Source organism: Marmota flaviventris, unplaced genomic scaffold (assembly GCF_047511675.1).
Source record: "Marmota flaviventris isolate mMarFla1 unplaced genomic scaffold, mMarFla1.hap1 Scaffold_88, whole genome shotgun sequence".
NCBI classification, from domain to species: domain Eukaryota; kingdom Metazoa; phylum Chordata; class Mammalia; order Rodentia; family Sciuridae; genus Marmota; species Marmota flaviventris.
Genome location: NW_027288427.1, coordinates 206,653 through 278,741, shown reverse-complemented (window position 1 = coordinate 278,741; position 72,089 = coordinate 206,653). Strand labels below are relative to the sequence as shown.

General features: G+C 37.2%; 1 pseudogene; it reads left to right on the top strand.

Moving 5' to 3' along the window:
• The first annotated feature begins 25,552 nt into the window (after positions 1 to 25,552).
• LOC114080940 (growth factor receptor-bound protein 14-like) lies at positions 25,553 to 52,877 on the top strand (annotated as a pseudogene).
• Positions 52,878 to 72,089: the final 19,212 nt, after the last annotated feature.

Here is a 72,089-nt window from a genome sequence, read left to right as displayed (position 1 = left end):
CTACAACTATCTTATATTTGATAAAGAGGCTAAAAGCATGAAATGGAGGAAGGATAGCATCTTCAACAAATGGGGCTAGGAAAACTGGAAATCCATATGCAAAAAATGAAACTGAATCCCTTTCCCTCGCCATGCACAAAAGTTAACTCAAAATGGATCAAGGAGCTTGATATCAAATCAGAGACATGGTGTCTGATACAAGAAAAAGTTGGCTACGATCTACATATTGTGGGGTCGGGCTCCAAATTCCTCTATAGGACACCCATAGCACAAGAGTTAATAAGTAGAATCAACAAATGGGACTTACTCAAACTAAAAAGTTTCTTCTCAGCAAAAGAAACAATAAGAGAGGTAAATAGGGAGCCCACATCCTGGGAACAAATCTTTACTCCTCACACTTCAGATAGAGCCCTAATATCCAGAGTATACAAAGAACTCAAAAAATTAAACAATAAGAAAACAAATAACCCAGTCAACAAATGGGCCAAGGACCTGAACAGACATTTCTCAGAGGAGGACATACAATCAATCAATAAGTACATGAAAAAATGCTCACCATCTCTAGCAGTCAGAGAAATGCAAATCAAAACCACCCTAAGATACCATCTCACTCCAGTAAGATTGGCAGCCATTATGAAGTCAAACAACAAGTGCTGGCGAGGATGTGGGGAAAAGTGTACACTTGTACATTGCTGGTGGGACTGCAAATTGGTGCAGCTAATTTGGAAAGCAGTATGGAGATTTCTTGGAAATCTGGGAGTGGAACCACCATTTTACCCAGCTATTCCCCTTCTCGGTCTATTCCCTAAAGACCTAAAAAGAACATGCTACAGGGACACTGCTACATCGATGTTCATAGCAGCACAATTCACAATAGCAAGACTGTGGAACCAACCTAGATGCCCTTCAATAGATGAATGGATAAAAAAAAATGTGGCATTTATACACAATGGAGTATTACTCTTCATTAAAAAATGACAAAATCATAGAATTTGCAGGGAAATGGATGGCATTAGAGCAGATTATGCTAAGTGAAGCTAGCCAATCCCTAAAAAAACAAATGACAAATGTTTTCTTTGGTATAAGTAGAGTAACTAAGAACAGAGTTGGGAGGAAGAGCATTAGAAGAAGATTAACATTAAACAGGGATGAGAGGTGGGAGGGAAAGGGAGAGAGAAGGGAAATTGCATGGAAATGGAAGGAGACCCTCATGGTTATACAAAATTACATACAAGAGGAAGTGAGGGGAAAGGGGAAAAAAAAAAAAACAAGGGGTAGAAATGAATTGTAGATTGTAGTAGATGGGGTAGAAAGAGAAGATGGGAGGGGAGAGGAGGGGATGGGGGATAGTAGAGGATAGGAAAGGCAGCAGAATACAACAGACACTAGTATAGCAATATGTAAAACAGTGGATGTGTAACCGATGTGATGCTGCAATCTGTATACGGGGTAAAAATGGGAGTTCATAACCCACTTGAATCAAAGTGTGAAATATGATATATCAAGAACTATGTAATGTTTTGAACAACCAACAATGAAAATTAAAGGAAAAAAAAGAATGTTCCATTATATGGATAGACCGCATTTATGTATCCATTCATAGGTTGATGGACATTCAAGTTGTTGCCACATTTTTGCTACTATGGATAATGCTGCTGTGAACGTTGGTGCAACAGTTTTAATTTAGTGGGCTTTCATTTCTCTGGGGTAAATCCCTATGGTATCTATTTTAACTCTATTTTTAATCCTTTGAGGAATTGCCAAACTCTTTTCCAAAGAGGTTGCAACATTGTACAATCCCATCTGCAGTGCATGGGGTCAACTTTCTTTACATCCTCACTTGTACTTATTATCTGGTTTTGGTGACAGCCACCTTAATAGATGTGAAGTAGTATCTCATTGCAGCTTTGATTTGCAATTCCCAGATGACTCATGATGCTGATCTTCTCTTTATATTTAATAATCATTTGTATAAATTCTTTTGAGAATTATCTGTCAGATTTTTTGCCCAATATTTAATTGGGTTGCCTGTTTATTTTTGCACTGCAAGAATTCTTTATATATTAATACATTAATACATTAAAGATATAAATCCATCATATAAAATTTACAAATATCCCCCCATTCAATGGCTATCAGTTATTTTTCTCTTTCTTTCTTTCTCTTATTTTCAGTACTGGGTTTTGAACACAGAGCCTCACACTTTCTAGGTGAGCACTGTACCACTGAGCTACGTCCCAGCCCCGTACACTTTTGTGATGATGTCCTTCATAGTACACAAGTTTTCCATTTGGATAAAGTCCAATTTACTTTTTTGTTGTTGTCACTTGTGTTTTTGATGTCAGATCTAAGAAATCATTCTCTATTCCAAACACAGGAAAATTCATGCCTATGTTTTTCTAAGAGTTTTATGTGTTTAGCTCTTACATTTTAGGTGCAACCTATTTTGAGTTGTTTTATATATGGTGTGAGGTAGGGCTCCAACTTCATAAACTTATGAATTATTTCTCTCTGTGTTTATGTACTTATGTGTGTGTGTGTGTGTGTGTGTGTGTGTGTGTATATATATATATATATATATATATATATATATATATATATATATATACTTTGATCAATACTATAAAGACCTCTCTTAAAGCAAAACTTTGAAAATATTGCTTCCTCCCACACCCCACTGAGTTTTTGATTGTTAATGTTGCTCTCTTTCATGGATATTTTCCTCTAAATGTCATTCTTTCTGCCCCCACCACACATTTACTATCTTGCTCTATTTCTAGGTTTTTCTCTTGAAAAGTTAATCCTCTTTCTTTTGATTTTTCCTCCTTACCTGATGGCTGTCTTGGGGGTTCTAAGTATCCCATCCATACTGTCTGGGGCTGTGGCATGACTACTGCCCTGTGGTGCCTCCTCTGCTGTCCATCTCTAAATATCTCATAATCTTCCTCATGATTTCACCTTAACCTATGGGTTACTTGGAATGGTTTTTTTAGATAGACAAAATCATTTGACAATCTATATTTCTATTGATTTATGACATTATTACATTACACTAAGAGGATGCCATGTATGAAATGATTCTGAGTTGGCTTGGCATTTGTGTGCTTTAACACATGGTTGACATTTGAAAATGTCCCATGAGCCCCAGACAATAGCCACTGTCTCTTTATTGAGTTGTTCATATATTAGTTCAAGCTTACTTATGATGTTACTCAAGATTTCTTCTAAATATTATTTTCTGGGACCACGTATAATAATCTAAACATACAAATAAAAATGTTACTTCTAAAAAAAAAAAAAAAAAAAAAGAACTCTAGAGTTGTGTTTACATACTCCGAGTAAAGTATTTAGCCCCACTACATACACTTTTTCCCTGGGTTATTTTAAAAATGGAAAAAAAAAATATAATTCTTGAGAAACAAGAATTGTCAATATTTGAAAATAAAATACAAAATTAAATTTAATTGCTCATAAGTTTACTTTATAAAAACATTACTTTTAAAAAAAAAAGTACTCTTCTCTTTGCTTTAAAACACCAAACTAAAACATATGGTACTTCATAATAAACTTAATGGAGATGGTATTGTATGCAATAATAATATTTAGGGTTGCTAAAAAGTTTCTTTCAGAGAAATGTGTTATAATAGAAAGAAAATATAGAACAGCTTCTTGATAGGCAGGTGCTTCCTTCACTGATGTATTTTTGTGATTGACTTTCGAGGGTAAAATTCATTATCAAGAAATTCTGTCCTGAAATTATTTTACAATAAATTGGTTGCATTAGATAAATGAAAACTAGGTGTTTTTTTCCTCTAAGAAGTTCACCATGTTTGCTTTTCTCAGCTCATTTAGAAAGAATGAAAATATGGAAAGCCAATTTACATTGTAACTGCAGGCATCAAACCAATTTGACTTTGTAGATGCAAAAAGTGAAATGTATAAAATCATTTTCCTTTTAAATCACAAGAATAATGATCCTAAACAAGATGAAGAAGATTGTAGAGTAGATTTTTGTTTAAACTTGGTTGAAGTATAATAAAACACAAACTTACCTGTGAGAGTTTATCAGATTCATTAGGCAGAAAGTAATATTTTGGGGTGGGGTGGATTATAGTGTCCTGGAAATTGGTACACAGTAAACATAGCCAGTCTACAGATCATGAAGAACCAAATGAATGATGGTAATGCATTTTAAATTACCTTGAATTTGTAAAGAAGCAGTAAAGCACAATCTCATTCTAGTTTGGAAAGATTAGTTTTGCTGCAATATGGAGCATTTATTAAGTGAAACAAAATAAGAGGAGAGACTACTTTTAAAATGTTATTGCACTGATTCTGAAAAAAACATTTATTAGGTCCTGGAGTAAAACACTAGCAACTAAAATAGAAGAGATAGATTTGGAAATTATTTAGTAGTAGAATTTCTTGAACTTGAGATAGATGATTGTCCGAGGTTAAGTGTCAAGGACACATAGGGGCTTTATAGAAAATTATTTTGATAACTATGTCATTGGGACAGAGAATCTAAAAGAAGAAAAAACCTACTAGAAGATGACAAGTTTTGTTTAGAATACTGAGATTGTGATGCATGATGGATATCGAAGTAGGCATGGCTGCTCAGCAATTTGACGAATAATATAAACATTATTAAAAGAAGTGACATAGGTTTTAGTAATGAAATAAATGTAAAGAGTAGGCATAATATTATCACTCATGATTTTTCCTTGGTGAGTATTAGCTTTCTATTTTATTATAGTTGGAGCTCAAATGAAGTATGTTAATTGCAATGGCGAATGTTAAAATGGAGCTCAAATGAAGAATGTTAATTACAATTTTTAATGGGGCATCAATGGCGTCTAAAGGTAGTGAATCAAAAATAGATGAAATTATCTTTTAAATTATTACAATTTCAACAGAAGTTAGCTTCTGCTTTTAATCCTCTGACATCACTAGGATTTATATAATATTCTCAAAATGAATATTACAATTGTGAAGGGAAATACCAAAGGGAAAGTTACAGTAAATACATTTACCAAAAGTCACTCCCCTTGTCATCTCCAATAGTCACTCATACTTGGTATGTAAATACAATATAAACTTGAAATAACATATTCTCTAATATAGCCAATATTTTTCAACAGAAATCAAATGCTGGGAGCAAGGTGATAAACTGTTACATGTATTTATTTCTAGAAGCATCTTTGCTTAAACTGTTTTTAATATGATTCAGTAATATGTAGACTGAGTATGAAAGGTAATTGCAAACAGTATTTGATTCATTCTACTCCCTCAATTTGTCCTAAGGAGGATTTCAAAATAAGAAATGGAGATATGTATGAAAATGTTCAATGTGATTTAAAAGTTCACCTGATATCCTCAAGATTTAAATAACGTTATATCAGAAAACTGCATTGAAAATTCACATGCAAGGGAATGGAAAATGAGATTAAAAAGAATGTCTACTAAACCTCGAATATTAAGATTTTCTTTTTATTCAGAAATTATTTATTAATTGAATTGCATTTCCTTCTTGAGACCAATTGCACTACATGCTTTTTTTAAGAGAGAGAGAGAGAGAATTATTTTTAATATTTATTTTTTAGTTATTGGCGGACACAACATCTTTGTTTGCATGTGGTGCTGAGGATCGAACCCAGGCCGCAGGCATGCAAGGCGAGCGCACTACCACTTGAGCCACATCCCCAGCCCTGCACTACATGCTTTATTACTTAAATAATACATACATACCGAAATTATCACATTTTATCCATTTTATAAGTAATCAATTTATAGAAAGAAAATACAAAACTTACTGTAATTGTATAGCAATGTAGCCCCATCATATAAAGTAAATGTTCATAAATAAAAATTGGCACTTGTATATAAAGCTTTCATGATCAAGGATCACTAGATACCACCTAAATAAGACATGTCAAGAACCAGATATTAATTAGATCACCTAAAAAATTGGTGTCTATTAAAAGATTTTAAAACAATATTATTAAAAATTGTGTAGCCAGGGAAAATTGAAGGAGCAGGAGAAAGAAAAATGGAGCTCAAATGAACTATGTAAATTATCATTTTTAATGGAGCATCAATGATTTCTAATGGTAATGAATCAAAAGACAGATGAAATTATCTCTTAAATTTTAGTATTCAAAACAAATAAAGTTAAGAATGTGTAAATCTGTGAGACTAGGGAACAAGAGAAAATAAATTTTCATTTTTAATTTATATAGTTTATATGCTTATATGGAATTATTTAAAAACATTGCATCTATAATAAACACATTTCTTCTATAACATATTGTTCAGTTTTAAAATAGTTGCTATAATTATTATTTGAAATTGAAATGTGTTTTAAAATAATAGGATAAAAACCTAGCACAAAATAATGTATGCCATGTATTGCACATGCAGCCGTGAACTCCCTGATCTTCAGACTGTCTCTCTGGAGGCTCAGCCGAGCTCTGATGCTTCCCTGCTGCTCTCTGTGTGGTTTCTGAGCCTCACAGCCATGTGAATTCACAAATGCCACCTGGGGATAGTGACCAGAATGGCAGCCCATCTTCAGGCTGTGACCTTATTCCTGGGGAGGGGGCTGTGAGACCTGGTTGTGTTGGAAATGTGATGCCTCTGAATGGATATTTAACAAGTGGAGTCAGTGCTGTTACTTGATCTCAGTGGCAGAGGGTCTGATTGAAGCTAGTGTCTTATGGCTGAAAGAGAAAGTCCCTGGTCTGTTTTCCAGTGTTTTGCTGAGAAGGTTTGAATTTTTGTAGAGTCAGATTTATCTGTCTTATTCTTTGTGGTCTCTGGCTGTGTTATCATGCTTCAGTTGCTTTTGCTAAGCCAAGTTTATACAAGTCATCATCTACATTTTCTTCCAGTGTTGTTGTGTATTCAATGATTCATTTTGGCATAAGAGATGAGGTGGAGATGCAACCTCACCCTTGCCCATATGGCCAGGTGTTAGTCCAGCACTGCTGATTGAGTGATCAGTTTTCTGTGAAGTTCTAAAGTATGATTCTTACTGTTTAGTATCTGGTTTCCTGTTAATAGTGTAATTTACATGACTTTGCTTATTAGTGAGGTTCTACATAGTTCACATATTTATTAGCTCTTAGTTAATTTTGGGGTTTTCTGTTCTTTACTCATTTGAAAAACTGTATTCTTGGTGTTTTCATGTTAATATTCAATATATTTTGTTGATATTTAAATAAACTTTATGTTATTAATTTTGATTGCTGATTTTTGATTGCCTTTTAGTTTGGCTTATGATTTTTTCACAGTATTAGGGATTGAACTAAGCACCTCATGTGTGCTAAGCAAGTGTCCAGCCTTTTTGACTTTTTATTTTGGGGCAGGGTCTAGCTAAGTTTTTCAGGGTGTCCTCAGTCTTGGAATCCTCCTGTCTTGGCTGCCCGAGTAGCTGGGATTACAGGTGTACCTACCATACCTGGTTTTGCTCATGATTTTTTTTTTCTACCAGGGATTGAACCCAGAGGTGCTTAACCACTGAGCCACATCCCCAGCCCTTTTTATTTTTTACTTTGAAACAGAGTCTCGCAAAGTTACTTAGGGCCTTGCTAAGTTGCTGAGACTGGCTTTGAACTTGGAATCTTCCTGCCTCAGCCTCCCAAATTGCTGGAATTACAGGCATGTGTCACTGCACCCAGCTGCTTATGATTTTTTTGATATAAGTGAATATTGTGCTTTATGCAGTTAAATACATTTGTGTATTTATTGGCATTTCATTCATTGTTTTTATGCTTTTGAGATCCTTCCTCATCTCATGATCAGCAGATGCCTTAGGATATTGATGTATGCTAACATTAATTTTTGCCTTTAATGTTTTAGTCCTTTTTTTATATTTTGATTCATGGTATGTGTCTTGCTCAATCATTCACTTTTCCAGCAATGTTGGTGAAATATTTCATCTGTTGTCCAGATTATTCCTAGAACACATATGTGCCTTTAAAGGAAGGGTCTTATTCTGGACCACCTGCTCTGTTTCCCCCCCCCCCCCCCATTTGTTTGTGTTTTTATTCTTTTTAGTATTCTACTTTTTCTCTTCCTCATTTTTGTTAAGATGGTATGTGCATGTGATAGAACAGAGAGTCCGTAGGGGCTGGGAGTGAAAGCGGCTGTTACTGTTTCTGACCCCAGCCCACCTGTCTGCTGTTTAGGGCCATCGCTTGTGACCACTTCTCCTTTCCCTGTCTGTGGTCCCTGGCTGCCGGTATGCAGCCTGCTCTAGTGACCTGTCTGGTTTATCCCTTCAGGACAATACTTAGGGTTCCTTGCTGTGACAGATGGAGTTTTTTGCTACTACCTTACTTTTCCCTGGCTCCAGTCAGACACATCCACCCATAATTCTGCCTGTGTATGTTTTAGTTCCTTGTATAATATATTTTATTTCAACATCAACTCCTTTCCATCAATCCATCAATTGTAGCCAGCATTTTTTGACTGGTAAGGACCTTCCTAACCTGTTCCCTTCTCCTCTCCACATCCACTGTCCTTGTCTTTACTCCTTTTCCAGTGATGAGCTTAACGACATTTCCTTAACTTTGTCATGGTGTTTATTATCTCAGTTTTAGAATTTGATCTTACAGGTTGAAAACAAATAACGTTTATATGGTTAGAGCTCTCTGTTGTTATTTTTATGTAAATGGAATTGTTTGGTAGGTTGTACATCAAGTCTGGTTCCTTCACTGAGCCTAATATTTGTGAAATCCCATCCATGTCATTTCAGCAAGTAGTTCATTGCTTTTTATCGTTTAACAAAATCCATTGTGTGGAGATATCTCACCTTGTTTATTTATTTATTTATTGGTTGGTTGGTTTGCTACTGGGGATCTGGGATTGAACCCAGGTTTTACCACTGAGCTGCATCCCCAGCCCTTTCTGTTTTTTATTTTGACCAAGTTGCTAAGGGCCTAGCTAAGTTGCAAAAGCTGACCTTGAACTTGCCATCCTCCTGCCTTAGTCTCCCCATTTGCTGGGATTACAGGCATTCACTAGTGCACCTTGCTCTATCAATCTTTTAATGGAAATTTTGTTGTGTCCAGCTTGAGGCCTTTATGAATAAAGCTGAAATTAACATTCAAGTTCAAAAAACAAACGACTCTATCCTTGGTTGAAGAGTCAGCTGGTGAGTCAGTCTAGGATTGCCTCTCCTTCTCTGACCAATAATGCATTTTAAATTGCTATAGCATACATTTTACTTGGTGTTTTATTTTTTCTTTTTTTTAATTTTCTTTTTTTTTTTTCGTAAAGCTATAGCTGTTAATTCATTGTGCCTCTTTAAGGAAAAGAAAACAGAATTGGTTTGACTTTCATAGCCTCACTTTTGCAATTTGGATACAGCATAGGCTTTATTTCACTTAGGACATTGGTTCAGGTATTAGAAAATTTGCAGGTGGATATTGGGAGAATTTGATCAGCTGGCATGCTTCTGATTTCAAAAAGATGGAGGGGCAGGTGTAACTTCAAATAATAGAGCTGAAGCCAGGGTAAATCAGTGGCAGCAATGGCTTGTGACAGCTAACTGTCAGTAACATAGGCATAATGAGTCCCATGGTGCCATCGGCTTGGGAGGGAGTGATCCTAGTGAATGTACAGCTCTCTTAAAGAGGGATTTGGGAACTGGGGGGTGAGACGTGGGCCAGAAGTCAATGGGCCCTGCTTGGAGCGTGTTTCAGAAAACTGTGAGCAGGTGAACTCTGGCTTCTCCCTGGCACTGACGTGGGATCTCTTTGATGATGTTGGTTGCTGAGTGATTTGTTTATTTTATGTTTGCATTTAGTCATTTGAAGGAACAGCATGTATGTTACTGGGCTTGATTTGCAAATGTGTGTTCCATTCATATCCCTTGCCAGCCATGATTTCCCTCACAGTAAAAGTCGAGGTTCCTGGTGACTGAATGAGTGTAAACTAAGCAAATTTCTAGGTATTTTGAATACTTGATTGCACAGCACAGTTTTTATTTTTGCAAATGTGCAAAGCGAATACCTGCTCTCAAAGCAGCTGCCACTGACAGGATGCCACTGAGGCCAGGAACAGAATTGGTCCTGAAAGGGCCTTTCTGAGCATGGTGCCAGGTACACTGAAATAGTTAACTCTTGAACTAACAAAGGGATGCTGGTCTTTCTACTGAAGACATTAGATCCACATTGGATCAGCTGACATGCTTCTGAGTTCAGAATGATGGAGGGGCACGTATAACTGGCCCCTCCATGGTACTTGATAGGGACCAAGAATAAAAAGGGAAATTGAACATCAAAAAAAGGAGGAAGAGCAGCTTCTGAGGGAAAAAGACTGTTCTGGAAGTTGAACACGTGGAGCTGTATGAAGGGCTCACCTCTCTGTCCATTGTGCTGTGTTCTCATTTGGACTTTCTTGGGAATGACACGGGACCCTGGATGGGGCTGTAGCCCAGCAGTGCACTGTACTTGCCAGCACAGATTCCTATGTTGACAGCTGTGTTGAGGTTTCCAGTCTGGGGTCAGGAGGAGAGCACTGCCAGCCCTGTCCCTAGCAATCTGTGACCTGCTAACGAGACCAGGCCACAAGAGGCCAGGGCCTCCCACCAGCCTGAATCTTGCATGGAAGATGGCACAGGACCTCTTGCTTCTTCTCTGAGGGTCCCACCTGTCTGTCTAAAGGTGGGGCAGGTGCCTCAGCAGTAGGGGTCGCCAGCCTTAGCTGAGCACTGAGAGCACCAGGGAGCAGGAGGCCTGACATGGTGAGAGGGAGACCTGCAGTTCTCTGCTCCTAGCAGGGAAGAGATGGTCTGCTCTGGTGGGCAGGTGCAGGGGACTTTAGTGAGGATCTCTTTGCAGAAGTGTGGGAAGGGCAGTGGGAGGTCATGAGGGCCATCCTATGCTTCAGGTGAGTCACTGCAAGGACCAGAAGACCCCCCATGTCCCAGGAGACAAGGAGAGTGGCATCTGGCCCAGAGCAGAGTCAGGAAGGACAAGCTGTGGCCAACACTGAGGAGTGCAGCTGGCCAGCAGGATGGCTTCCCTTCCTCTAGTCCCTCCTTCTGATCTGTCTGGGTTCCCAGAGGACCAGCTATAACCATGCAGATGGACCACCTAGCACCCATCAGTCACCTGGGTGTGTGTGGGGGGGTTGCAATCCCAGGGCCCAATGAGGACACTTGCTGCAGTCCTGTTTCATTGTGTCTTTTGCTGAGGGGGCCCCCTTACTGCTGCAGGCATGTTCAGGGGTCACTGACCATCCCACAGCTCTTCCTCCAGAACCGGGTTCCCACCTTCTTTGTGTCTCAGGTTCCTGAGAGAGGTGGTGCAGCTCTTCCCGGCCCTCAGCCCAGCAGGTGCCATTTTCCTTGCAAGGACCCTCAGCATCATCATGCCCCAGAGTTGTGGGGCCCTGGCTTGTGGCATCTGGTGTTTTCACCCCAGGTACCCAGTACCTGCCCTCCTGTGTGGGTTTCCCAGCCTGGACATCAGTGTTCCTGGAGATAAATCAGTGCATTGGCCAGGATTGTGTGCATGCAAGGCCACGGAGATGGGGCTGCACGGGAAAAGCACTGGAGAAGATAACAGAGGAGCATTTGGAGGGACAAGCCACTGGCCTGCTGGAGACAAGCTAAAACCTTGCTAATATTTGGTTGCATTTTAGGCCTAAACTTCCTGTGAACTGTAGCTTATCCAGCCCATACCAGCCCCGGCTCACCGTGGCTCCTCCTGGGCCCGGCCTCTCATTCACCTTGTGCTCTAGCTGAGCTCCCCCAACCCTACTCCCCTCCAGACCCCTGATTCCATCCCCAGCTCCCTCCCCCAGGCACCTGGCTCAGGCCTGACCCTTACTCAAACCCCATCTCCCTCACCCACCTTTGAGATTCCCCCACCCCAGCTCAGAGTTCAACACCCCTGACCCTGGACCCTATTCCAGGTGGCCTTGCCTGTGCCCCTGTTCACACACTCTCCCCTGCCTCCTCCCACTGAGAAGAGCTCCTCTCTGCCACAAGACTGCTGTATCCATCAGGCTGGTTTTTGGGCTGTCTCTGGACCTACCTGTGGTGTCATATCATGTGCTGGGGTGGTGAGGAGTCAGAATCAGAATCAGATCCAGTCAATGTCTCTATAGTGAGCAAAGCTGGAGAGACCAAATGTCGAGGGGCCACCTGTGGCGGTAGTGAGGAACGGGCGAGGGTTTCTTCTGGCTGACCAGGGGCCGCCATTGTCTTCCTTGTGGTGAGGATATTCCCTATTCAGTGTGGTTTCTCATTTCCTGGTTAAGAAGAGGTTGAGAGGGGATGGCTTGTGACATATGGGGATCTTCAGAACACAGGTTATTCCCATGATCCTTTTTGCCTTCCTCTTCCTCTGTGCAGCTGTGCTCATCCCTGTATGATCTGGAAGACCTTCAGGGCCATAGAGGGTTTGAGGTGGCTAAGACAGAGACCTGGAGGAAGGGTTACTGGGAGAGCAGGAGGTAACAGGAGAGGGGTTCTCTGACATTATGTTGCCTGGAGCCCAAACTGCCAGGCCTGGGGGCCTGGGTGGGGTTGGGCTTGAGTTACCCACAGGGAGGATGTGGAACAGGCAGGACCTGACCACAGATGGTTGGGGACAGGGAGGTGGATGGCTGCAAGGTCAAGGAGCAGAACTGGGGTTTTCTTGGTGGTGGAGGATGGGAAGGGCTGTGCGGTGGTGGTGAAGGAGTTGTTCTGGATGTAAGGCTGCAGACAGGGAGGGAGGGCGTGGCATGGAGGTTCCCAGGCCAGCAGAAGGTCTGCCTGCATTAACCAGAGCTCCTGAGCTAAGCAGCCTGGCCTGGAGCATCTGCTGATGGAAGGTGTCTGGTCCTGAGCTTGCTTGGGAAGGAGACTGGATGGGCTGTGGGGAGTCTCCTCACCATCACCAAGTGGATCGTGTGTTCTCTGTGGCTGGGCATTGGACATAGGTACAGGGTGTGGTGGCTGGTGGGATCTGGTGAGACTCCTGGCCACAGACCCTGTATGGGGGATCAACTGAGAAGATCCCGTATTGCCTGTGCCTGGGGGCGCGGGGGAGTCTATTATTCTTGGCATGAGTAGAACAGATTGTTCTAGGCTAGAAAAAAATCAAACCAAAACAACAAAATGACTTAATTATTTGCCAGCACCATTGGAAATTAATTATTCTTTCTAATATGAACCTCTAATGCAAGATGGATATATCTCAGATGCGTGTGGGATTTTTAAAAAATTCTTTTTGAGTTTCTGGACCTTGCTACATTTACCCAGAGGCCTGGGTTTTCTGGCTCTTTTATTTTTCATGGGGCCCAGGTCATAAGCCAGGCCCCTACTTTCCCCATGCCCATCAGGTGTCTAATCCCCCACCTCAGTCACTTCTGAGCCTGTCCTGGGGCACCGGGAGATGCCACTTCACTCACTGTGTCATTTTATGCAGGTGACTTCTGGTGGGCCTCCTAATTCTGTCCCCACCTGTCCCAGTGCTGGCAGTGCCTTGTCATCTTCAAGCCCTGCTTTACGTTCGTGGCACTTGATGGAGGTGTAATTTATACTGGTGACATGCACACCTTCTGAATGGCCAGCAGGTGGTTTTCAACAGATATGGCCAGGTATCGCTTAGCAACAGGAAAGTGTTTGGAGAAACGAGTTGTCAGGTGACTTTATTGTGGGGACATCACGCAGTGTGATGACGCACCGCCCAGGTGGTGCAGGCCCATCACTGGGTGGCCTCTTGTACTGTCAAGCAACACAGTGCCCTGTGTAGAGGCGCATACTTATAATCCTAGCTCCTCCGGAGGCTGAGGCCAGCAGAGGATTGGGAGTTTGAGGCCAGCCTTGGCAACTTAGCCAGATCCTGTCTCAAGGTAAAACAAAAAGGGCTGGGGAGGTAGCTCATGGTCAAGTGCTTGCTCTGGTTCAATCCTGGGTATGCCCCGCCCCCCCAAAAAAAATTAATAAACTGGAGACACGAGTCTAATGGAAGCACAGTGTAAGTAGGAGTCCACTCTGAAATAATGATAAAAACTTCAGTTAACAGTAAACATATCACCCTTTAATATGGTCACTTATTGTCCTCAAATGTCATGTACTACATGACAGTATGCACTACACTTTGTATGACTTTGTGCAGTAAATTAATTTAAGTCAGCTCACTCTAGACATGAATTTATGATGGCCTTGAAGCCGTTGGTGACAGAAGTCTTTCAGCTTCATGTAAACATTGTACCAAGGATTGAACCCTGAGCCTTGGCCATGAGAAGCAGGTGCTTTACCATGAGCTGCGTTGTCCAGGCTGATCTGCACCTGTGATCCTCCTGCCTCAGCCTCCCAAGTGATATATTGGGATCTTACAGGACCACGGCTGTACGTGGGATGTCACTGACTGAAATGTCTTATGTGGCACATTGCTGTACTTGTGCCTGGTGATCGTCCTCCCTCCTAAAATACAAGCCCTGTTGTCCCCAGTTAGTTTCCTCCTGCTCCTTTTAGTTAGTCTGTACCCATGAAAGCCAACCGCCATTCACACAGTGAAGCTGGGTTGAAATTCAGAGGACTTGCATGTGACAGGCTGTGGTGCCTGGTTTCTGTCGCTCAACACACTGGGTTTGAGATGTACCTATCTTGTGTGTACCACTGAGTTGCTTCTTTAAACTTCTCATTTTAAATAGCTTCATTGAGATATGATTTACATAGCATACAGTTTGCCCATTTAAAGTCTACAACTCAATGTATTTTTTTGCATATTTCATTTTGAATTTTTAAAATTGCGCTAAAATATAGATAATATAAAATTGGTCATTTTAATCATTATAGTAAGTGTGTTATTTACTGGCATTGATTCTGTTTGCAATGTTGTGCAATATCACCACTATTTTCATTTTTTTCCATCACCCCAAACAGAACCCTGTAACCAATTAAGCAATAACTTTTCCTCCAGGCCCTGTAACCTCTAATCTACATTCTTCCCTATTCGACTTATTTCACATAAACAGAATTGTGTATTTGTCCTTTTGTGTCTGGCTTATATCACTTAACATGTTTTTAAGCTTCCTTTATGTCATAGTGTAAATTTCATTCCTTTTTAAGACTGGATAATATTCTATTATATGGATATACCAGTTTGCTTATCCATTCATGTATTGACGGGCACTTGGGTGCCTTCATGTTGTAGCTATTGTGAGCAATTCTGCTGGGAACATGGGTGTATAAATGTCCGTTTGTAACCTCCTTTTAACCTAGGAGTGAAATGGAAAAGGATCCTATGTTAACTCTGGTGTCCAGCTGTTTGAGGACCACAGTGGCTGCACATCTGAGATTATGACCAGCAATGCAGAAAGGTTCCGATTTCTCCAGATCCTGGACAGCACTTGTTGGTTTGTCTCTGTGTCAAGTTACAGCCATCTTAGGAAGTGTGAGTGGCATCTCATTTGGTTTGGTTGGCACTTCCCTGATGACTAATGTTGTCGAGCATCTTTTCAGGTGCCTTTGGCCACTTGTGTCTTCTCCTTGCCGGTGTTGCTTTTTCATGCTATCATTACTTTATTGACATATTTGCATATTGGGAAATACATACTTCATAAAAGTAAAACTTAATGCATTGACAAATTTATATATGCACATGTAAATATCACCCATATTGAGACAGGATGATTCTGTCACACAGAAGTTTTCTATGCCACTTTCCATTAATCCCCACCTTCTTCCCATCACTGTGTATTAATTTTTAATCTTGCTTATTCCTGGATTTCATTAGATGAATAAAAAAACAAGTGTGTGTGTGTGTAAGTGTGTGTGTGTGTGTGTGTGTGTGTGTGTGTATTTGGCTGTGGTGTTCAGTGTAGTGTTTGAGGTCTGTCAGTGTTCTTGTGTATCAACCAGGACGTTTTCTTTGTTGCTGAGCAGTTTTCCTGAGTTTGGGTACAGCCGAGTTTACTCATTCAGTCTCTTGATGATGAATATTTGAGCTTTTTGCTGTTTTTGGCTTTTCTGAATAAAGCTGCCCTAAACATTTTTGTACATGTCTTTATGTGGAGATAGTCTCTTCTCCTGAGTGGAGCTGCTGGGTCATAAGTGAGGCAAGTGCTGAACTTTAATAGAAACTGTCAGTTTTCCAGTGTGTTGTCCCATTTTATATCCCCAACCCCTGGGAACACGCATCCCATCCCACACTGTTGTCAGCATTTGGTATTGTCAGTCTTTAGTTTTAGCCACTCTGGTGGGTGTGTGGTGGTATCTCATTATGGGTTAAATTTGCATCTCCCTGATGACTAATGATATCAGCACCTTCGCATTTGGAAAAGGTTGTGATTTACATTTTCCACATTAAAAAGTTAAGCGAGAAGATCCTAATGAACACGTGCAGAACAGCCCTGGGAGCTCAGGACATCCATTCTGATTGACAGATGTCAGTTTCAGATACATCTTCAATCACAAATGAGTTGGCAACTCAGTTAAAAAATAAAAAGTGAGGGGAGGCATGTATTTGAAGAATATTTGGAAAATAGCAGAAAATGGCCAGGCTCTCTCCTCCCATTTTTCCCCCCACTGAGTACTAGCTTTCTAGAGGGAAAATTCTGGTCCTGACACATGCTGATAGCACCGTGATGTTCCTCCTCCAGCTCTGAGCACATTCCAGCCCCTTGGCCCTCCTGCCTCATGCTGACCTGGGATGCCTGTCCACTAATCTCTGGCTATTCACAGCCTTCTCTGCACTTGCAACACAGCCCCTCCTCCCTGCTCCCACAGGGCGACTCTTGGCTTGGCTGAGGATGCTCAGTCTGCACCCGTGCCGTGCCAACTCCTCCCCTGCCTGGACCAGTTTTCGTAGTCTGTGTCCCTCAGTCCCCTGGGCCAGCACCACCTCGTCATTGTTTACTTCCTCCTCTCCCTCCCAGGCAGCATCCCTGGGGGGCCTGTCCTGTCAGCATTCATCTTCATGTTCTCAGCCCGGCCAGGCCCCAGCAGGCTGCACTGCTGCTTGTTTGGTGGGGACAGATGCCCATGGGTTGTTGGGCACATGTTCTGAAGGATCTGGGCCTTCCTCCCTGAGAGCATGCTTTCTGTGGTTTATTTAGTCACACCCTTCCTGAGTGTGTGTGGCCACACCTGTGTATTCCTAAATCTATGACACAAAATACAGGCCCCGGGACCTTGCATCCTGACCTTCTCCCTGTGTCCACTGCACCCCAACCTGTGACATGGGGCTGACCTTTTTCCCCATGGGAGCAGGGAGCCCCAGAGTTGGATGTGGCCAGGTGGCTGTCAAGACCAGCTAGGAGGTGTTTGAGGCATGGCCCGAGGCATCTAGGCCAGGACTAGGTGAGGATTTGTTTGGATCATGTATGAGAGAGACCAGGCATGACAGAAAGTGGATGCTTCTCCCTGTCCAAAGAAGCAGTGGTCAGGCTAAGAATTAATGAGGTGCATTGAGCTGTATCTGGCATCCCTGAGGGAGTGACCAAGAAGTGTGTGCCTGGTGCCCAGGTGCAGCATTGGCAGGTCACCGTCCGTCCACCTGACAGCCCCCCAAGTGCACCAGCCTGGGACCTTGCCCATCAGGTCCTATAGCTCCCAGGCCATGTTAAAAGACCTGGATTCAGGAGGCCTAGGCTGGGGCGTGGATCCTGCCTGTCTCTGAGCTCCCTTGTGACCCTGATGCTGCTGATCCCAGAGCCTCACTTTGAGGGACTGGGGCTGAACCTAAACCTACCAGGAAAGAGCAACTTGGTTGTTGGTGACTGGCTGAGTGGTCCATTCTCGTCCACTCTATGTGAGGCAGACCAGCATTTGTACATCATGGAATTTATACTTGAGATAACATTGCCTTTAAGAAAGGATTTGGGCTTTCTTTATCATTATGGAGAATGTACTGATACCTGAGTGCTTGCAGTGTATGGGGGGTGGGCGAGCTGCTTGGCACATGCTCCAACCATCTGAGAAGGCTTAATTCTCTGAATTGAACATTTGTGGCCAATTTAGATTTCGGGGGGTACTTTTATGTTGTGATTTTACAGGAAATTCATGAAACTGATGGTAAACTCTAGGTACAGAAAGGTTCCATTCATTGTTCATTGATTGCTGGTTATAGACTTATACAGACCCTCTCAACTCTTTTTTGGGGTCTTGGGGGTTGGCCCCTGGGCTTTGTATGTGCTGGGCAAGTGGTCTACCTCAGAGCTACACACCCAGCCCTTTTTATTTTACTTTGAGACAGGATCTCCCTGAGTCGCCCAGGCTGGCCTTGAACTTGCCACCCTCCTGCCTCAGCCTCATGCAGCTGGGATCACAGGCATGGCCACTGCCTGCCCCAGCTCTGCCCCAGGGGTTCTTTGATGGGAATAACCTTTCTTTTTTTCACTGTTTCCTTACAACCTATGAACTCTCTTTTGTAATTAAACAGGTAGGAGATGGGAAGCTTTGTCAGAATTTGTATTTTCATAAAAATTCTGCATTTTCAGATTATTAAATAGAAGCAACTATTCATTGTAGGAAAGAATGGGACTTTTTACTGGAGAAAAACATAAAGAAAAAGAAGTCACTAATAAGCTCATCATTCAGAATCGTCACTACTGAAATTTGGGTGCATTTCCTGGTATATTTTCATGCATGTTAATGGATGATTTTACAGAATTGTTTATAACAGTTTTCACTTTATATTACTGTTTCATACTGTCCTCATGATTAAACTTCTTTATAGTTTTCATTTTTAATTTATTTAATATTTTTGGTGAGGGGGTACTGGGGAATGAACTCAGGGGCACTCGACCAAATCCTCAGGCTGATTTTATATTTTGTTTAGAGACAGGGTCTCATTGAGTTTCTTAGAGCCTCATTTTTGCTGAGCCTGGCTTTGAACTCATGATTCTCCTGTCTCAGCCTTCTGAGCTGCTGGGATCACAGGTGTGTGCCACCATACCTGGAATACTCCATACTTTTAGGAATACTTGATAACAGGAGATTATACACCATAGGAAATTTTCTTAACCCTCATTTCCACTAATTTCAAAAGGAAAGGACATTTTTTTGAAAAAATGACATTGGCCCCGGGCCTGCTAGTTAGGCGGAACTGTGACCACCGCCAGAACAGGCCCAGTGGCCCACGGAGGGGCAGAGCTGCCAACCACACCTGCAAGGTAGGTGGACCTGCGACCCACAGGCAGAACAGGCCCAGAGGCCTGCTGAGGGGCAGAGCCGCCCCCTCCCCCCGCTCCTGAAAGATAGGCGGAACTGTGACCACCAGCAGAACAGGCCCAGCGGCCTGCTGAGGGGGAGAGCCACCCCCTCACCCCCACACCTACAAGGTAGGTGGAATTGTGACCACCGACAAAACAGGCCCAGCGGCCTTCAGAGGGGCAGAGCCGCTGCCCGCACCTGCAAAGTAGGTGGAACTGCGACCGCCAACAGAACAGGCCCAGCAGCCCACAGAGGGGCAGAGCCGCCGCCCGCGCCTGCAAGGTAGGCGGACCTGCTACCAACCAGCAGAACTGGCCCAGCGGCCTGCCAGCGTGGTAGGCACATTGCCCCAATTGGAGGAGGGGCAGAGCCGCCACCTGCACCTGTGAGGGAGACTTTGCAACTATACAAGAGCAATATAAATATATAGGGGGAAAATTCAATAACACAACAGTTTCACCAAGCAGAAAGAAACACGAACAGTATGAAGAGACAAGGAAAGAAAGGACCAAAAGCAATGCAGGTCAACTCAACGTTAGAAGAGGTAATATCTGCAGCAGATGGAATGTCAGATAAAGAATTCAGGATATACATGCTTCAGATGATCTGGAGTATCAAGGAAGACATTAGACAGCAAAATCAGACAATGAAAGATCACTTCGACAATGAATTAAATAAACAAATCCAGGAAGCAAAGGATCAACTATACAGGGAGATAGAAGTTATAAAAAACAAACAAACAGAAATCCTAGAAATGCAGGAAGCAATAAACCAACTTAAAAACTCAATGGAGAATACAACCAGCAGAGTAGAACACTGAGAAGACAGAACATCAGACAATGAAGACAAAGTATTTCAACATGAAAAGAACATAGACAGCTCAGCAAGACTGTTAAGAAACCATGAGCAGAACATCCAAGAAATATGGGATAACATAAAGAGACCAAACTTAAGAGTCATTGGGATACAGGAAGGTATAGAGGTCCAAACCAAAGGAATGAGCAATCTGTTCAATGAAATAATACGAGAAAACTTCCCAGACTTGAAGAATGAGACAGAATCCCAAATCCTAGAAGCCTACAGGACGCCAAATGTGCAATATCATAAGAGATCCACACCTAGACACATTATAATGAAGATGCCCAACATACAGAATAAGGAGAGAATTTTAAAAGCTACAAGAGAAAGGAAAAAGATTACATTTAGGGGTAAACAAATCAGGATAACAGCTGATCTCTCAGCACAGACTCTGAAAGCTAGAAGATCCTGGAATAACATATTTCAAACACTGAAAGAAAATGGGTTGCAACCAAGAATTGTGTATCCAGCAAAATTAAGCAAAATTAAGCTTCAGGATGGAAGATGAAATTAAAACCTTCCACGATAAACAAAAGTTAAAAGAATTTGCAGCTAGAAAACCATCTCTCCAAAAAATCCTTGGCAAAACATTACAGGAAGAGGAAATGGAAAATAACAATGAAAACCAACAGTGGGAGGTAGGACAGTAAAGGGGGGGAAATAATCAAAGAGGAAAACAAACCATGTTTAGTAACATAAATAAACAAATATGGCTGGAAGAACAACCCATATCTCAATAATAACCCTAAATGTTAATGGCTTAAACTCACCAATTAAGAGACACAGGCTAGTAGAATGGATCACAAAACATGACCCAACAATATGCTGCCTACAGGAGACACATTTGATAGGAAAAGACACACCTGGACTGAAGGTGAAAGGTTGGGGAAAATCATATCACTCATATGGACTTCGGAAACAAGCAGAAGTGTCCATACTCATATAAAATAAAATAGATTTCAAGTCAAAGTTAATCAAAAGGGATAAAGAGGGACACTACATACTGCTCAAGGGAACCATACACCAACAAGACATAACAATCATAAATATATATGCCCCAAACAATGGTGCAGCTATGTTCATCAAACAAGCTCTTCTCAAGTTCAAGAGACTAATAGACTACCATACAATAATCATGGGAGACTTCAACACACCTCTCTCACCACTGGACAGATCTTCCAAACAAAAGTTGAATAAAGAAACTATAGAACTCAATAACACAATTAATAACCTAGACTTAATTGACATATATAGAATATACCACCCAACATCAAGGAGTTTCACGTTTTTCTCAGCAGCACATCGATCCTTCTCAAAAATAGATCATGTATTATGTCACAGGGCAACTCTTAGACAATATAAAGGAGTAGAGATAATACCATGCATCTTATCTGATCATAATGGAATGAAACTAAAAATCAATGATAAAAGAAGGAAGGAAAAATCATGCATCACTTGGAGAATGAACAATAGGTTACTGAATGATCAATGGGTTATAGAAGACATCAAGGAGGAAATTAAAAAATTCTTAGAGATAAATGAAAACACAGACACAACATATCGGAATCTATGGGACACATTGAAAGCAGTTCTAAGAGTAAAATTCATTGCTTGGAGTTCATTCCTTAAAAAAAGAAAAAAAAAACAACAAATAAATGATCTCATACTTCATCTCAAAATCCTAGAAAAAGAAGAACAAAACAACAGCAAAAGAAGTAGAAAGCAAGAAATAATTAAAATCAGAGTTGAAATTAATGAAATCGAAACAAAAGAAACAATTGAGAAAGTTGATAAAACTAAAAGTTTGTTCTTTGAAAAAATAAATAAGATCAACAGACCCTTAGCCATGCTAACGAAGAGAAGAAGAGAGAGAACTCAAATTACTAGCATATGGGATGAAAAAGGCAATATCACAACGGACACTTCAGAAATACAGAAGATAATCAGAAATTATTTTGAATCCTTATACTCCAATAAAATAGAAGATAGTGAAGGCATCGATAAATTTCTTAAGTCATATGATCTGCCCAGATTGAGTCAGGAGGATATAGACAACCTAAACAGACCAATATCAATGGAGGAAATATAAGAAACCATCAAAAGACTACGAACTAAGAAAAGCCCAGGACCCGATGGGTATACAGCAGAGTTTTACAAAACCTTTAAAGAGGAACTAATACCAATACTTTTCAAGCTATTTCAAGAAATAGAAAAAGAGGGAGAACTTCCAAATTCATTCTACGAGGCCAACATCACCCTGATTCCTAAACCAGACAAAGACACTTCAAAGAAAGAAAACTACATACCAATTTCTCTAATGAACCTAGATGCAAAAATCTTCAATAAAATTCTGGCAAATCATATACAAAAACATATCAAAAAAATTGTGCACCATGATCAAGTAGGATTCATCCCTGGGATGCAAGGCTTATTCAATATATGGAAATCAATAAATGTTATTTACCACATCAATAGACTTAAAAATAAGAACCATATGATCATCTCGATAGATGAAGAAAAAAGCATTCGACAAAGTACAGCATCCCTTTATGTTCAAAACTCTAGAAAAGCTAGGGATAACAGGAACATACCTCAATATTGTAAAAGCAATCTATGCTAAGCCTCAGGCCAGCATCATTCTGAATGGAGAAAAATTGAAGGCATTCCCTCTAAAATCTGGAACAAGACAGGGATGCCCTCTCTCACCACTTCTGTTCAACGTAGTTCTCGAAACACTGGCCAGAACAATTAGGCAAATGAAAGAAATCAAAGGCATAAAAATAGGAAAAGAAGAACTTAAATTATCACTATTGCAGATAACATGATTATATACCTAGCAGACCCAAAAGGGTCTACAAAGAAACTATTAGAGCTAATAAATGAATTCAGCCAAGTGGCAGGATATAAAATCAACACGCATAAATCAAAGGCATTCCTGTATATCAGGGACAAATCCTCTGAAATGGAAATGAGGACAACTACTCCATTCACAATATCCCCCCCAAAAATAAAATACTTGGGAATCAACCTAACAAAAGAGGTGAAAGACTTATACAATGAAAACTACAGAACCCTAAAGAGAGAAATAGAAGAAGATCTTAGAACATGGAAAAATATACCCTGCTCATGGATAGGCAGAACTAACATCATCAAAATGGTGATATTACCAAAAGTTCTCTATAGGTTTAATGCAATGCCAATCAAAATCCCAACGGCATTTCTTGTAGAAAAAGATAAAGCAATTATGAAATTCATATGGAAAAATAAAAGACCCAGAATAGCAAAAACAACTCTAAGCAGGAAGTGTGAATCAGGCGGTATAGCGATACCAGACCTCAAACTATACTACAGAGCAATAGTAACAAAAACAGCATGTTACTGGTACCAAAACAGGCAGGTGGACCAATGGTACAGAATAGAGGACACAGAAACCACTCCACAAAACTACAACTATCTTATTTTTGATAAAGAGGCTAAAAGCATGAAATGGAGGAAGGATAGCATCTTCAACAAATGGTGCTGGGAAAACTGGAAATCCATATGCAACCAAATGAAACTGAATCCCTTTCCCTCGCCATGCACAAAAGTTAAATCAAAATGGATCAAGGAGCTTGATATCAAATCAGAGACACAGCGTCTGATAAAAGAAAAAGTTGGCTACGATCTACATATTGTGGGGTCGGGTTCCAAATTCCTCTATAGGACACTCATAGCACAAGAGTTAATAACTAGAATCAACAAATGGGACTTACTCAAACTAAAAAGTTTTTTCTCAGCAAAAGAAACAATAAGAGAGGTAAATAGGGAGCCCACATCCTGGGAACAAATCTTTACTCCTCACACTTCAGATAGAGCCCTAATATCCAGAGTATACAAAGAACTCAAAAAATTAAACAATAAGAAAACAAATAACCCAATCAACAAATGGGCTAAGGACCTGAACAGACACTTCTCAGAGGAGGACATACAATCAATCAATAAGTACATGAAAAAATGCTCACCATCTCTAGCAGTCAGAAAAATGCAAATCAAAACCACCCTAAGATACCATCTCACTCCAGTAAGATTGGCAGCCATTATGAAGTCAAACAACAACAAGTGCTGGTGAGGATGTGGGGAAAAGGGTACACTTCAGTTGAGATTTTTTTTTTTTTTTTTTTTGTTTTATTGCTGCTGTGATATCTTGTTTAGGTATTTTGGTGGACCAAATTAAGAAATATATACAAGTGTAAAGACATCCATATATGTGTACTTCATAAATATATATTTTTACATGCATAAATAATAATGAATAAAGACATTTACATGTTCACATATATTAAAAAAAAAAAAAAAAAAAAAAAAACGAAAAGGGTACACTTGTACATTGCTGTTGGGACTGCAAATTGGTGCAGCCAATTTGGAAAGCAGTATGGAGATTTCTTGGAAAGCTGGGAATGGAACCACCATTTGACCCAGCTATTCCCCTTCTCGGTCTATTCCCTAAAGACCTAAAAAGAACATGCTACAGGGACACTGCTACATCGATGTTCATAGCAGCACAATTCACAATAGCAAGACTGTGGAACCAACCTAGATGCCCTTCAATAGATGAATGGATAAAAAAATGTGGCATTTATACACAATGGAGTATTACTCTGCATTAAAAAATGACAAAATCATAGAATTTGCAGGGAAATGGGTGGCATTAGAGCAGATTATGCTAAGTGAAGCTAGCCAATCCCTAAAAATCAAATGCCAAATGTCTTCTTTGATATAAGGAGAGTAACTAAGAACAGAGTAGGGAGGAAGAGCATGAGACGAAGATTAACATTAAACAGGGATGAGAGGTGGGAGGGAAAGGGAGAGAGAAGGGAAAATGCATGGAAATGGAAGGAGACCCTCAGGGTTATACAAAATAACATACAAGAGGAAGTGAGGGGAAAGGGAAAAATAATACAAGGGGGAGAAATGAATGACAGTAGAGGGGGTAGAGAGAGAAGAGGGGAGGGGAGGGAAGGGGAGGGGAGGGGAAGGGGGATAGTAGAGGATAGGAAAGGCAGTAGAATACAACAGACACTAGTATGGCAATATGTAAATCAGTGGATGTGTAACTGATGTGAGTCTGCAATCTGTATACGGGGTAATAATGGGAGTTCATAACCCACTTGAATCAAAGTGTGAAATATGATATATCAAGAACTATGTAATGTTTTGAACAACCAACAATAAAAATTAAAAAAAAAAATCTTCATCCCTTAATGAGGTGAATTGTTCAACCCTGAAACAAATATTTTAATTTTGGCACCATGATGAGTTGGAGGAAAAATAGTTCTTGTATCTTAATGCAGATTTGTTATTAAATTTATATCATAATTTGCATAGCAATAAAAGGAAATTGAGAATTAGCAAAATTTACATTGTGATATGTAATTTTTCTTTTCAGATGACTGCTTTGGTATAAAAATTGAATTACTAATTCAAAATTGATGAGAAATTTTTATCAATCTGGATATTTAGGAATTGAGTTGAAATTTTCTATGCATATGAGACATGTATACAAAATCTATTATAAACGTTTGTACAGTTATTTGTGTGTGTGTCTGTTTATCTGTTAACATATTCACTGAAGCATTCTTCACAGAAAGAACATTAGAAGACCATGAGCTGGTGATTGAAGTGCTGTCTAATTGGGGAATGGAAGAAGAAAATAAGCTGTACTTTAGAAAAAAATTATGCCAAATATGAATTCTCTAAAAACCCAATGGTAAGTGAAATCTCCATTAACAGTCAATGAAAATTAAATGAGTCATTTAAATTTTACATGAAGAATATGGTCACTATCAATAAAATATAGTTCCATTTAGTGATTCTGGCCCTTTAAAATTATACTCACATTTCTTATTCTAACAATGATTAGTCACCATGATACAAGAAGTTCAGACACATATAAAACATTTCTTTAGCCTTACTTGCAGAATCTCAATTGAGATGCATTTAGTCATTTAACTTAAAAATATAGGTAAACCTACTTTGGAGGCATTATTGCTTTTTTTTTTCTTGCCTTAGAGGAAAACTAGACAAAGCAACTGTACATTTGACTTTGAGATAAATTATTATAGATCCTCAAATCTATTCCAAAATGTAGTTTAAGTTTTTTTTCACAATATTTAGGAAACTTAAGTAAGAAACTCTCTAAAACAAAAATAGATTGGTAATCATTGGGAATGTGTAGCTTAGCCAGAAATTTAAGATTGACATGAATCTTGATGCTTCAAATTATTTTGTTTTTAGTGACATAATTTTTGAGCTAAATAGAAATGAGATAAAGGGTAGCATATTATATAGCAAATACTACTTTCATTATAATTCTCTTTAAAAGAAAATAAATGTATGTCACATTCTAATGAAGACTAGGGATATAGAGAAGTCAGAATAGCCTCTGGGCTCATTAGTTTAAATTGTTTTTGTCTCTGCAGCAGTAGCATATTTTTACACGAAGTTTTGGATAATTGGATTGAAATGATCCTTTATGAAAAATATATGATACACACCATAATAAATATTTTCAAACCCTGAAAGACCTCTTACATTCTCTTTTATTTTAACCTATTAATAGAAACATAATGGGATGATCTTTGACAAAGAAAATAAGAGTTCTAACAAAAATTAAATAGATTTGAAGGGAAAGTGTTTTCTTGTTGCAAATCTTTATTAAAAGCTAGAATTTAAAAGTTGTATTTAAAGAAATATTGCCGCAGTCTGGCAGGGCACAAAATCACGAGCCACTCAAGCAGGAACAAAGTTTATTTTTTGAAACTGCCGCCAATGTCCGGTACCGCCCGGGAAGATTTTTTCCACACACGCGGCCTCCTCTCGGACCGCGAGAGAGCTCCTCCCCCGGAACTCCCTCCTACTGTACTTCCCCAACCAATGGGAACTCTCCAGGAGTCCCGTAGCCGGCCTAGGTGAACAGCAGGAGTCCAATATCCATATGAATGCAAATCTTAACATAATCATATCATCTCAATGGCTAGCTGGCGTCACCTTTCGACCAAAAATGCCATGCATCATATACTTGGCTCTTAGCATCTCCCCCCTTCTGTTTAAGTAACAAGCAATCTGGCTAGGGACCGTGCCTGTTAGGTTTGTCCAATTCAACATATGGTTCTTACCCGTCATCGGAAAACTGACTTTTAGGCGTCAGCCTCCTGTCTTAGGTTGATACCACTGCAATTGGATCATACCCGTCACTGACTACCGGTCCAGCATATAGCCATACTTGTGGATAGGCCTATGTACCAGTGGGGGGGTGAGGTTCTTTGCCTCACCTCTGTTGGCCCCCAAAATTGGCCTTGGTGCTGGTGGGGGGGTGAGGTTCTTTACCTCACCTCTGTTGGCCCCCAAAATTAGACCATCACTAGTAGAAGGGAGGAGGATACAGAAATGTCATGACACCAAGTCAATTAACGGCTCCTAGGAAAAATTACATCACTGGTGACACATCAGCAAAGATAGGCTAGCACTACCATAATTCGCTGCATCAACAAATAGATCACAAAGCATACAAGTGATACATAGTCCAGGCAAGTTCTGTAAGCAGTTCAAAGCAGAGGAATCTATCAATATGTCCATATCCTCCCAAAATAAAGCATACAAGTGATACATAGTCCAGGCAAGTTCTGTAAGCAGTTCAAAGCAGAGGAATCTATCAATATGTCCATATCCTTCCAAAATAAATCGACTCATTGATTGAGCATTACTTGTTGAGTTATAAATCATTGATGTATCAGCTTACATGGTTTGTTGTGATAACTCTCGAAGAAGTTGTAGTTTGGTTTTATCTTTGTCTTCACCGGCACTGGGATGAAAATAGGAATTTTGACAATGATGCTAAAAAAAAATATGTAACATTTCAACAGGTACTAAGAAAACAATATTTAGAACAATTTACATTATCCTGAACAGAATTATTAAATATAATGAAAAGGAAAGGTGAAAGTAAACAAACAGATTTGTTAACCTTCTATTTGTTCATATATTAGAACAATCCTCAACAGCTGTTTACCCAAATTAAATTAAACTATTAAAATCATGTGAATAATAAAAAAAAAATTTTTTTTTTTTTTGGATCCATGTGCATGAGCGCCCCTCATATGTGAAATATGGACATACGACATACAGACATACAACACAAAACAGAAGTGTGCACACGTAACATATAACACATAAGACAATAGTAAAGGCCTTGTAGCTTTACCTAGGTGAAATCTCCATTGCAATGTTCAAAAACTCCACAGTCAAAAAAACTGATCAGAAAAAACATTAACCTAGGTCTGTATGAGCTCAAAAATAAAATAGAACTTTATGATGTGGGAAAAAGCAATAATAAAATAGATATTGAAAAAAAACATCCTGGTTAATCACTGTCACAGATGTAAGAATAGCCAAGCTGGAGATCTGGATATCAGCTGTTATGGATTTGAGTGGAATCATCTTCCTTTTGTTCTGTAGGAGCTGTTTTAGTTAGTCTCTCTGGAATCCAAATCGGCTGCTGTTCTTCCTGTGGAAAAACACAAACAGAGCCCCGACTCCAGACTATCACTGGGTCAGGACCTTTCCATTGTCCTGTTAGAATATCTTTTCAAAGTACCTTAGGCTTATGTACATTTTTTGGATACAAATGTCTTTCCGCAGCACTAAGCCCTGATGAATCCAAATTTAAAAAGTTTAGAGTAAAAAGGGTTATTTTAAGTTTATCTTTGGGGGATATATACCCCTTTCCAATTCCCTCCTTTTGTTTTAATAAGTACATTTTAATAGTTTGATGAGCTCTTTCAACTATGCCTTGTCCTTGTGGATTGTATGTAATTCCTGTTATGTGAGTAATGCCAAATGATGAGCAAAATTGTTTAAAAGAGGTGGACGTATAACCAGGACCATTATCGGTTTTTAACTGTTTTGGAACGCCCACAGTGGCAAAATTTTGTAAGCAATGAGCTATAACATCTTTAGTTTTTTCTCCAGCATGAAGGGAGCCCATCAGAAATCCGGAAGAAGTATCAACTGTAACATGTAAATATTTTAATTTTCCAAATTGTGGCAAGTGTGTGACGTCCATCTGCCAAATATGGTTAGGTATCAGTCCTCTAGGATTGACTCCAAGATTAAATTGTGGTAAAAATGTCACACAATTTTGACATTGTTTTATTATATGTCGGGCTTGTTCTTTAGTTATTTTAAAACGCTTTTGTAAAGTATTAGCATTGACATGGAACATTTTATGAAAATTTATAGCTTCTTCTATTGTGGAGAAAATATGTATGTCATGTGTAGTTTTATCTGCTAACTCATTGCCCAAACTAAGGGCTCCAGGCAATCCTGTATGTGCCCTGATATGTCCTATAAAGAATGGATCTTTTCTGTCCCAGATTAGACTTTGTATAGTAGAAAACAAAGAGAAAACAGTAGAAGAAGGGGAAATCCTACCAGCATCTTCAAGGGATACTATAGCATTAACTACATACTGACTATCAGAAAATAAATTAAATACAGAATTTTTAAACATCATAAAAGCTTGTAATACTGCATTAAGCTCTACCTTTTGAGCTGATTGTTTGGGTACTAAAAATGTAAAAGTTTGATCAGGGGTAACTACTGCTGCTGTACCATTATTTGACCCATCAGTGAATATATTTGGAGCATTCATGATAGGGTTTTTTTTTTTTTTTTTTGTCATCTTTGGAAAAACTACAGGATGTTTAGACCAAAAAGACAACAAAGGATTAGACGGTAAGTGATTATCAAATGAAACATTAGATTTACACATGATTATTGCCCAAGTATTTAACTCATTAGCTAACTCATCAATTTGATCTATAGTATATGGAGTAATAATTTTATTGGGAGAAATCCCAAACACTCCCTTGGCTGCTTTTATTCCTTTGAGTATTAATTGTCCTACAGCCTCAGGATACCTAGTAAGAATAGTATTAGGAGAATAAGATAAATGTATCCACAATAATGGACCTTCATGCCAGAATACTCCTGTAGGTATATTTTTTGTTGGCAGTACAATAAATAATAAAGGCAAACTTATATCAATTCTATCCAAATGCATATTTTCCATATATGTTTCAATGATTTTTAATGCCTTTCTTGCTTCAGGCGTCAACATGCGGGGTGAATTTGGATCTGATTGACCTTTTAGAATATCAAATAAAGGTCCCAACTCTCCTGTTGGTATGCCTAGATAAGGCCTTATCCAATTTATGTCTCCTAATAACTTTTGAAAGTCGTTAAGTGATTTGAGTTGATCTACTCGTATTTGAATTTTGGGTGGACGGACCATGGTTGAGGATAATAAAACCCCTAAATAATTAATTGGAAGATTTAATTGTACTTTATCTATTGCTATCTCTAGATTATAATTTTTTAATAAATTTGTAAGTGTGGCATAACATTCTAGCAATGTGTTTTTATCTTTATGTGCCAATAACACATCATCCATATAGTGAAATATTTGTAGTTCAGGATTTTGATTTCTAAGTGGCTGGATTGCTTTGTTAACATAAATTTGACACATAGTTGGACTATTAGCCATCCCTTGAGGGAGTACTTTCCATTCATATCTCTGATCAGGACCTTCATGATTTAGTGCAGGGATAGTAAATGCAAAATGTGGACTATCCTCGGGATGAATTGGAATTGAAAAAAAACAATCTTTAATATCTATAGCTAAAACATACCAGGTTTTTGGTAAAGCAGACAATTGGGGAATCCCTGATTGAGCAGGTCCCATAATAACCATCTCATTATTAATGGCTCTTAAATCTTGTAATAATCTCCATTTACCAGATTTCTTTTTAATGACAAAAATGGGAGTATTATGGGGAGATACGGAAGGTTGTATATGTCCCTCCGCTAATTGTTGTTTGACCAGGTCATGGGCTATTTGTATCTTTTCTTTAGTCAGGGGCCACTGAGGAACCCACACTGGTCTTTCTGATTTCCAAGTAATTTTGATTGTCTCAGTGGCCCTTTCTGAAAACCCAATCGATGTCTATTTGTTTTTTGATCTATTTGAATTGGTGCTGTCATACCTTGTTCTTGTTCTCTTAATCTTTCTTCTTTCCTAAAGCCTTGTCTAGCCCTAGTAGTGGGCGCATTAGGATTGATGTTATTTGTTAATGTCAAACCTAATTGATCTAGGACATCTCGTCCCCATAAATTTATAGGAAGATGATCCAATACATAGGGCTGTATAGTTCCTTCACATCCTTCAGGATCCTTCCAATCTAATACCATTGCACTTCTATGGGGATTAGTTGCCACTCCTAGGCCTTGAAGCGTTTGAGTGGCTTGTTGTAATGGCCAATGTTTTGGCCATTCTTGATGAGATATGATGCTAAGGTCTGCACCTGTATCAAGTAGCCCATTAAAGTCATGTCCTTGAGTATTTAGTTTTAGCATTGAGCGAGAATCTAGATTTAAAGACAGCATAGCCCAATCTACACCTGTGGAGCCTAATCCCCTGGAACCTCTTTCTACAGTACGACTGGAAAATTTATCATGTAGGCTGGGTATTATTAATAACTGTGCTATTCTATCTCCTGGTGAAATTACTGATATACCTCTTGGAGAACTAGCTATAATTTTTATTTCACCTTCATAATCGGGATCAATTACCCCAGGACTTATCATAAGTCCTTTTAGTGTTGAAGAACTGCGTCCCAATAATAAGCCTACTGTTCCTTGGGGAAGAGGTCCTTTTACTCCTGTGGGAATGATTTGAACTCCCATCTCTGGAGTTAGTACTGCTCTGGCAGAGGCGCAGATGTCCAACCCTGCGCTCCCTCTAGTTTGTCTGATGAGGGATTTAATGGATAATGCGTCCTGGGCACTACTTTGATGGTGTTGCTGGGTTCCTCCACTGCCCCGTATATTTGTGGTTTGGGGCCCCGGAGCATTGGGCCCTCCAGTCCGTTTTTTGGCAATGGAGCCTGATGTCTTTCTCCATGATATTGTGGGTAAACACTTGGTCCTTGTCTGTTTTTTGATAATGGAATACCTTCTATGGTGGTTTGAGAACGGCATTCATTAGCCCAATGTTTCCCTCTACGGCATCGTGGGCAAATACCCGGTATTCTATTCCTTTGATACCTAGCCTTGTTAAACCCTCCTCCTATGGGGCAACTCCTTTTAAAATGTCCTGTTTGATCACAATTATAGCATGTTTTTGGCCTGGCATCTAAAGCCTGTTGTACTGCTGCTAAGACTTGCCCTTGTTCATTAATGTCTCTACATAATTTAATATATGTGTTTAAATCTTCATGTTTCCATGGTCTGATGACCTCTCTGCAGCAACGATTTGCTTGGTCATAAGCCAGTTGTTTTATAAATGGCATTGCCTGTTCTGTATCTCCAAATACTCTAGATGCTGTCTGAATAAGCCTATCTACAAATTCAACGTAAGGTTCATTAGCTCCTTGTATTACCTTAGATAATTGTCCTTGTAAATCTCCATGCCCCTGTAAAGTTTTCCATGCCCTAACTGTGTCTGCAGCAATTTGTGCGTATATGCCAGGATCATATTCAATTTGTTGCCGTTGACCCTCATAAGGTCCTTTTCCTAATAACATCTCTAGATTTCTTTGAGGGTAACCGGCTGTTGCATTTCGCCTAGCTGTCTCCATGCAAAATTCCTCATTGGCAACCTTCCATAACAAATATTGTCCTCCATTTAGCACAGATCGACACATGTTAGCCCAATCTGCTGGCGTCATGTCTAAGTTGGTAATGGATTCGACCATGCTCACAGTGAAGGGTGCTTGCGGCCCGTAGGTTGTTACAGCCTCCTTTAATTGCTTCACTGTTTTGAAATCTAAAGCACGGTGAATTCGTTGCCCTCCTGCCTGCTCAAGTACAGGGCATGCTAATCTTTGGGGTCCTGCCTCAGGATTCCGTCCATCAACTACGGGAGTTGAGGGCCGCTCAGCTGTAGATGGAGCTGTTGGTTGAATTACGCCCTCTGGTGATAGAACGGGGTTAGTAGCAGCCTCCTGTTGTAATTCCCCGCCTGATGGTTGTTTTTCCTCTAAGCTTTCTTTCTTCAAATCTTCCTCTGTCTGACTAGCTTGAGAGACCTTCTCTTTCGCTTGACCTAACATGTTTTCTACCATAGTCTGGACCTCTAACAATTTACTTAACAGTCTTTCAGTTTGTTTTTTACTAGTTTCTAATCTACTATAAAGGTAACGCAACCCAATAAGATATCATAAAACAAAACCGAAACAGAATGAAACAAAAACCGAACAAAGAATAGTTGTATCAATTTTCTCTTTCTCAGGGCCGAACAACTTCAAACCTTGAGCCAACCAATTTTCCCAGTTTGCCTGAGAAAATTCTAGGGATAGGCAGCTTGAAACAAAAACAAGATAAATCAAAACGAGAACACATTGTTTTTTGAAATGGTCACCCATTTTGTTGCCTTCCCTCAGGGGCGAGCAATTTTACTCACCTCCAAACTTCAGGCGTTCCCCGTGCGGGCCACCAGTTGCCGCAGTCTGGCTGGGCACAAAATCATGAGCCACTCAAGCAGGAACAAAGTTTATTTTTTGAAACTGCCGCCAATGTCCGGTACCGCCCGGGAAGATTTTTTCCACACACGCGGCCTCCTCTTGGACCGCCGAGAGAGCTCCTCCCCCGGAACTCCCTCCTACTGTACTTCCCCAACCAATGGGAACTCTCCAGGAGTCCCGTAGCCGGCCTAGGTGAACAGCAGGAGTCCAATATCCATATGAATGCAAATCTTAACATAATCATATCATCTCAATGGCTAGCTGGAGTCACCTTTCGACCAAAAATGCCATGCATCATATACTTGGCTCTTAGCAAAATATTGTTTGGTGCTCATTTCTGTTTTTATTATTATTATTATTATTATTATTATCATTATTGTTCTTTGTAATTTAAATAAGACGAGACATTCACTTTGTATAGTTGGAGCCAATGGTTCAACTGGGTGATCTGACAATATCTGGATACAGTTTTGGTTGTAGGACTAGGAGTGGGGTGGGGATCAGCAGGAGCAGTGCCAAAGTGGGCAAAGTTCGAATTCTGCTGAACATCCTCTAAGGCTCAGGACAGCCCCACAACACAGGATTATTAGACAAAATGTTAGTAGATCTGCTGTTGAAAAACCCTGTCATAGAGGAAATATAGTAGAATATATTTTTCCAAACTTGTATGATCATAAAATTTACCTAAGGGAGTCCCAGTACTTATTAAAAACACAGACTCCAAGACCTGGCCAGACCTACAGAATCAGAAACTCCAGGAATAAGGTCTGGGAATTTCTATTTTAAACAACTGCCATGGGTGAATTTTATTATTAAACAAGTTTGGAAAAACAGTAGGTGGAAAGAATTGGACTTTTAGTTCCCACACCGAGTCCTGGTTTCTCTATGTTCTTGACTGTGAACCTGGGTACAGCCTTTGCCCTTGACTTCTGTGAGCCTTGATTTTGTAAAATGGGTCAGTAGTCTTTTTGTACCTGGTAGAGTAGTTGGAGGATTTGGGGAAGAGATGTGGGAACAAGCTCATTGTCAACTTGAGGGCAGTGTCCTATGACTCCAGGTCAGAGCATCTCTCTGCATCATTGTCATCTGGGCCCAACTCTACCTCGGAAGATGCCTGAGGGTACAGTCCAAGGACCAGCATTTTCAGAAGCACTTAATGTGGATTTTAGATACATTGGCTTAAGGATCTTCTGCTTTAGATTTCTATACTGGTCATAATTCAAACTTTTCTAGCATAGGTTTAGCGATAATTTATCCTTTATTTTTTGTCAGTATTTTTTTCCAGAGCATATGGTGTCTTTTGCAACTGAAACCACTGGTGAAATATCCCCAACACAAATTTTACAGGTAAATTTATATTTCCATTAAAATACGTAAGAAATCACATAACAATGGGAAAATTTTAGGTCCTTATTAGGCATGCTCATATTTTGACATGTTGACTTGAATGTTTATTTTTTTTTTGGGGGGGGGGCAAAAAGCTAACCAACCAACCAAACAAACAAACAAAGAACCAACCAAACATAAAGCTGGGTAAAGAATGCCCTAAATCAATTCATCCCCCTAAAAATATTTTTCTTCCCAGTTCTGGCCAGTTGTCAAAGGATTTTAAACATTCAAAAATGTGCACTATGAAAGGAAACTTTAGAGTTTTGCTTTGTGATGTGTGTATAGGTTATGTTATTCTTTTAAAAAATCAAAATTCTCAGTAAATTGAAGACATTTTATCAATAGATACATAGTATTAGCATTCATAATAAACACCTTCAATTCTATTTGTGATAAAATACTTAGCAATTAAATTAATGGAGGGATATACAGATATATTTGTTTCATATACCAACATCTCTAATAGCTGTGACAGAAATACTGGCATAGAATTGTAAGATATTCTTAGCTGAATCATGAATGCTGGTTATCTAATTAAAAATCTCCTTACTGTTGTGTCTGTTAGATTCATTTCTTCCAAACTAGCAGTTATTTTGGGGGGGCATTTTCCTAAGATATTGTCATTACAATAAATGAACAGTTTATTTTAATTTTGATAGATTAGTAGATTTGGTATCAGAAGCTCTGCAGTTGTTTTTCACAGGTTAATGTTGAGCTATGTCTTCATGAGGATTGAAGCTAAGCTCTAGGCATTCCTGAACTCACTCAGTATTCTCTGGTATTTCATAAAGATAACTTTTAATATTTCCAATACAATATGATTTTAATATATGAATCAGGCATATCTACCATAGATTTGTTTCCTGTGGGATTTTCAATATGGGCATGCTTTATTTTCATACTTCAGAATATTTTAGAAATATGATTAATCCCCAGATGTTTTTCTGAAGGCTGCTTCTATGCCGCTGGGTTTCACAGCCACCCCCCCCCCCCCACCATCTGAATGTTAGGGTAAATGACAACTTCAGGACTCCCAACTCTCAGCTCCCTGTAGGCTTCACCATTGTATTGTGACTCAGTGGTTGGTGGAGGTTTTCTTCTATCTCCTTTCCCAAACCCTCCTCTAACATAATTATATTGCTTTAATGCTAAATTATAAAAACAAGAAAAATTGTAGACTTTGGAATTAGATAGTCCTGCATGTGCCCCTGACCTCTTCTCTCCACTGAGGCAATGTTTCCACTTTTTAAAATGTTTCTTCTTTTTCTAGTTTGACTTCCATGACTCTCTTTTTAAAATTTAATTGGTTTGGTTTAATAAATTGGAAAGCACTCAAAATAAAAAACCTACTTACCTGTTTTACATGTCAATTAATTAATATCTGTGGCTCATTAAATTTAAAAAATTTTAGTAAATTACTTTAAAAAATGTAGGTATGTACTATTGGCATTTCCATGAATAGTCTTTAAAAATAAAGTACATTGTTGTAGTTAATAATTTCTCTTACTTTCAGTTCTTCCATTTGTTTATTCATAGGGATTTCTATTTTCTTCTTTTAATGAGACACTAATGCACTTCCAGTGTCTTATTAAGGACACTGAGCATGGCCATGCACACAGAGTGACTCCCTTCCATTCTCCTTTCGCTGACAATGTGTGTCCCCATCTCAGTTAATTACAACTGTATAACATAGTCTTCCAAACCTTAATGGTTTAAAGGACCCACCTGCATTTTGCCAACCATTTTGAGGAGCAGGGATTTAAGAAGAGTTTGCTTCATCTCTGAAGCACTTTGACTCAGTGGTTAGAGAAAATTCTAGGTCCCCTTCTAAGTTGTCCCTTTTACCACACATGCTGTGACACTCAACTCCTGTCCTCTCTTTCTCCTTCTGTGTGGCGTTTCGTCCTCCAGAGCTTTTCCAGTTTCACTGGGCTTCTCACCCATGGGGGTTTCCAGATAATCACATTTCCTGTGTGGCATCTGACTTGCAGAAGTCAAGTTGGTTTGAAAGCCATCAGGCTAGGACATATCTAGAACTGGCAAAGGATTACTTCTACAATTTTATTTTGGTCCAAGCAGTGACAGGCTTACACTGATTCAGGGTGGATGGAGAAACAAACTCTGCCTTTTCATGGTTTAAAGCCAAGATGCAATTGCAGAAGGACATGTGGGATGGTAAATATGGTTGCAGTCCTCTTTGGAGAAAACCCAGCCTGTCATAATGCCCCATGACAGAACTATGGAAGATAAGAGGTTGTATATTCTCATCAGCAAAGTGAAGTTGGCTCAACTTCTTGTCTTTAATAATTGAAGTCAGGATTGTGGTCTTCTATGTTATAACACAAGGAAATCAATAGGTAAACCTGTCAACTCACAAAATAAAAAACCATGGGAAAGGATGAGAAGTATAGGACCTCACCCTATAAATGATGTCCAGCTTTACAAATAGACAATCAACTAGTTTATAATTTTGATGTTTGATATTGATATTGTTTAGATTTTCATACTTACATTTGATTGGTAAAAGGCTACAAAATCATTGTTTCCATAATATTAGGGGAGAGTCTAATTTTTCTTTCAGATGTTTCTAAGTTCAAGCACATATCCTGAAATCCATGGCTTCTTACATGCAGAAAAACAGGGAAAGAAGTCCTGGAAAAAATTTACATCCTTCTAAGAAGATCTGGTTTATATTTTTCTACTAAAGGAACATCAAAGGTAAATTAAGCATCTGTGATATGTTACATAAGATTATTAGCTGTAAATTAAAACAGACTTTTTACTTTGTTATATTTATGATTTTATTACCTGATATCAGGAGGTGGTGACATTTTTTGTATTCTAAAGATTTATCATGATATGTTTAAAAATTGTTCAGTTTTATTTCAAAGTAGTTTCTATATATCTTTGAGGATATCTGGATGCTCTTATTTCTGTACCACATATGTTGTTCATTTTTACCCACCCCGAGTTTACTCCTTTCTCTTTATCCAAGGCTGAAGGTTTTGAGGTCCAACATAGATTATACCTTTAATTTTCTCCCTGCACCTCCACCTTTTTTTCTTTCTTTTTGGTACTAAAGATTGGGTGTTAATAGGAGTTGCTAATATTGCTGAATATTTTCTCTCTTATTCTGTGTGTGTGTGTGTGTGTGTGTGTGCACATGCCCACACACACACTGCTACTAAAATTTAGTGCATATGGTATCAGTGAGATCTTGTTAAAATGCAGATATTGATTCACTAGGTCTGGGGTGGGGCCTGATAATTTGCATTTTCAAAAAAATCCTAGAGGATAAAGATTTTCCTGGTCTGAGACCATACTGCTAATGGCAAAGTTTTAGAGAACAGATGCATTTTGTCCAATTTTGATTGCACATTGAACCTCAGAATTAAGTACTTCTCCAAGTTATTAACCTATCACAGAATAATATGACCCAGTAATTTCCCATGACCAGCTCTAACTCTCAGAGATTTCCCAGAGAAGAAATAGCTGTTCATGTTTCCACTTTGCCTTGAAAATCAGACACAGTCCACTGCCAGATAATTTCCCTGAGCTCAGCCATACGAGCTTCCTTCTTGTAAAGCAAGATAGTCACACAACCCTTCTGGTTGTTTCCTGTGGTGTATTACATAGTACACAACTATGAGGCATGGTTGTAGTCTAATGAAGCAGGACACATTGTCCCCTTTACCTTTTTCCTAACTGCTACAGAAGCTCAAACCAACCTTCTTCCCTTTATGGAGATACCAAAGTTTGAAACCTGGATTAGGAAAACGTGTTCAAAAGTCATTGTTTCCTATATTCTCTCTCTGAATTCTGGAAATGATGAATAAAGAGAATAGAGAGTTTAAAATAGAATGTGTGTGTGTATGCCCACACATATGCATGTGTTACATTATAAAGAAATTGTCGCTTGTCAATTTTAATAAAACTGTATCAAGTTCCTGATTATTTAAGGGTGTAGTGACATAGGTTTTTTTTTTTTTTTTTTTAAAAAAATATTTTCTTTTTGTCATATTATATTGAAATTGTATTTAGGTAATGTTTGCCCAAGGAATACATTATTTAACATTATAAACATACAAAAAGAAATATTGCAAAACATGTACCCATTTCAACACTCCTATGTATTTTTTAAGGAACCATGGCATTTGCAGTTTTTCAGTGAATTTTGAATTAGTGATATTTATGTGTCACTGGTGGGCAAAAAAAGAAAAAAAAAAAAAAAACAAGGAGCACAAACTAACTATGGATTCTGCTTTAAGGTACAGGCTTAATATTTTGATAGATCAATAAAGCAAGCCTCAGCCTTTTAGGTAAGCTTGAGTTTCTTTTAATTTCTTTTAATAAAGAGACAGCTTTCTCTTACATATAGGATAATTTTAGTGGCTTTTATTTCAATAGGTGTTACCTTCAAGATGTGCATTAACGATAAACAATGTGCTGTGGCCCTTCTAGCCTAACAAAGCAGGAGGGCCCCGAGACCTGAAAATGCTCTGTGCAGAAGAAGAGCAGAGTAGGATGTGCTGGGTGACCACGATTAGATTGCTTAAGGTAATCTCACTGGAGGCATGAATTTCTATTAAATGCTGTGAGTACCATAAAAGTTTGAAAATATCTGTAGTTGAAAATGCAAAGAAGAGTGAATCCTAATATGAATCTTTGTGGCTACATGAGAAAGAAGAAAAATAACCACCACCAAATGCATGTATTTTTTAATCTAAAAGATAAACATTTGTGGAGTAAAGTGGAATGGGCTAATATTTTATCTTTTGTTTATGAAGTAATATTCCATTTCTAGAAATTCTCTGATTTTTAATTTTTATTTTTCCAAGAGTATTATATCCATAGCCAGTATAACTGAATGGATGTCTCTCATTATACAACTTAGTCTACGTTTATACAACATTGCTTACAATTCAGTGTGAAGTGTGTTTAAAATGTGTCTGCCTGGATATGTTTCATGTGATTGTTTTATGTTCCATTTAGGTGTTTTATAAATTACATTCTAGCTTAATAATTACAACTTACTTCTAGTAGAACATCAAAAAAATTGTATGATTTTCCTATGAGCATATTTTTAAATCATCCACTTGGGTGTTAAATGGAAATTACAACTTCCATAAGCATAATTTGTTGATGAGCATTTGGAAATGAGTAAGAACCTTCTAAAGGCAGATACATGTAGAAAAGAGATATAGAACTGATTTCTTTCAGAATGTATTGAAAGCACATGTTTATTTAATTTATTTTGAAACTTACATGCCAGTAAATTTACACAACTTTACAGTTATAAAAGTAATCACTCATTTCCTTATAAAGACACTACTTTGATAATCACAATTGGGTAAAAATCATGATTTTTTTTTTGTTTTTGAAAAAGTAAAATACAAAGAGTATGTCTGTATACTTTATTTAGTATCATTTACTGCCAAAGTTGACAAAATATACAAATTACTATTTTTCTTAATCCTTTGTTTAAATTAGAAGTTTCAGCATTTACCCAGATATTTTTTTATAATTTATGCCTGATCACTAATATAATTTATTAACTTATAGATTTCATATTCTATGCATAACATATATGATTCACTTATCATCACATAAAGATTTAGATTATTAACAGTGAGTGTGTCCTAAAACTAGCTTTTTGATATATTTAGAAGTTAACATCAGAGAAATGGAGTCTTGTAGAATCCCTGGGTTCTGCCCTTTCATTAGGCTGAAGAGTGTACACTTCACTTCATAATCGAGTTCTCAGCTTATGTATTTACTAGGTCCACTTTGGACCTAGAAGTTTTTCTGCTGCCATTTCCATATTTGCCACTTGGTAGCTCTTCAAAACATTACTAGCATCCTGTGTAAGAGAGAGATCAGGGTAAAGAAGGATAGAACAATCATAATCAGATAAGTGATCAGACTAGCTTTGGAGGGAATTTTTATTTTTTATTTTTAAAAATTTTAAGTTGAGGTAAAATTCTGATATTAAAAATTAATCAAACTATTTTTAATGTGAACATTTCATTGACATTTAGTGCATTCAAAGTGTGCAACCATCACTTCTATCTAATTCCAAAACATTTTCATCACCACAAAATGTACCCATTAAGCAGTATCTCAGAGAATCTCAGGTTCCATTGATTTTACAAGGATACACTTTGTGATATTACAAAAAAAAATAAAAAAATAATAATGACAATATAATTATGACAGGTGACTTTCACATCACTTTTGCCATTTGTTTTACTTTTATTTAAATAGTTATTATAGACTTATTTAGACTTAGCTAGAAATTTGCCATATTTCACTTTTGCATGCACAGACTTACTTATATATACATGTACATATGTCTAAATATGTAGACATTGCTATATGTGTATGTGTATATGTATATATGAAATGATAAATGAAATAAATTAGTCAAGATATCTGTAAAACTTCTTCCTGTTCCAAGTCTGGCTTTCCTGAATCATTTTCATCTCAGAGTCATGGATACCATTTACTTTCCACATAACGTCTGGCTTTGTGCCATCTTTGAAGAGACAAATATTGTATTTTGAAATGCAAGTGCAAGAATCAATGAAATATGCCAAAAAATTCCTTTAATTCTTCCATCTTGGTGATGTTTAGTTTCTGGAAGATTGTTCACTTCTTGCTTTTTCCCCTCATCTGATTATTCTCAAAGACCCTTTCAAGTCTGGTATAGTAAATTACCCCCAATTTAGAGACTTAAAATAACACAAACTTATTATCCTATATTCTTTTTTTTTTTCTTTTTGACAGTATTGGGGAATGAACTTGGCAATCTACCACTAAGCTATACCCCCACATTTTTATGTTTTATTTTGGTCAAGCGTTTTGCTAAGTTGCTCAGGCTGGCCTCAAACTTGTGATCCTCCTGTCACAGCCTTCCTAGTTACTGGGATTGTAGGCATGTGACACTCCTCCCAGCTATCCTGTACTCTTTTAGTTCAAGTCCAGAATGGGTCACAGTCAAGGCTTGGCAGGGCTGCTTGCCCTTTGGAGTCTTCAGGGGAGAAACCACTTCCCTTGTTTTTTCCAGCCTTGTGAGGCCACACATATACCTTGGCTGGTGGATATTTCTCCACTTTCAAAGACAGTAGTATCACACCAAGTCCTTCTCTTGCTACCAACTCTCTAGCTCTGTCCCTCTGCCTTTCCCTTCCACTTATAAGTTCCTGGTGATTGCATTGGGTGCACGTGGAGAAGCCAGGATAATCCTCATCCCACAGTCAGCTGGCTAGCAACCTCAGTTTCCTTTTGCCATGTAGCCTAACATATTCACAGGTTCCAGGGATTAGGATGTGGACATCTTTCTGGGATGGTTATTCTACCTATCATATCAGTGTTCCTTGTTTATTTCAATGACAAAACTTTTCCAGATGATGCCAGAAAAGGAGGCGAACATCCAGGAGTACCTTTAACCTGTAGCCAATGAGAAACCAGTCTGTTTTACATTTGAATATTAACAGATCCGGCCTCTCTTTGGAGAAATTCTAGTTACATATAGAATTGTAGAACATCAAAGACTTAGAAAAGTGGATTGCTCACATAGAATGTCCCAGTTACATATTCTCTCTTTCTCTCCCTTCAGTTAGAACTCAGAAGGCTTCTCTGTTGTGGTATTTCATTCTTTTATCTGCCCCTCCATAGGACAGAGAAATGTTAAAGTTGACCCATGACTACCCTTGACAAGAGTTAAATGCCTACTAAAGGTCTTCAATGGCACCTAGGTACCTACCTAACACTGCAGGTGTCAGGAACAATACATCTAGGAAGATAACCATCTTATTAGTAGGTAGCAGGTTTTTCAATGAAGAAGGTGGCCAATCCTCATGTTCCTTGTTAAAGTGTTGGTTTGAGGTTATTATCTATACTTCATAATGAACTTGACTAGGAATTAAGCTCTTCTGTCTTCTTTTTAAAGTTATTGTAGGGTTAGAGTTGATTTAAAGTGAATTTCGTTAGGTCCCATTAATGTCCTTCAAACCTTGAATTAAATAATTTTTTAAAGTTGGGAAATAATTGGATAAAGAAGTCAGCACACAGAATTTTAAATGAGTGTGGGTTTGTATTCATGTTAGAAGCAAAATCTTGAAATAATGATTCTCTTGATCCCCTCCCCCCAATTTTTTTGTTTATTTGCCTAATTACCAAATATATCCACTTTGCTAGAATTGGTTTTATGGAACTAGTAGAGAATTAGCACTGTTGAACTATTTATATAAAATTTATCGTATGGGTAAGATTTGATTTCATGGTGTCATTCAATATTTTCTATACAGTACTCTTTGTGTGTGTGTGTGTGTGTGTGTGCGTGCTCATGCATGTCTGTGAGTGTGTGTGTCTGTGCATCTGTGTGGGTACATGAAGGAATCCCATTTAAGGTGGACACTCAAGTACTGGGCAGAGTAGGTGTTGCTCAGAAGTTGTGTAGACAGATATGTTGGTCACAGACCCATACCTGGTGCCAGAGGGGATGCAGGTCAATAGAGGCTGGCCCAGGTGGGCCAAAGGGAGGTGCCAGAAGAGTGGCATGGGCAGGCAAACCCACCGGGAAACCTTGAGCTAAGTGGTGGTGCTTAGGCTAGAGCTTGACCCCGGAAGCAGTGTTGTGGCCTGATTGGGGTTTTGAAGAACCTAAGGGCTGGCACCTTTAGGGGGGGGCCTTTTAGACCTGCCACTGAATTGCCATCTTACCTATCATTTGGACTCTGGCAGCCCCTGGAGGCAGGCATGGAGATGGTCATTCTCCTCCAGGTGATAAGGATGGTTCATCAGGGCCAACATGGAATCAACAGCAGCACATTCTTCTTCAAAGTCATCCTCCACACCTTCCATATACACTTCCACTGTCAGGCCCATTTGAGACCCAGCACCTGCTGGCTCAGGTGCTGCTGGGGCCTTGAGGAGATAGAACACAATGACCACCCTGCCAAATGCCAACATTACAAAGGTGGAAGCAGTAGATGGAACAGGGCTGCTGAGACCTAACATGAAGTTCATTATATCTTCATGAAATGGAAAGAATTGTGGAGTGTAGCCAAAATGTAAATAAATATGTATAAATATAAATAATTTAAAATCATAAAAATTTCAAAGCTGCCAATATAATTGCTCCCCCCCCCTCAACAAAATAGCTTAAATCTAAAGGAGTAGTTTCCAGATTCAGATGAGGATTCCTTCAGGACAAGTTTGCTCATGGCAGTTAGCAGTCTTAATTTTTCTCAAACTAATAATCCCGTTAGAATCCAGACCTCCTACTTTCCCATTATGGCCAGATGGCTCAGTCTGTCAGATGCTGCCTCCTAAAAGTGAAGACCCCACATTTCTAATCTTCTACATTGTATTTTGAAACTCTGAAATCAGCTGGACTCCTCAGTATTTTGGTTTTCTGAATGTGAAGCCCAAAAGTATTATGAGAATAATTATTCTTGGTTATAAGAATATTTAACCAAGAATGATATAGAGCCATGAATTTTCCAGATAGGCCCCAATTTATAGTTTTACCAAAGAGACAAATTAATTCATCAATCATCAGAATGAGAGTGAATTTTACAGTGTTGCTTAGGACATATGTGAGGTTTTTTAAATCTTTGGAATGTACAGCATGACACCTTTCCCAAGTGAGCTTTCTTTTCACGAGACAAGGTACCAATCCAAAGGATTTTGCTGCAAACTATGTAAGTATGTAAGTAGAAACGTAAGTAATACCAGTATAAAGTAATACTAGTGAGCAAGACCTTAATTTGGGAGCCTCAGTAAAACAAACAAATTAAAAAACATATCTTTTTTAAATGTATTGTTGAAGGGCATTAAAAGATTTTCTGTCAAATTTTGGTTGCTTTACTTGTCTGTTTGAAGGAAAATCATAAAATTATTTTTTTATACTGATAACATATGATTAATGAAAGAATATTTTAATTGAATTACCAGTGTAGTAAAGTAAAAGTTGTAACATTGTGTTTTTGTTTATTTATTTTGCAGTATGGCATGAAGCTGTACCAGAATTTTATGCCTCCATATCAAGGCAGAAGTGGCTGCAGTTCTCAGAGTATATCACCCATAGTAAGGATCGATTTTTTGAACCTATATTTTATTTTATATTTATATTATGTTAATTTGCTATTACATTACAAATATATACTACAATATATTTACCATTTCCTTTTGGTCAAGTAAAGTTATACTTTGTATGTATGATGTTATATTGAATTTTTTATACTTGGATAGCATATGTGTATGGTCTGTGATAAAAATCATAGGACATATATGAAATATTCAATTATAATACATAATGTTATATGTTCGTAAAATATTTTAAATATTTGAAGGAATGTATATTCTATGTCATTACATCATTTGAGGATTAGATTCTTAATAAGATAATTTGTAGAACATTTTCCTTGGCATTGTGTGTTTTTTAATTAATTTTCTTTGATTGTGGGTTTGCTTATTTATTTTAATACTGATTCTGAGGTTGTTGTAGCCTATTATAGAGATGCCAATGATTTCAAATTTTAAAAACTGTAATATACGCATGTGTATGTTTTTACTTTCTGGCTTTCTAACAGTAATTTTTTTAAGTTCCAGGTCCTTAAAGAGCAGACTGCTTTCCAGGAAATGCAAAAACTACAAGTCAAAATATAGGTTATGCATTACATGAACTATGCAGTGCTTCTCAGAATTTTACCAAATGTAACTTGGATATTTATTTGCAGACACACACAGGCACATCTTTTACCTTCTTTAGCACTTAATTTTAATTTCCTGTGCTTTATCACAGAAATTTATTTCTGAACTTAGAGTTTATGTTCTGCAATTCTTGCTGCACTCCTTAATATTGAGTATACTAGAAATCCAGATGTATGTGCCTGTGTTACAGATAAGTTAATGCAGATTTCTGAAAACCGTGTTTCCACTTAGGCTAATAATGTGTTCTTCCTGACTGTGACCAAGGAAGGTACATTTACCCACATGTAATGAGCCAGGTGAAATGCTCAGTTCCAGGAATGTGGCATGAAATTATGTTGATTATGAAGCACAATAGATGATATAGAAAAAGAGCCCCATTTTGTAGTTATGTTGCTTTAAATTATGGAAGAATAACTTTTCATCTTTGTATCATATTACTTTTAAGCCCTAAAATAAGAAACTAAGGAATGTAATGATTTTTATAATAGAAATCACTTTAAGGTGAATATTTTCTAGTTTGTCAGCTTACTCTTATCTTTCAGTCCATCTGTATATAAAAAATAATGAATTTTATTATCTTAATCCTTTCCTAAATCCCTCCAAATTTTCTTTTAGAATCTAGAGTTATTAGCATGGACGTATTAATAGCAGCCAAATCTTTGGAAGCAATTATTATTTAGTGTCCTTTTAATCATAGGAAAAAAATTGTTATAAATAAAGTCCTTTCCATTTTCATTACTTTTGTTAGAATACAAGTGTGATATTATTCTTACTTTTTCCCACTGAAAGTCATTCTGCTGTTGATCATGGCATATCTGAGTTTGTTTAGCCCGTCTTTGCTTATTCAACCCCATCTGTAAAAAGAACTGCTCCTTGAGTGAATCTGACTGGAATCAGGTGTGATAGGGGCAAGAGGTCCCAATGCCTTGTAGTAAGGGCTTGTTTTACACAGGAGTTGTGTTCATAGAAGGTAGCACCTGAGAACTGTATCTATGCTATTCTTAATGTCTGTGAAGGAGACCTAGATGTTTGGGGAGGTATTTGTGTTTACTTTTGTGTGTATGGAGAGACCCACTTTTCTAGATGATTACAGAGGGATCAGTGACCTGAATAGTGCTGGTGCCCCTCACCTGTCTCTGCTGCTTTCTTCTCAGGAACTGTTTTCAGTGAGTTACATAGAAAAGTTAGAATAATTTAGTTACCTTTCTCAAGTAACAGTATTCTCTTTTAAACTTGTGCATGTTTTGAGAAGAGAAACAAAACAACAGTTCTCATACCAAAGGGAGCACCTACCCATAATACCATGTGACAGCCACTCATATCAACTTTTGAAATGAGAATCATCAGCAGATATTTTAGGAAGCCAGATAGATTTGGTTCATTTTAGGGTAAAGGAGGAATTCATTTAAAGGAGTGTCTCTTAATATGTTCCTGGCTGGAGTGAGGAGATCAGGAGAAAATATCTGCTCAGTTCTTTTTAGTCTTTAATTTTGACCCTGGGCTAGACTTGCTAAGCTGAAGTTTCTTTCCTTTACCTCCCACTATGTGGTACTTGAAATAACCCTAGATGGGACATATTGGTTTCTATTTTTACCATAAGGTGTGTGATCTTAGTTGGATCTCTGGTGTCCTGCAGTGTAAAGGAAGGGGGTAGTTGCATAATCTCCTGACTCATCTGGGGTGTCCACTGTATGAAGCAGATGAGAGAATGGTGTCTGGAGGAATTCTTTGCCCTCTTGTTCAGTCATTCTGAGCTGCAGGTTTATCAAGATCCTTCAAATAGAGTGACAGAGAAAGCATGGCTAGTTGCCATGCAGTTATATTGTGTAAAAACCATTTTACATGTAAACCTCACTAAAAGTGGATACAAGCAGTCTCAGAGTCTGGCCTGGGTAATCCAGGATACACGCAGGCTTCCCTTCTTAGAGAGAAAGGCTATGCAATTAAAATCATGGCTCATTTTGCTACGGCCTACCCTGTTCATCCCCTAAGAAGAGATAGAAAAAGGAACAAATATTTGAGAAATACAGCCAATTCTGAATTTTACCAGCATTGCTTTCCTATGTGAAAGAAATTGAGCTGAAAATGACCTTTTGGGTTTGTCAGACTTTGCTTTACTTCCATTTCTTTGTCCACCAATGGTAAACTATTATTTTTTCATCCACCACCTGCCATTCAATAGACAACATTTACTACACTCCTATTTCCTCTTAGTGTAGTTATTGTAGCAAATGGAAAATTTCTTTAATTGTCTTGTATTCTCTGTTTGCCAAATAATTATGGAACATGGGATCTTATTGTACATCTGGTCCCCTGTATTGGGTAGGGAGAGAACAACAGCTTGTTTATTTTTTTTTTTCCTCACAGTAATTTTATGTTATCAGGAACTTCTCATTATAGAACCCATCTTGGCATGTGAAGTTAAAGATGTTATAAGAATAAATCTATCATTAGGATCCAGGTTTGTTACTCTGATTTGGACAGGCAGACACTTTCCATTAATGTTGGGAAAGCAAAAGTATATCCAACTGGTTCAAGGCCCAGCATGGAAGATCATGGGGTGAGAAGGGCAAACTAAGGTGTGACAGCAAATAGAGATTACTGAGACAGTATCTGTCTGGAAAGAGCAGCTGTCAGTTATAAAGGCTCCTGTAACAAATGGAAGATTGCATGCCAGATCTCTAGAAATATAGATGGACCATAATAAGATTGTCGGCCATTATCACATGGTTTGAAGAGAAAATGATGCTAAAAATGGGATGGGTAAGGCAGTAATAAAGGAACCTAAATTTTTTTTTTTCTTGAGGATAATTTTTTATTTGAAGCCCACATTTGACTATAGTATCTTTTCCAAATGTAGAAAGAGAGTGTGTGTGTGAAAGCCACAAGTCTCCAGATGCAGGTTGGCTCATAATTTACCAGTGTAATTTCACTTTGGGTTTTGTTCTTTTAGTAATTATTGAAGAATAAGTGATACACACACACTTCCATTCAGTTTTTTTTTTTTTTTATTTTGCTTAGTTTTAAGTTATGTTCCTAGTGTATAAGACATGTGAGACTCTTGACTAGAGCATTTGGCAATTTTCTCTTTTTTTAGTACTCATGACTCATTGTGGGATAGCATGCCTGTTTCTTGAAAGATGATTGCAAAATAGGACGCCAGAAAAAGGAAAATAAAAATAAGATCCAGGATTTATATGTTTTACTTTCCCATTAGAGACTATGAATATAAGAAGTAATTAGCAAAAACACTGACTTTATCATTGTTTTGATTACATTTTTAAAATATGTCTTCTTTCCATGTCTGTGCTTCTTTCATTCAGAATTGTTTTTGCAGCTCTAACTTGGCCACCCATCTCTTCAAAAAAGAAAAAGTGTTTATATATTACATCATAATTAAAAAAAAAATAGTTGTTAACAGACCTTTATTTATTTGTATGTGGTGCTGAGAATCAAACCCAGTGCCTCACACAAGCCAAGCAAGTGCGCTACTGTTGAGCCATAGCCCCAGCCCCATCATAAAAATTTTAATATGAAATCTAATATTATGTATTATTATTCTGCTAAATTTCATTTTCCAAATAAAATGAAACTTGACATGATAAGCTTTCAAAACACATACTCCAATTTGCTCCTTTATAAAACATGAGTACTATTTCTAAGAAGATGTGTATCAATCTAAGTTACAGATTTTACATATTTTGAATCATAAAATTGTGGCTTCAATGTTCGTGTATTTGACATAAAGTTTAATACAGAGATGAGTTCAGAACTGGTAGTTCCTTATAGCCAGTAGGAAGGGTTATTTCTTCCTCAGTTGGAGTTTTGCCATATTAGGAGATAATGTGAAAACAAGGTTTGTTTTAGGGGAAAGACATGCTTTCAAAGATTTTCATCACATTACTCAGCACTTAATTCAGTTATCCTAACAAATAGCCATTGAACTTATTTAGCAAAGTTCTCCATAGCATCATTTTATAGTGAATATGTACTTTTAACTTTTTAATTTCCTGATAGCCACTTTGGGAATCCCAGTCTCAAATTGAAGCATATTGCCAGCAAAACAGTAAACGATTACTTTTGAAGATTTTCATGACTTGCAAGTGTTTTCTGGTTTTGTTTTGTTTTTCAAAATTTTTTTTCCAGAGAAGTATATCTGAAAACTCCCTGGTAGCAATGGACTTCTCAGGTCAGAAAAGCAGAGTTATAGAAAATCCCACCAAAGCTCTTTCAGTTGCAGTTGAAGAAGGACTCGCTTGGAGGATACTCATGATTTCACTTTCTTGAAAGAATTTTTAATTTGAGTTTGTTTCACCCCCATTCCTTGCTCAGAAAAAAAGGATGTTTGCACATGGGAAGTCACGGTAGACCCACTGCCTCCTCACAAACCTCTGCCACAAACATGGGTATGTCTGCTCCTAGCCATGGTCACTGAGCTGATGGGCAGCTTGACATGACTTTGGTGACATGTGGTTACTAAGTGATGGGGGACATATATGTAGTGAAATTACATCACTGCAAGCAAACCTTTGTATTCATTCATTTTATTTCTTCAGCCATCCATTGGTCCCAGCCATGGTTTCACCACAAGGTTTCCAGAGATGAAGCTCAGCGATTGATTATTCAACAAGGACTTGTGGATGGGTAAATTTGATACTTTTAGTGTTGAGTAGAATTTGGGTTTGGATTTTGGATTTGGATTGGATTTTGACAGTAAATAATAATAATTTATTCAGTGCACACCAAGTGTTTTTAATTTTGGCTTATCATAACACAGAAATGACTTTGTTCTGTAAGAGTGGCTATCACTGAATTCTAGCAATATCTGTGTAATACCCAGTACACAGAGTGTGCTTAGTATTTATGTATAAATTAACAGAGAAAAGAATAGTATTCTTTGTTCTTGACTAGGAGCACTAATGTTATCCATTCTGTGCCAATTCTAGCATTTTAGATATTAATTCATGAGAGGAAAAAAAAACTAACCTTCTTTTTGGGTATCAATGTTTCAATTTGAACAAGTAATTAATATGATTCTAAAATATGATTTACATTATGACATTATCCTATACATTGTAATTCTTTTTAGGTATAATGCAGGGTATATTAAGTAGAAAATTTTTTTCTGATGTTTTCAATGTTTGCTTTTATTTCTGTTTACATCCCTATTGCTTTTTCTCTAAATATTAACAGCTTAAAAATATGAATCTATTAAAAGAGTACTTTTTGATTATTTTTTGTGTTATCTTTTAATGGGATACCATGGAGTACACAAGAAAAGCATAAAATATTTTATGAGAGATTTATAATCTGAAGGATTTTCTTCTCGCATTACTCAGTTTCAGATACTTTTCAGATACTGCCAAGTTCCTTCCCAAATGCAGTACAATGAGAACATTTTATTGAGTATTGGATGAGAAATGAAACCGTTGTCAGTTTAAACAACTGGAGAAAGAACCTTTTATCTTCAAAAAAAACCTTTTATCTTCATTAGCACTGATGACAGTTTTGTAGTATGAGATTATGTTGTAACATATCATTCACCAAGTTGAATAATCATACCCACTGAATACACAGTTAAGGAGATCCCAGCTACAGCTTTTATGAGTACATATCCTGTTTTTGTTACATGCTATGTTTCTATGAAATCTGTGAGTAAATGTAGAAACATATTGAAATTCTTCCTCTCTCTTTTTAGAGTTTTCTTGGTAAGGGGTAGTCAGAGTAACCCCAAAATTTTGTCCTGTCAATGAGTCATGGACAAAAAATAAAGCACTTTCAAATTATACCACTAAGTAATTTGTGATTTCACATTTGTATATTAGATATGATCTTAATGCATAAGCTTTTGGAAACTTTGTTTTTCTGTTGTTCCTTTTATTAAATATAATGTGGGAGCTTGTGCTTTGACCAGAGTTAAGTTTGGCAGAAATGGTTTTATGAGCCTGAATTAATATAAGAAATACAGGAATTGTAAAAATTAAATTTATCTTTTTTCCATGAAATATGATTTAGCAATATTGTATAGACCCAATGCCACCTATTTTTAAAAGGCCACTAAAGATTCTTTTTTCTGAGTTCTATCCATTCCTTAAAAAAAAAAAAAAACACTATTTTAAAACCCTTTCTCTTCTTTTCTCTCAAAGACATTTTTTGCTATTATTGTTGCTAATTTTTGTTCATTTGTTTTAAATTATTTGTATAGAAACACAGGAACTGTGAGATTGGTGGACATTTAAATAATCCTGGGAACATTTTTAAAATATCTGTGACTCTGTTTTTGTCTGGCACAACTTGCTTTGGGTTTTTTTTTTCACTTCTGCTGATGTGTGTCAGCATGTGCACATATGTACATATGTGACATGCATATTGGAATCAGGCAGAGTAAAACAGATTCAATCTACTTTCAGGAAGGTCTTATTTAACTTACTAATGCTTTCCTTTGAATTGCCTCTTTTTGAAATCATTCAAAGGCCATAGAGAGTACCAACCCTGCTTTTTTGATTATTTGATCAGTGTCCCCAGCAATTATGAGTGTTTAATGCTAGAAGACTTCACCACCAAACAAAAAAAGTCAACTGACATTCCATTAGCATAATATATTATTGCTTCAGAATGAATTTGCTGATAAAAATTATATGAATAGTCATTTTTAATATACTGAGGCATTAAGTAGACAATGTTTAGAAACAGAAATTAATTTCTGTACACAGAGGCATTAAAATCTTCTGTCTACTTTTACACTGAATAGTACAGATTTCTCTCAGTTCATTGACTCAAAATTGTTAAACTATCCTAACTAAACAGAACTCTGGGAGAATTAGATGCAGAGAAAGTGGAGGCATGTTTCTTATCCAAGGATCAGATGATACTTTTAAACGTAAGTGAAATTAAAGAAGTGGGCATGCCATGCTGTTCTCTGCACAATCCTTAGTTTTATAAACTTGTCAATTTTGGCATGAAGACATAGCTTGCAGTGGAACAACCATCATCCTTCTGGATTCTTTACCCTATTTACCAGCTTGCTGCTTTTCCTATTGCAGGTGGAAGATGATGGTGAAATGTTCCGCATGCTAGATGATGGCCACACTAGATTTATGGATCTAATCCAGCTGGTGGAGTTCTACCAACTCAAGAAGGGTGTTCTTCCTTGCAAGTTGAAACATTATTGTTCTAGGATTGCACTATAGCTGAACCAGAAATTACATGTTAAACTGTTCAAGAGAAAAGACTCAAGGGGGAAAAATATTAAAAAGAGAGCATAAATAAGGGTAAAAATACTGTGGTGAAAGGAATATTTCACCTGAAAGTTATAAAAAATATTTCGTGCTTTGCAAACAAGCAAAAACTTGGATTGGCATTACAATCGTCATTTAAAATTTGTAAGTTGAAATTAAACCTTAAGAAAAAATGATTTGGAGTGTTCTTTTGTGGTTTCATATATTACTGTATTTTCTTCAAATATGAATACTTCAAACATTTATCTGCTCCTTTTTAAAATATGACAGCCCTAGAATTCTCAAACACCAAATATGAAGAAGAAATCAGGTTTCAGAATGACCATTTTGCAAACTGAATTCCAGTTATACTACTTTTTTAATATTAAGAAGCATGAAAAATCTTTAGTTTTTAATTAAAAGAAAGTATGCATGACTTGTTAATAAAACTAAAAACAATTTTGAATTGTATGTTCTCTGGCTTTATTATAGCCAAAGGATCAAATCATACTTTGTGGTAGCAGCTTAAAATTTTTTGAAGTAAATTGTTTTTTTTTGTCTAGAAAACTTTCATTAAAGTCATTGAATTATCAATTGTACCATAAAATCTATACTAGTATTGAACATATTAGTGGCACATTGTTAATTGCACTTTTTACACTTCTTAATAATTGGCTGAGATTATCTATTTTTAAGAAAATGATCAAATTCTTTTAAAAAATTTGATAATTTGCACACACTTTATGATATATAAACTATGATAACATAACATTATCACCTTAATATTTCATGTTTAACTCATGCTTTTTAGAACATTCATTAGATCCTTTCATTAATAAGTCAGTAAACCAATTAAAATAGGTAGAAAGAAAGATTCAAGACCTATGAGGATCCTAATAGGTAAATCTTTGTTCTTCTCTTTGTGCCCCTTTTAGTTTTTTTAGCATGGCAACATCAATATGGAAGCCAAAGATTTTGAATACTTGAGACAGTAATCTGCCTGTTACCACTCCAAGACAATCTGGGATGTTTTTACTTTTTAGTTTTGTTTGTTTGGCTGGGTTTTGATGTTGTTGTTTTTGTTGTTGTTGTTCTATGATTCTTGTTCCCAGTTTGGTGGGAAGAATAATCATTGTTCTTTAAAAAAAAGAGGAGAAACAAAACATCAAGTAAACCTCAATATTATACAAAATATTGCCCATCCCCTCTAACTGAGCCTTGTAACAAGCTTGTTGGAAAGATAGCTTTTTTTAGTCAATATTTCAAAACTCCATAATTCACTTTTAGATTAAAAACTATACATTTTTGTCAACAAAGCATAGAATGCATTCATGAAATGTGAATAAAATCAATATTATTGAAAAATAATTACTTATTGGATTTTTAATATTCACTTTACTTCTCAGTGCAAATCTAACTCCTAAAACAATAAAACTTAGAACATTAATCTACTATTATAAATTATTGGTCATGGGGCTGGGATTGTGGCTCAGTGGTAAACTGCTTGCCTAGCATGTGTAAGGCACTGGGTTCGATTCTCATCACCACATATAAAAAAATAAATGATAAAGGTCCACCAATAACTAATAAAAAATTAAAAGTAAATAAATAAATTACTGGTCAGGTGTCCACAAACCCTGAAAGACACAGGACTTGCTGGTGGAATAGTGGGAGATAATCACACTTGCCCCTTTCAAACTTTCATCATGGGCCTGGGTATTTCTGATTTATTTCCAATTTATAGAAACACACTGTGTTATGAATTTGAATGCACTTTCTCATGATATCTCCATTTCAAACAAATATCATAAAATGTAATATTTTAAATACTTAATTCTTATAATTTGATCAATTTGTGCTTGTATTTGTTATTTGTGTTTCTAACTTCATTGCTAATCTAAAGTTACTATTGGGGAGCTCAGATTTTATATGAAATTCCTTACTTTAATTTTAAATCAAAAGTCAAAATTACTGAGGAAATGGTCATGGAGTGTTTTAGTCAGCTTTTTTACTGCTGCAACCAACAGACCTGACAAGAGCAATTAGAGGAGGAAAAGTTGATTTGGGGGCTCACAGTTTCAGAGGTCTCATTCCATAGACAACTGACTCCATTCTTTGGTAGTTGAGATGAGGCACAACACCATGGCAGAAGTGGGTGGTGGAGGAAAGCCATGGCCACCAGGAAGCAGAGAGAGAGCAAGCTCTCCTCACCAGGGATAAAATATAAACCCTAAAGGCTCATCCCCAGGTACCCACCTCCTCCAACCACACTTACCTGACTATGGATAATCCCTGTCAGTGGATTGATGCAGTAGATTAGTTGAAGACTCTCATAACCCAATCATTTCACTCTAAATTTCTTGCATTGTTTCACACATGAGCCTTTGGGAGACACCTAATATCTAAACCATAACACGGAGGGAAAGTATTGTTTTCTTAATTTATTTTAAAAAGGGCTACTTGCCTCTGTGTGGCTGTGTGTGTGTAAATTTATTATGACGTTAAATCTGAGAATGCCAGACACATTCACAGGCACTCCAGTGTTGAAATGCATTCCCCAGAACATGTAAATTACCTTTGGAATCCTTTACATTGTGATTTAGCCATATTATATTATTTTGCCCCAGTCAGGATGGGAATGATGACAGATTAGCTTGGTTTTCTTCTATTTCTGTTCATATGTGGGTGTTGGCATGCCTCACTCTCTCAGAAAGAAGGGAATGCTGCAGCCATCCAATCCTTGATGTTCTTTTTTATTTCCATATATTGAAGGAATAGGCAATTATTTTGAAATATTTGGAAGAACTAATCCAACAAGACTAAAATTATTAGGGTGCTTTAATTTGGAATAATTAGTTGTTACACCTGTATTAGGAAAGTACTGATTTATATGAGTAGACTTTTATTTTACTGTTTCAGGGTGTTCAGCATCAATTAATTCATGTGGTCTCTGTCTTTTGAATACCAACAAGGATAACTCTACTCATGGTGGTTGTATTCTGGTCGGCAGATCAGACTGTTCCCTGGATCCTAATTACCCTAAGGGGGAATGATTGTCATTGGCAAAGGTTACAGCTTGGCATTCCAAGCTGGCTTTACTGATTTAAAGCTATTCCATTGCCAGGAGTTCTCATGCTTGTGGTGCCTTTGTTCCATTTGGTGGTCTAGTAAAGCCTATGGACCCCTTTGCTAGAATATTTTTAAATCTGTAAAGTAAAGTAGATAGAATTTCAAAGCACATGAACTATATAGAGACATAACTATCAATGTGGTGGAAACCCTGCTGTGCTGTGCCTTGCTGTGTCTACTTCTGGTTGTATTGACTCTTGTCCATATACGTCTTACAATTTTCTGTCCTGTATTAATTTGGGAATAGGTGGATGATTCACAGTGTTACTCATAATACTAATGGGGCACAAAGTAGTTTTTTGAAATGTAGGGATATTGTAACATTCACTGAACATTCCCACAGCCAAACCTCCATGTTTATCTCTTGTAGAGTGTGTCACCTTGTGCCAGTCTTGGATCTCACACTTAGACCTTCTGGGACCTTTAGGAATGCTCATAATTGGGGTACTGCTTAGAATGTCTCTAACTGCATATTCCTCAGGTCACAAATTAGAGGGATTTTATTATACATTATTAAAAATGATTTTAGTGATGGCCTAAAGAAAGTCCAACCTTTTGGCAGAGCACATCACAATAATGACCTAAAAGCTTATAGCAGAAATCCCCCAAATGAATTTCTCACTGTCATAAATATTTGTTTCTCAGTTGGAGTATCAAGTGTTTAGTTTTTTTGCCATGCCAATATCCTTTGTAAGTATAAATAATTTACCACCTTCTAATTCAGAGCCACACAATACACAAGGTACCAGGAACCAGGTTGAGATGATAGCTCTGCTATCACACTTTATAGATTTGAATTCTAGCCCATTCTGAGTAGCTTCATAGTCTAGTCCTGGAGTGTTTTGGGTTTTTTTTTCCCCTAGAGGGGACTACCCCCACCACTAAGCATTACTATTTCCATCATCACCACCACTTTTGAAGTTGTCTTGGCAATTAAATGAAATCATTCAAATAAAACACTCAGCACATTGTCTAGAATTCTAATGTATATTATTAGTGCATTAATAATTGTATGTTTAGGTCCTCCACCTTGCAATATTCTTCTTTCCAGGCAGTGCAGTTTTTATGCTACCTCTCATCTACCCTTCCTGCAGGAGCAATACACTGTACTTTCCATATTGTGCCTCTGTCCTTGTTTCAGTCATTTTGATGAGTCTGCTTTGATGAAAGTGCCCATGAGCACTGCAACAGGGTCCTGCCATCCATTTGTGGGACTGAGTAGACAATCAAAGTGTGCCTACCTATACTAGATCCCACAGATGGCCATGCTTTTGTTTTTTTTACCTGTGGTTAAAAGGATAAAAGTATGATTTGGTATTCTTATATATTGTCTTACTTCCTCTGTCTAAATATAGTGGTTGATATGATGGGAAGTAGAGAAGGTTGAAGACTTTCTTTAGAGTAATTGCCTGGACAGTGTAGGGACGCTGAAAGAACACTTTCTAAGTGATTGGTTCATCTTGGAGGAATTAGCAAACTTTTATGTGAATGTGACCTCCTCTGATTTTTTAAAGTCTTATTTTTTATTTGTTCTTATTAGTTATAAATGACAGTATAATGCATTTTTACACATCATGCATAAATTTATAACTTCTGATTCTTCTTGTTATACATGACTACACTGGTCGTGTAGTCATGTATGCATATAGGGTAATAATGTCTGATTTATTATACTATGCTTCCAACCCCCATTACCCCTCCTGTCCCTTCACATCTCTCTGCCTAGTGCAACGTACCACTAGTCTCCCTGCCCTCATTGTGAATTAGCATTCTCATATCAGAAAAAAAAATATTCAACCTTGTTTTTTAGGGATTGACTTATTTCACTTAGCATGATATTCTCTAGCTCCATCCATTTACCTGCAAATGCTGTAATTCCATTCTTCTGTAAGGCTGAGTAATACTCCATTGCATATATACGCCACCTTTCCTTATCCATTCATCTGTTGAAGGGCACCTAGGTTGTTTTTATAGCTTAGCTAATGTGAGATACTATAAACATTGATGTGGCTGCATCACTGTAGTATGCTGATTTTAAGTCCTTTGGATATAAACCAAGGAGTGGGATAGCTGGGTCAAATGGTGGCTCCATTTCAAGTTTTCTGAGGAATCTCCATACTGATTTCCATACTGGATGCACCAATTTACAGTCCCAACAGCAGTGTATGAGTGTATTTTTTCCCTACTTCCTCACCAACATTTATTGTTGCTTGTATTCTTGATGATTGCCATTCTGAATGGAGTGAGATGAAATCTCAGTGTAGTTTTGATTTGTATTTCTCTAATTGTTAGAGATGTTGGACATTTTTTCATATATTTGTTAATCAGTTGTATTTTTTTCTTCTGTGAAGTGTCTGTTCAATCCCTTAGCCCATTTATAGATTGGGTTATATTTTATTTTTATTTTTCATTTTTGGTGTTAAGATTTTTTTCCTAGAGATTAATGCTCTATCTGAAGTTCCTTGGTAAAGATTTTTTCCCAGTCTGTAGGCTCTATTCATATTGATAGTTTCCTTTGCTGTGAGGAAGTTTTTAGTTTGAACCCATCCTGTTTATTGATTCTTGATTCTACTTCTTGTGCTTTAGGAGTCTTGTGAAGGAAGTCAGTTCTTAAGAGGATATGGTGAAGATCTGGGCCTATTTTTTCTTCTGTTAGGCACAGGTCTCTGTTCTAGTGCCTAAGTCTTTGATCCACTTTGAATTAAGTTTTGTACAGAGTGTGAGATAGGGGTTGTATTTCATTTTGTTACATGTGGATTTCCAGTTTTCCCAGCACCATTTGTTTTTCACGTCTTTGTCTAGTTTGAGATAACTGTATTATGTGGGTTTGTCTCTGTATCTTCTATTCTGTATGATTGGTCTACACATCTCTTTTGGTGCCAACACCATGCTGTTCTTGTTACTATTGTTCTGTAGTATAGTTTAAGGTCTGGTATTGTGATGCCTCTTGCTTCACTCTTCTTGCTAAGGATTGCTTTGGCTATTTGGATGTCTTAGTTTCTCAAATGAATTTCATGATTGTTTTTTCTATTACTATGAAGAACATCATTGGTATTTTAACAGGAATTGCATTAAATTTGTATAGTGCTTTTTGTAGTATGGCCGTTTTGAAGATACTAATTCTGCTTTTCTAGGAGCATGGGAGATCTTCCCATCTTCTAAGGTCTTTATTTTTTTTTCTTTAGTGTTCTGTAGTTTTCATTGTAAAGGTCTTTCACCACTTTTATTAGATTGATTCCCAATTATTTTATTTTTTGAGGCTATTGTGAATGGGGTGGTAATTTCTAATTTTGTAATTTCTCTTTCAGTAGATTCATCATTTATGTATATTTATGCATTTGATTTGTGGTTATTGATTTTATATCCTGCTACTTTGCTGAAATCATTTACTAGTTCTAGAATGTTGTGCTGTATTTTGTCAAATGATTTTTCTGCATTTATGGACATGATCATATGATTCTTATCTTTAAGTCTATTGATGTGATGAATTACATTTATGGATTCCAAATGTTGAACCAACATTGTATCCCTGGGATGAACTCCACTTGATTGTGGGGCACTGGTTTTTAAATATGTTTTTGTATGCAATTTGTCAGAATTTTATTGAAAAATTTGGCATCTGTGTTCATCAGAGATATTGGTCTGAAATTTTCTTTCCTTGATTTGTCTTTGTCTGGTTTTGTTATATCAGGATGATACTAACATCAAAGAATGAGTTTGGAAGAGTTCCCTCCTTTTCTTCTTGGAATAATTTAAGAAGCATTGGTGTTAATTCTTCATTGAAGGTCTTGTAGAACTCAGCTGAGAATCCATCTAGTCCTGCACTTTTCTTTATTGGTAGACTTTTGATGGTGTCTTCTATTTCATTATTTGAAATTGGCCAGTTTAAATTGTGTATGTCCTCCTGATTCAGTTTGGGTAGGTCATATGTCTCTAGAAATGTGTCAAATCTTTGAGATTTTCTATTTTATTGGAGTATAAGTTTTCAAAATAATTTCTAATTATCTTTTGTATTTCAATAATATCTGTCATGATATTTCCTATTTCATCACAAATTTTAGTAACTTAAGTTTTCTTTTTCTTTCTCTTTGTTTTCATTGCTAGGGGTTTATCAGTTTTATTTATTTTTTTTCAAAACAACAACTTTCTGTTTTGTCAGTTTTTTGAATTGTTTCTTCTGTTTCAATTTCTTTGATTTCAGCTCTGATTTTAATTACTTTCTGTCTTCTTCTGCTTTCAGTATTGATTGATTCCTCTTTTTCTAGGGCTTTGAAATGTAATGTCAGGTCATTTATTCATTGACTTTCTATTCTTTTAATGAATGAGCTCAACACAATGAACTTTCCTCTTAATACTCCATTAATAGTGTCCCAAAGATTTTGATATGTTGTATCAGTGTTCTTATTTACCTCTAAGTATTTCATCTCTGATTTCTTCTACTATCCATTCATCATTCAACAGTGTATTATTTAGTCTCTCTAGCTGATTTTATACTCACAGTAGATCCAGATCCCTTTGCAGGCTCCTTTAATGTTAGCAATCTGATTATGAACTGAAAATGATGTTCTTGCCTTGTGTGCTTGTTATGTTCACTCCAGCATGTATTGAGTGCCTGTTATGTGAAAGACACTTTTAGAGATGCAAAATTGAATAACAGTACAGATGTACAAGTGCCTATTCTAGAAGGCGGGCTGGATAAGTGTTCTACTATAAACACAAAGTGAGAGGGACATTGGTTACACTTGCTGAAAGATGGGAGGAGGGAAGTGGCTTTCTAGCAGGCTGCAGGAGTTAGATTTACAAAGCACTGGAGAAAGGACTGTGCAGTGTCAACAAAAGGAGGGGCAGTGCCAGCCAGAATGGAAAGAACAGAGATTGAATTTAAGAGTTTTTCAGCAAATGATAACTTCATTGTAACTGAAGCGTGTGGAACAGTATAACAGAAAGGAAAGTCAAGGCAAATAGAACACAGGCAAGCTCCTGCTGCATTAGGGGGATTTCCAATGATAGGCAAAGCAGTTGATACTCCAGTTAAGTAAAACCATAGCCAGGCACTTCAGTATTTTGCCCTGCACACTTCACCTGCTTGAAATCATGGAGGGGTGTTATTTAAATTTTTATCTCTGCCCTGCACATCAGAAATTCTCAAAATTATGAATGAATGTGTAAATTTATTATATCTTAGAAGGAGTCTTATGATCTGGAGTGAGAAGGGCAACCATGGTCTGATGAGTAAGGTGGAGAAGGAAAGCACAGGAGGAGAACTCAGCAGAGAGATATTGAATATTCTTGGCAATAACCAGAAGAGTCTGCTCCAGAGTCTGGGCATGGAGAGATATTTTGTATAGGAGAACTTGTCAGTGATATCACACGCCACTGGATGAGAGGCATGGGGAGGCAGCAAGGGAGGTATAGAAAACAGTTAGTACCTTTAGGGTCTAGGAGACTAGGAGAATGGATATTCATGTAGGTGAAAAATTGATTTTAACATCATGAGAATTCTTAGAGCAAGAATTGTTTTTACTTAGAACTTCTTTATATAAGAAGGTGAAGCCTTAAGGCAGATGCTGAAGGGAATAGTTAAGACCTGATACCTTATTTACATAGGAAGTTATAACTGGGGCATAAAGATGAAGAATGGAGACAGAAACAAAGAGCCCAATAACAGGTAGAAGGTTAAACCTGAGGAGAAAGATGGAAAGATGAACACTGAGAGATTAAAGACAGCTCTGGTTGAAGAGCTTGCTTTCTTTATGGTACTGGGGACTGACCCCAGGGATACTTTATCATTGAGCTATATCCCCAGTTCTTTTTTGGGGGGACAGAGCCTAGCTAAATTGCTGAAGCTGGCCTTGAACTTAAAATCCTTCTGAATCAACCTCCCAAGGCAAAGAGCTTTCTAAGCAGTGGAAAGAAATGTGTAAAAAGCCCCAAGGCAAAAAATAACATGACACATTTGAGGAACAAACAAAGATCATCATCAGTGGGCATAGTGGGTAAAGATGGTAGTGAAGATACAGGAAACATTCTAATCTTTTAGACCATGGAAAGAAGTATGAGCCTAATTCTAATGGTAATGGAATTCCATGAATGGCCTTTAAACAAACAAATAAAAAAGATAAAATAAGATTTCTATTCCTATAAGATCCTTCTTAAAGCTTTGTGGGTCATGGATTGGGACTAAATAAGAGTAGATGTTTCCCATAATACCATTTGTAATAGTGAAAAATTTCAAACCAAATACTTATTAACAGGGATCATAATGAATTGATCATTTATCTGCTTACACTTATTAGGAAAAATTTCTACTACAATGAGAAAAAAACATGTGTGGGTGTGTGCATGTAGAAGCTCTTTGCCTTGGGAGGTTGATTCAGGAGGATTTTAAGTTCAAGGCCAGCTTGTATGTTTGTGTGTGTCCATGCTAGAAAAATCTGAACAAAATGATAGAAGTAGTTGGTCTGGCTCTCCCTATCACATAAAATTAGTGGGTTGTGGAGGTGACTATAAATTGGTTTATCTTTTCCTTCCATGTAGCTTTCCAATGAATTGGCATGCTGTTTTTAATTAGAAAAAAAAAAAAAAAAAAAAAACCTTTCATTTTAGGAAGAAAGACAAACTTGCCTATACAGGATGAAATTATTTAAATTGTATATTTTCTCTCCCTACTTTTCTAAATTTGACCACATTTGTTAGTAGGCTCTTAATGTGACCTGACAATCTTTTTGGGTAAAATGCACATTTGTATTATTGCTGTCTCATCCTAACAATCCAGAGTTTGAGCCTGAGCATGTTACTTTTCTGCCAAAATATGCAGATTCATTCGTTTCCATTAATTCTCTATGGATGATGAACATGCATCTTGGCAGGTGCCTGCCTATTCCTTAAGGAAAATAATCTAAATTTAGACTCTCTCCCTAGCCTGTGATCCTGGTAACTCAAAGGAGCCTAATAATTTTTGTGAAAAGAGACCTATTTTTAACTTCTGAAGCCAGGCTTTTCCCAGCTTTTCACCTGGGAGGCTTGGTGAAAATTACAAATTGGCTTTAGCATCAAACTCCCCAGTCATCTTCCAGCACCAGTACCCTAGATGCACATGCATCCTACACAGGTACTGGGGAGGCGGAGGGTTATTTGAACATGTTTTAAGAAAGGATATTACTTTCTTCTTGCTGCACATTGTAATTTTTAACACTTTTCTATAGGAGGAGGAAGTTTCTTATCTGGAATTGCAATCTACTTGGTTAATTTTTAGTCCCTTTAGAAAAAACAAAACAACAACAACAAAAAAAAAAAAAACAATTGTTTTCCTCCCCTCTAAGTTCTAGATGCTGTCTCTTCAGTTCTTGTCATCTTATAGCTCCATCCCTTTAATACCTTTTCCTTAGTTTCTCATTGAAAATAGCTTAGCCTTTGTGCTTTCTTGCCCTTGTGTCTCTTAACTCCTCAGTGCTTTCCAGAATTGTCTTTACTCCATGTCACAATTATTAACAGAAAGGTTATTAAATCACAGCTTTGGAGTAAGTACCCAAATTCATTGTGAAATAACTCAAATCATCCATGAAGCTTCTGGTTAATTGAAAGCTTTGTTGTGAGATTTAGAGGGATAATGATGGTGATGGTGATGATGATGATGATTGTTTAAATATTGCAAGAATGCTGAATGCAGCATTGAGTCCTCACTGACACCCACAATTTTTCTCAAAACTTGTAGGATATGTTTTCTTAAAACAAATCACATGCATAGTACATCTTCATTACAGAAAAAATAGGCAACATTGGGAAAAACATCAACTGTAGTTTCATCACCAGCAGATGATGTGATATTGCTAACATATTAAAATATACAGTGAAAATATATTCTGTACTGTCGTTGAACATTTCATACTACTTATCCCCCATCTATTTAATCTCATCTTTGGGGTGCACCTGATTTTTACTTATAAGCAATCATAAACTATTCCTGTTTTCTATGCACTGCCTGGAAAATCTGTGGAAATATTATTGTAAGTTTTAATTGATTAGATGATGAAATATTAGTAAGTGGCATAGTATGAAATACAGTATTTCTGAAGAGTTTGTCCCCCTGATAAACTTGAACCTATTCTCTAGGCTGTCAGTAATAAGGAATTCAAAACAGCATACGATCTGCATTGGGCATGAGATTCCAATATTGGAACACTGAAGATAATAGGGACTATCAGTGCTGTGCTCCTCAAAATGTGATTTGTGGACCAAATGCACCAAAATTGTCTCTTGAAGATTCTTCTACAGTTATACAAAGGGGCTCAGAAATCTGCATTTGTGTAAGCATTCCAGCTTCTCCCTGGTAAAGATTCAAATGATGATTTAATTCCAAGTAGCAGAATAAGAGAGCAATAGGAACCCTACAACATCAAGAAACAGGTAACAGTAGGGCAAAACCTTAGGGAGGCCTCATCCTCACCCAGGGTAGGAATGGAGAGACAATCAGATAACCTTTCTAGAAGGTTCATAGTTAGAACCATAGAAAGTTATGAGAAACAAGAAAGCTCTAGCTATAAATTCCCAGCTTGCTGGTAAGAATTTGAATGGGTCATGAAGATCAGGTGGGTAGATTACCGCCTACCCACACCAAAAGCATATAGGTTTTGAAGTTGAACTGTGTTTTGCTGGAATTTCAGCTCTACTGCTTGTTGCCACTGAACCTTTTGCAGCCTATGTACTCTTTAAGATTCATGTGCTTTCATCTGTTAAATGAAGAGGAAAACAGGGCAGAGTTTGTCACTCTCTACACTGCTGACATGTTGGATTGGATTTCTTTGTTGTGGGAGTTGTCCAGTACATTGAAGGATGTTTAGCAGCATCCCTGACCTACACCTCTTATATGCCAATAGCATCACCATTCCCCAGAGTTCTGACAACCAGAATGGTTCCAGACATTGGTGAATGTCCCTGGAAGCAAAACCACTACAAAAATGTTTCAGTAGGAATACTGAGGTCTACATAAAGAATTCAGAATTGTATCTGACATGCAATTATCAATAGATAATTAGATATTACTTTTGTCCATTGGTAAAAATCTGAGTGGTATTTTTATTATATATTAAATAAGGTAGATATGAGAAGATTGCAATCACTCTCTCAGTTATGTGTGAATATTCTTAGTTCAGAGTTTCAACTGGCTCTGCTATTTTTTCTTTGAAAAGGGGGAAGCAGGTTAAAAAAAGACATTTTTTTTTGTGTGTGTTATCATTCTTAGTTCATGCACAGTATGCAGATACACTGACAGTTCACCTGGTAGAGGTTTTCATGATAGCAGCTGCATGATTAATTGATTAAACACTGCAGTGTTGATAGCATATTCTGAAAGAACAATTACAAGCTCCCCAAGGTAATAGATGTCTTGATGTTGCTTAGCTGTCCACGATATTCTTATTTAGAAAGATATTCGTGACATTTATATGGGGCTTCCATTAAAAAATCCTCTAAACTTGCTTCTTCACCATGGAATTACTTACTTGTTTTGTTGACATAATTTAAATAAGAAGGACGGTTTTCATTTCTGTTTATTATGTACATCAAACTCCCACCAGTTCTTTGGTAAAGGCAAACTGCAGGCTACTAATAAGAATAGGCATGACTAATCAATGTAATTTCTTCCTGCATTAATCTTAAAGTCTTTAAGAGTCATCAAGATTTTATTTCTATGGCTCCAGATTTAACTGTTGAATTTTGAAGAAAGCATTAAAAGTTACACAAGGGAGATTAAATTGAAACAAAAGACACATCTGTCATTAAGGTAATATTAAAGAGAATGGAGGAAAATGTATAGTTTAAGCTCTAAAAATGTAAAAAAAAAAGTGTGTGTACAAATCTCTCTCTCTCTCTCTCTCTCTCTCTCTCTCTCTCTCTCTGTGTGTGTGTGTGTGTGTGTGTGTGTGTGTTTTAAAGATTTTGGCTAAGAAGATCTACCTTTCAACTTGCACTGGAAATATTTGGGTTTGAATATCTCATTGAATATGTTTATGTTTAGAGTGAAATTGGGAGAGCAACTTATGAAACATCTATCTGACAGGTATGTTAGGCAAGCACTTTGGGCAAATGGTATTAAAAATATCACTGGGGCAGAACTAGATTCAGGGATATTGATGGGACTTTGGTTTTTAGATCTTTATTTCCATGTTCATTGGGGCATAATGTATTAGATTAGATTTTTTTCCAAAATGTAAAGTAATTTGAAGAACCAAATAAAAACAAAGTTGTTTTTATTCTATCTAAATCTGTATCATATGATCTTCAAGGCCACTGGGAGTTGCTATTCACCAACTTTTCCATTCTTACTTCCTCTATAAGTTTATTAGTTTCAAATATAAATTTTTATGCCTTCCTCCTTGTTATGGTTTGGATGTGAAGGGTCCCCCAAAAGCTCATGTGTGAGACAATGTAAGAAGGTTTGGCAGAGAAATGATTGGGTCATAGCCTTCACCTGATTAGTAAATCAATCCCTAATGGGATTAACTAATAACTGGAGGCAGATAGGATGTGGTTGGAGGAAGTGGGTCATTGGGGGCGTGGTTATAGGATATATATTTTGTATCTGGAGCATAGAGTCTCTCTCTCTGCTTTCTAATCTTCATATGACCTGGGAGTTCGGAAGGCAGCATTTATCTCATGGGAATATAAAAGAAGTATTCATAACAAGCCAGTCTTCACACAGACCAGAACTAGATTCAGGGATATTGATGGGACTTTGGTTTTTAGATCTTTATTTCCATGTTCTCCTGTTAATGGCACTCTAAGATATTCTTTGGGGTTTGTTTATTTATTTTGGTCTTCTCCATTCTCCTCTTGAAGGCAGCAAGTTTTCTTATTTTCTACTTTGTGTTTTCTTTTTTTCTATGTCAAAGCTATTACTCATTCAAAGCATCTATTAGAGGTAAGCTATCTTTATTATACATGAGAAGACAAAATTAAGTAAGAAGCCAACTCATCATTATCATTTGACTTTGATATTTATTTCTGATCCTATGCTTCTGAAAGGCTTGTCATACTTACACTTGTTCATTCAGTTCATTCATTTACAAATATTCATTATGAATCTCCTATATTTCAGGTGCTTTTCTTTGTATCAATAATACTGCCTAGATACCATACACAGAAAAGTCTCTGTCCTCCAGATGCATGCATTCTAGCAACATTCAAATTGCTGTTGTTAGTATTTGAAATATAAAAGAGCCTGGGACTGGGGTGGAATTTAAGTGGTTACCAATGTGATATCAATTTGAGATCCAAATTTGTTTCTCCCTATACATAATCTGATATTGTGATATCATTTTGAAAGTGATCAGCAAGGTAATGGATGAGAATATGAAAGTCTGTTTTGAGGTTTTCTTGAGACTGTCTCAGCATTCATTCTTCTCATTGATTGTTCATAGCCTTTTTGCATAACCTGCAAGTACACTATATATTTATTTCTTAGGCCTTTTTTTGCATCAGACCACTTGCTCCTGTGTCCCACACTCAGACAAGACCACTGTGCTTTCTTAGGTCATGGATGGTTTATCTGAAAAGTGAATTGATGGACTGAAGAGTATTTATGAGTTCATATATATATCGTGTCTAGGTAATATATTTTCATTTTAACAGTGGACATCCTAACCAACTTTTACCCCCTAAAAAGCACCCATGTTGATAATGCCAAACTTGTTTTTCAGGCTAATGGAGAAAAATTTTGGTCAATAGGTAGATTAGTATTTGCTTCAGAATTTCCATCATCTATGTGGCCATTTGGGAAATACTCTCTTAAAACTCCAACCAAAAGAGAAATGAGCCAGAATTATTATGTGTTTTAGGCCAACTGTTGCATATGCCCTTCAACCTCTTTAAAAAGAAAATGTTGTTAATCTAAAAATATTGTGAGATTATTTCCAAATTAAGCTCATTAACAACTTGAAATGCAGTATGGTATGAGTGTCTCTTGTGTTTAACATTATAAAGAAGGAGTCTTGGGTAAGACCTCTAAGCATGACAGGAACCATCATAAGTAAATAGCTGTTTAAGTACAGAGATGCAATCCAATTACATTTCTGCATTATTTATCATCAGTCTGTTATGCTCTTCCCTTTAGCAATGTTTTATTTTAAATATCAGTGCATTTATTGCCTTGGACCCCAAGACTAACCACTCTGGGAGTTATTGGTTGCTATAAGGGCAGAGAGTACTTTAGAAAAAATAGTCATCTTAAATCTTCATATTTCCCAGCTGTCATTCTCCTGTCATAGTCCTCTTTAAAAGGATTTGGGGTTCTCCTTTCATTACATATGCATAATTTCCATTAGTGTTAATCACATGCTTCATTTTAGAGCTGTTTTGGCCCCTCTGGTGAAATGGGTGTTTAAGCAGTTTTTAATGCATTATATGTACTTATTTTTTAAAGGAGTATTATATGCCCAATTGACTAGAATGAATACAAAGTCCATCAGGTGAATACAGATTTATAATTATTTTTAAAGCATGTATTATTTACTCAACCAACCATGACAGCCCTTTTAGTCATTCCAGCTGGGAGGGAAATACATGTATATGTCAATACCAAATAAACCTTCATGAAATATTTTAGTGAGGTTCTCTCAGCTCAGCTTAAAGCTTATCTGACTAATAATTTCCTTTTAACCTCTCTCTTTTCACAAACAAATTATCAAAATCTTTTTCACTATTTTCAGCATGCATTCTCATCATTTGTAAGCCAGATGAAAGTGACCCAATCTCTCATTCAATTCAAATAAGTGCAAAAAATTCAGCAAGATATATTGTACATACAGAGTATTAGGCTCCGTTATGGAAGTACAAAGTATATGCACACTTCTTTCAAGTCAGATACAATTGAGCTAAAGAATGATTTTTATTAAAAATTATCCAAAGTATCTAAAAATTAGTAAAACTGGGCTGACTCAAAAGAAATTAAGCATTCTTCTCTCCTCTTTCCAAAAAATTAGACTCCACTCTGTTCCTATAGAATTAAGCATTTTAGGTGTCTTCTCTGGGTTTATAGAGTTATCTTACAATTGTTTCCCAGGCCTTTAACTTATTTTCTAATTTGAAGTATTTTTACTATTTACAATAAAAATGCATTGCCCTTATATTAGGACACTGGAATTAATTTTCCTTAGCTTTAAAACTCAAGGAAAATATATCATGCAGTTTTAAACAATGCATTCAGACCCTATGCCAAATGACAGATGCCTGTTCTAGACCATAGCATAAACCATATCTTGTGGTAGAGTTGGAATCCATATTAGCTTTGAGATGAAAATATATTACTCTTTGTCAGAAAACTGTAGCATATAGAACTTTTTGGGGAGTGGGCAGGGTACCAGGAATTGAACTCAGGGGCACTCAACCACTAAGCCACATCCACAGCCCTATTTTGATTTTATTTAGAGACAGGGTTTCACTGAGTAGTGCTTAGAGCCTTGCTTTTGCTGAGGCCGGCTTTGAACTCATGACCCTCCTGCCTCAGCCTCCAAAGCTCTGGGATTACAGGCGTGCACCACCATGACCAGCAGAAAACTGTAGCATATAGAACTTTAATTTATGATTGAATGAAATTTGAGTGTCAAAATTTCAAAAATACTTTATAAAGGCCTTGCTTATATTTAGTAATTAATAAAAATGAATACATTTTCATACAGTACCTGTGTGATAACTTCTTCTGTGCTGGTGACCCTGGTAGCAGAAACTGGTGATGTTTGCAACTACAAACCTGTTAGACCTGAGGTCCAAGGTTCTTGCTAGCATAGTCTTTCCATGTGACAGGACTTGGAGCCTAGGTGTACTGCTGCCTGCTGCTGTTGCACAGTGGTTTCCAAGGGGGGAGGGTGGCATTATAATTCACAGATGTTCTTATGATTCTATATGAAGAGAAAATCAGTTATAACAATATGGTTGAGAAACTAGATAGTGATGGGTGGGATGCAATCTCTTTATTTGAAATAAAAGCATAAATCCCACTATCATAAAATGCATTCTTGAGAAATTATCATGAAGTAAGCTTACTTTATATCATAAAAAACTCCACATTGAAAGTCTTTTATCTGTTGTCATGTGAGTGTCTGTGTGGATGCTGGAATCCAGGGCCTTGATGCTAAAGCACATGCTCTACTGTTTTTTTAAATTCTTAATAATAGACAAATGGTCAGCTTTTGACTGTATTTATATCTGTGACTTAATGCTATCCCATGTGTGATAGCAAAAGCTGTTTAACTTAGTCCTGCTACATATTTTATACCATTCTTTATCTTTGGGATTTTCCTGTTATTCAGGTTTCTTATTCAATTCTGTCCTTCCTTCATTAACACCTACAATTCTCTTTCTGTCTCATTCTGTCCTTCCATAAATACTGATTACACATTTGCTACATGTTCCTCTCTGAATTAAACTTTGAATGAAATACAGTTCAAATCTTTCAAACCTTTATCATTTATAAGGACTATTACATATAACATATAATAATCCAGTCTAATAAGGGAATAAACATAGTTAACCAAAAAATGCCAGTAGGACAATGTTAGCTGGGGGTCATTGGTGGCTGCAACTATAAAAATTGTGTTTGATGTGGCATATCTACATGTGTGTTAACCTTTAGCAGGCTATCTTTTAAGCAAGAATCTTTCTTAAATTTAGGAAAAGCCCCCTACTTGAAAGAATCAAAATGATTCTATTAAAAATTATTGGAGAGTTCCCCAATGTCCTTCTGAGTGAATACCTTAGCTAAATATATGTATTTTACAGAATGAAAAGATAGAGTTAATAAATTCCATACATATGTATGTGTAATAGCTTGACCTCAAGATGGAAAGTACTCTCAGTGTCCTTACAAAACCTAACCTACCAAAGCATAATTTACCAAGGAATAAAAATTTGCACGATACTGTAAAAGGATTGCAAAAAAAAAAAAAAAATTGCATATCATTTCCTCCAACTTGATTTCAATTACTTTTAAAATTATGAGAATGTAGGAAAAGTATCTTGAGAGAAGAGCATACATCATTTTTACTAACATTCCATATCATCAGTTTATTTCGTTTTTAAGCTAGCATATTTTCTTTACTATTTTATAAGCAACTTTCTTTCATTTCTGTTGTCTTGTGCCATAATGCAATGTCCTTTGTGAATGGGACACACTCTCTTACACATATAGGTTCCCACAGGAAAATCATGTAGATTAATTGACCTGGAGCATTAATAGCTACACTTAAAGAACTCTATAAACTAACAGAGAGGTGAGTTGCAATGTGACATCAACCATGGTGTTATTTATTTATTTTTTTTCTGTTGTTTGCTTGTATTTTAAAATTGTTTTCTATTACCTGATTATTATTCACTTGAAAAACAATATTACTGAAAACTTTTATTAGCAATAAATTATCTCCATATTTAGTAATCTCTAAAAATAACAAAGCATTTCATTAGTTAGAATGATCTCTACATTTTTCTGAACTTTGTATTAGAAAGGCAACAAATGAATAGCTTTCTTCACATGCCTCCTATGCTACTATTATATTGAAAATAATGAAGTAAATAAAAAGCATCAACATTCAAAAAGTGATTTTGTTGAATTTTGGAAAAAAAAGAATTTAGACAAAATTGTGGCTTTTAATGTTTATTGATATTAACACTGTCTCATTCTGTCCTCTTTTGTTCCTTGTTACACAAAAGGGGACTTCATTGAGAACCTACATAGGACCTAACCAACTGAAAGTATGCTTTACAAAAGAATAAAATTTAAAAATGTGAACAATATATGATTGCAAAAATATTTCCACTGCACTTTCTTCTTACTTCCTTTAAAATGCAGGTGTTGTGGTACACATGTTTCTATATTATTTTTTGAAAACACAGATCTTTTAAAGATTTTATTCTCCTCTGAAACATTTCTAAATGCTTATGTGTTACAATATTCAAAGCCTACTAACCTGATTCAAAGAAAAAGAAATCTGTTTGGTAAAGCAGATATATGCTCACAAAGTCACTATTTGAGAATCAGAAACATATTTCAGTTTTCAAAAAAGAGGA